Raw genomic sequence first — 63,214 nt, 5'->3', positions numbered from 1 at the left:
AAGGTCAAGAAGAGTCCAAGAATCAGCCACAACAAGAGTTGCTTTCTGCCCAAGTTTTGAGAGAAGACTAGTCAAACTTTCCAAGATTGTCAAGATTCTTTTCCTAGTTGGGATTTACCTTATTTATTTATTTATATATAGGTTATTAATATTTTCTTTAGTCTATTTTTGGTCTCCTAAGTACCATTTAATGCTTTCCTAGAAGTACTAAATTTGTTCCTAGTTAGATTACTTTATTTCCTTTCTAGAGTAGGATTCCTTGTAATTGTTTTTTTAGGGTTTGGCTTCTTGGACGTTTTTCCCTTCTCCTATATATAGGAGTCCTTTTCATTCATTAAAGACAATTTAGATTGATATTAATAATATTTGAGAGAGTTCTTTGAACCTTTGTGACTTGTTCTTTGAGAATTTATCTTTAAACCTTTACTAGTTTCATAGTTTAAGGTATAAAGTAACTTCTTCTTGTGATATCTTTGGTTTCTTTTTGGTATTTTTTAGAAGGTGATTAGTTTCTACATACTAATTATTGTCTTTAGTTACTCATAAAGCGGTCAAGATCCGAATCTATCGTTTTGATTCGTTTTCTCAAGTAAGGCGTTAGATTTCTTCCATAAATCTATACGTTGTTACTTGGATCTTTTCAAGGCCTTAGAACATCTAATCCTTGGAAATTCGTGGATCTTTCCTTCGAATTTCCCATATCTTTAGTTAGTTTTTTTGTTTCTTTTCTTTGTGCTTCCGCATTCTAATATTCAATTCTCTATTTGTGATCTCCCTTAACCTTGCTGTTATCAATAACCCAAAGCAATTTAGACATACTCCATTTATAAGCTTTCATAATCATCAAATCCACTTCATAAAGGCATAATTTAGGAATTGAGAGAATTCATGGGTTCATAGAGTATTTTCATCATAAATCATACATTCATAATATGTCATTAATAACCATTTGAAATCATTTGAATAAGTAACCCATGAGATTGAGTAAAACCCTAGGTTTTTCATGAATTTGAAAACATTGAAAATTACTTTGAATTGTTTCTAGGGGTGAAAGCTATCCCTAGATGAAGGATCACCATACCTTGCTTGTGAATCCCCAAGAAATTTGAGGAAGAACTCCTTGAATCCACAAACCCTAGCTCCCACTTCTTCTTCCTCTTCTTTGGGAACTTCTAGAGAGAGAAATATTGAGAGGAAGAACTCTTTTGATTTGATTTGGGTTTTCTTAAAAAGTGACTTAATTGAAGGAATTTCAAGTCTTAAAAGGTTATATACATACTAAGAAAGGAATAAAATAATAAGGACTAAACTTTGGAAAAGAACTAAGCACCCTTAAAGTTTAGACTTAATTCTACACCTTACCTGACTTACCTCGCCCTTTGACCCTCATGGCTCACCAAGGGCACTAGGCGATTCACCAAGTGCACCCTTGGCTCGCCTAATTTTCCAGTAGGCTCCAAAAAGGGGCAGTTCACTAGGCGATCTAGAGGCTAAATGGGCAATTCGCCAACTAGGTTGGCAAGTGATGAGTCCACAAATTGGACTCATTTAGGGCTATATTTTGATAGAATTAGTGTCCTCAAATGCATATTTTGTCTCAATATCGGATGAAAACCCTTAAGTTTCAGGTATTTGAAGTTTGCAGGAAAGCATGGACACTACTTAGCAAAGAGGAATAGAAGTAGCTGAAACATCGAAGAAATGAATACCTGAGAATCGCCGAAACCATTCAGCGTGTCACCAACAGGTCTCATCCTCACCTTTTGTTCCAGTGAGCTGAGCTCTGAAGGAAAGGATCAAATCGGCGGTGAAAAAGAGCAGTCGGCGTATCGCCGAGCAGTTCCGCAAAGCCTTACTATGTCACCCAATGATCCAAACACGACGATGCTGAGGATAGAGCAAGACGGCGATGAAACCTACCAAATGGCAGAATGACGCCGAATATCCGCTGCAGCACAAATTTTTGAAAACTATAAATACTCGTTGAAGAGTTGTAGTTTAGTATCAAATTTTCTAATATAGATTTTTTAATATAGAATTTTGAGTTCTAAGTTTGGAGAGGGTTTTGAAGAACTTGAAGGTTCAAAGGGTTTCAACTCCAAGATTTTGGGTTTGGGTCTCTTAGATTCTTCACTCTTTGCTTGTTTTATGACGTAAATCTTCATACCCATTTGAATGCAAACTCATATTGGTATTAATCTCTATCTCTTTTACATGTGTAGCTAAAACCTCAATTCTTGGGGTGTGATTTTGTGAATATGGGTTAGATTATATGTTGAGTCTTGCTTGTTGATGATTTATTTGTTGTTTAGATGTGATTTAGTTTAGTAGTTGTGGTGGAACTTAATGAAATTATAATTGAAATACGATTTCACCTTTGTGTTTTCGGCTTGCTCGAGAGAGAGAGGTTGTAAAACTAAGACTACTAAATTGATGGCCGGTGGGATTGGGTCAACATGAGGTTCAGCTCGAGAGAGTGAACCCTAGTCTCATTCCCACACACTCAGCTCGAGAGAGTGAGTCAGCTAAGGCAGAGGTTGTTCTACATGCGGCAAGTGGGTATCCCAGAAGAACCCATTTGATTTAAGGCAAGTTGCTCGAGAGAGAATTTACCCCCTCTATAGTCTAGCCTAGTCACAAATACTCAACAGATTTATTATCAAAAGAATGTACCCAATAGTTTAGTTTTTCCCGTATTCCTATCACATCCCAAGAACACCATCTCCTTGATTAGTAGCATTTGTATTTTTGCTGTTTTTTACTTACATGTGACAAAACCCCCATTGATAATTGACGCTTGCGTCACCCCTTAGATTTAACATGTTTTTAATCGATAATATCTTTAACTATGACTAATTAAAACTTAATTTTATTTTTCTACTAATTTTCAAGCCTACTCCCTTGTGACTCGACCCCAATCCTTGGTTGGGTTACTTTACTATTGTACGATTGTAGACACATGCATTGGAAGTTGTGTCTTGATTACACAAATATCAAAATGGCACCGCTGCCGGGGAGTGGTGGTATTTGAGAATTTTTAGATTAGTGGAATTTTAGTTCTCTTAGTCGCAGTGTACTTACTAAATTTTTTGTTTTGTTTTGTTTGCTTGTGTGAATTTTTCAGAAAGCATGAGTGTTAACGGTAGCAGCGGTAGCCAGGTAGGCCACCAAGACGATATTGGAAATCTCAATGATGTCCAAGAGCCCAACATCAATGGTCCTCATCTCATGGGAGGTATTGGAGTTATCCGGTTACCTCCAATCGAGGAAAATGCAGTGTTCCACATAATGAGCACTATGTTGCAACTCTTGCAACTAAAGGGGCTTTTCAGCGGGTTGGCTCAAGAGAATCCTCACGAGCATATTCGGAACTTCGTGGATGTGTACGGACCATTCTCGTTCAAAAACATCTCTCAGGAGTCAGTCTGATTAAGATTATTCCCTTTCTCATTGATGGGAGAGGCGTGCAAATGGCTGACCGAGTTGCCGCGTGAATCCATCACTTCCTGGGATGGATTGGTAACTGCATTTCAGGTGTGATTTTTCCCTCCCTCGAAGATGATGACCCTTCGGGATAACATTCAAAGCTTTAAGCATTTGGAAGGAGAGCCTCTGCACGAGACTTGGTTACAATTCAAAAAGTTGGTGCTTTGATGCCCAACCCATGGTTTACCCGATAATGTGCTGCTGCAGTACTTTTATCGGAGTTTGGACTCGGTAAACAAAGGGGTCGCTGACCAACTTTCGCCTGGAGGCTTAATGCAGCAGCCATATGCAGTAGCAACCCAATTTTTAGATGGCATGACAACTATCAACAAAGCGTGGTACACTCGCGAGGACCAAGTATGTCCTCTCACCTTCAAGCTATCTAAGGAGCAGATTGAAAAGGATCATGAGAGAGACCAAAACATGCCTAAGATCATGACACAGCTTGACATTTTATCCAAAAATATAATAGGGCTGGTGCACGGGGTGTCAATGTCGTGGGGGTCGGGTGCGCAAATTCTGAGGAGACGAAGTTTGAAGCCTTGTATAACGAGGAGGTAAACTTTCTAGCCAACCAAGGCGGTGGCTATCACTCAAACTACCCAAGGCAGGGTGGTAACCAAGGATGGGCTCGAGACGAAGGCTGTAAGGATCGAGATCGTGAATTGAGGGACCATAATCCGAATTGGAAGGATGGGGAGAAGGATAAATATGTGCCTCCCCGTGAGCGCCAAAAGCCCTAGGACTCGGAAGGTGGTAGGTCTGAGGATATGATCTCACGTATTCTCAACAAAGTTGAAGGGTCAGACAAAATGTTAAAAGAGATGAAAGAAGATGTGTCCACCCTTAGCCAAACCGTCACCTCCCATTCAGTTTCTATTAAACAGTTAGAGACCCACAAGGATGAGATTCAAAACCTTTTCACTCAAATTTTTTTCTCTTATCTTACCGCACCCCTAACTTAGGCTTTTTGCTTGAGTTGGCTATTCGTAAAAACCGATGCTTTAAGAAGATTTTAGGTGTGAATGAAAGGTCATATAACACAACCGGCTGGGGATTAGAGGCTTGTTTTATTGACAAAAAAAAGGGTTGGGCTCAAATGATGTCAATCTTGGTACAAAATTTCACAATGTGGTTACAACAAAGGTTTAATAAGTAGGTTCAGAACCTAAGGTCATTTCTCACATTCACAATTATCAAACAATCAGACCAACAGGACTAGTTCTAGGTATCCACAATGCACTAATTTCAAGTATACTTCACCACATATGACACTCAAACATTCTTCCGAACATAACTCTAAAAACCTAGCTTGCGTGCAACGATCATTGCAAGTCTCTCAATCGATACTTAAAGTAGTCACATCTAGACACTAAGAGTTCACGCAAGAATTATGCGACTTAAATTTCCTTTGAACCTATATAAGAACACTTCTAATAAAAAGAACTATTCAAGTCATTGATGTTGATCACGATCGACACTCAAATGTTCAAGACAAGCATGCAAACATTTCAACATCAACCAACAACCAAATTTTTAGCAACATCATAGGGAGAGACAAATCACAACCAAACACTAAGAAATATACTAATAATAAAATTAAAAAGTTAATACTACATCATCATCCATTTAGGTACAACCCAAAAGAGATCCAAGACAAGTGTCTCAAAATAACTGAAATACAACCAAAATGAAACAACTAGTAAAGCACCATCTCCCTACCAAAAGAAAGAAAGAGTGTCCTAAATGCTAACAAAAACAAAAGAAAACCAATAATGGGGAGTGAGTAGAAGGATCCCCTGTCGGGCTAATCCTTGGGAGAACTTTGGCTCATGGGAGTGGCCTCGACTAGTGCATTAATGCCAGTGCATCACTAGTGGAGACATGCATCGAAGGGTGAATCCCACTTGATCCGACTACAAAATTGTTTTGAGAGAGTTTTCTATGGTAGTCACTACAAATGTATCGTCCAAATCTGCCAAGTCAGCGTATGTGTCAGCCTCCTCATGTGTCTCAGTCCTCTCAAGATCCTTCTCATCAGTCTTTGAGGACTCATCATAATAATCATCAACATGTGTTGCATCATTTTGTGGCCCAACAACATCAGCACTAGGTCCGAAAGAACTTAGTTGCTAGAGAATTGGGTAGGGATACATCACCCCAAAGTATAGAGATATCTTTGGATTTAAGCTCATCCACATCTTTCCTCAACCCATCAATATCTCCCTTTAAAGTTGTCACATCCTCAGAACTAGCCTCAACTTTCTCATGCACCTCAACCTAAGTGGTAAGGATATCCTGTCTAAGCCAATAATAAGTCAACAAAGTATTTTGCCCTGCCATCTCAGCCCATATATGAGCAAGGACATTGAATGGCTATGAAGATCATAGTAGGAACAGTAGGTTGTGGACATACGCTAGGTCACTCATACGCTCAGACTTGCATTGAGTAGATTGTAGACATTCACTAGATTCTAAGATCACTACCCTTGTTTTCCTTCTTCAAGGTGTAGAAGCATCTAGAGAAGTGTCCCTCCTTACGAGTACCTAACAACGAGTCATTCCTACATTACACAGTACAAACAACACATATTGGGAGAAGGGTTAGTGAAAATAAATGAAAATTGAAGCTTAAAAAAATATAGTCGGATGCTGACCAAACTGGGTCGGTGACCCACCAAAAAGGTTTGGCAAGCACAAGGTACCTCACTGAATAGATCAGAGGTTCCTGGCAGATATTTGGATAAAAAAGGCGAGCTCATTACCAATCAGCGACTCACCAGACACATTTGGCGAGCCACAAAGAGATCACTATAAATAGTTGGGATGACTGACAGATTTTCACACAAACATGCGAGTTGGGGACCAAACATTGAGAAGGTGAATACCTTGGCGAGCTCGATAGAGCTCGCCGAATAGGCATTCAATAACCCCTTAACCCAAATTATGATTTTTTTTCTCCAAGATTTCAAGAACAATCAATTAAGAAAAGCTAAACAACAATCTTAGGCTAGACACAATATTTCAAACACCCCGGGTATACTCAGAATTCCCCACAAATCAAACAAGACATAACAAATTGATGATTTTCCTTTTAAAATGATGTTACCCAATCTGTTATTAGGTGAAATCAAGTCCGTTTTACTGAATCAACCTATACGAAAACTCACAATCATTCAATGCGATAGATAGATAGATAGATAGATAGAGAGAGAGAGAGAGAGAGAGATAGAGATAGATAGATAGATAGATAGATAGATAGATAGATAGATAGATAGATAGATAGATAGATAGATAGATAAATAGATAGAGAGAGAGAGAGATAGATAGATAGAGAGGGAGAGAGAGAGAGACAGACAGACAAACAGACAGATAGAGAGACAGACAAACAGACAGATAGAGAGACAGACAGAGAGACAGACAGATAGACAGATAGATAGACAGACAGATAGATAGATAGATAGATAGATAGATAGATAGACACAGAGAGACAGAGAGACAGATAGAGAGACAGACAGATAGATAGGCAGACAGATAGTTAGATAGGCAGATAGATAGAGAGATAGATAGATAGATAGATAGATAGACAGATAGATAGATAGATAGACAGATAGATAGGCAGATAGATAGATAGATAGGCAGATAGATAGAGAGATAGATAGATAGATAGATAGATAGACAGATAGATAGACAGACAGACAGATAGACAGACAGACAGACAGAGAGACAGCCCCGAAAATGCTAACAAGAGTCACATATCGATAAACCACTACTTAATTATTACAATATGTTTAATTCTCATTTTGTGAACTTGAAATAATGTTATATTTGCAACCTTGCTTAAAATAATTGTCATCGTAATTTAATGTATTGTATGGGAGTATTTGCGTAATGTTTTAATTAGAAATTTATATAGCTTTAAAAGGAGGGGAAGGATATATATATATATATATATATATATATATATGTGTATATGTATATGCATTTGGACAGCACACAAGTATTTGGGCAGCCAACTTTTATGGATAGTTGTGTATATGATAAGCACCTCTTGTGTACTATATTTTGACACCTCCTCATAGGAAATTCGTCTCACCTGAAGTATAAGTCCCTTTCAATGCAGATCCAATTGATTGTTTTATGAATTTTTATGCATGAATTGAAGTAATTGCATGTTTTTAAGTTGATTTCCCACGAACCCATGAATATCCATGATTTTGATTATAAACAATGAAAGATGAATTTAAGAGGATATGCAGTTCCTTTTGATGAATTGATATAAATGAAGTTGAGGATGCATTGACTTTGAAAACATGATGAAGCTTATGAATTATTGAAAAGAATGCATGTTTATGAAAGTATGTTAATGACTCAAGTAAACTTATAGATAAAGGTATCTACATGTTCTATAAGCTTGGCCACCCATGAATGACATCTAGATTTACCTTCAATGATTTTTGGGCTATTCTCCCAAAGTAGGTCTTGACTACCATGGGTTTCTGGATATACCATCAATGATCATAGATCACACTTTCAAAACTATTTCCATTAGTAGTGGGGAATTTCTAGCATGGAGTGAATGACTATGGGCCTTGAAAAGCTATTATAAAGATTTTTATCAAAATTTGACTTGTGAATTTGTCAGCTGTAGTTGAATCTATTTAGATTGCATTGTGTTAGTGTTGGTTGGACCGAATAGAACTAAAAATGAGTGAGGAAGTGGTGAATGGTAGCCTAGAAGGCCCCCGAGATGGTATCGAGGATGTTAATAATGCATACAACCCAACCCAACCCAATCGGGTGAAATGGGTGCAATTTGCCTACCATCAGTTGATGAGAATGCAACATTTGAGGTCATGAGTACAACTCTTCATGTCCTCCAAATGAAGGGACTTTATGGTGGGTTGGCGCATGAAGATCCGCAAATCATCTGAGGAATTTTATAGATGTGTGAAGCCTGTTTTCATTCAAGAATGTGCCACAGGAATGAATCCAGCTCAGATTATTTCCTATATCTCTGACAGGGAGGCTAGCACGTGGTTGGCCGAGTTACCAAAGAATTCTTTCACGTCGTGGGATGAGCTTATCACGACATTTAATGCAAGATTCTTCCCTCCGTTAAGGATGATGAAACTCAAGGATAAGATTCAGGGTTTAAGTGATTGGAAGGTGAACCATCCATGAAACGTGGTGGAGGTTTAAGAAACTCTTACTTCAATGCCCAACTCACGGGCTACCAAACGATTTGCTACTCCAATATTTTTACCGGAGTCTTGATTCGGTTAATAAAGAAGTGGCTCATCAATTGGTTCGAGGGGGAATAATATTGCAATCATTTGAAGTGGCTTCGTTTATTCTTGACAACATGACGAAGATAAATCAAGCTTGGTACACTCAAGAGGATCAAATCTCTCCTTTTTGTTTTAGAATTACCCAAGAACAACTTGATAAGGAAAGAGAAAGGGATGAGAACATCAAGAAGATATTGGCCCAAATGGAGCTACTACAAGAGCATATGTTGGAGAATATGAGAAAGCCAAATAGAGTGTTTAGAGTTGAGGAGGGTTCGTCCTCTGGTTATTCAAAACCGGGGGAGAATCAAGGTTGGAATTGGAGGGTGCTAGTTACAGCGAGGTGGAAATCAAGGTTGGAACTATCACAAGGAGGAAGAGCAAAGAAGATACTATCAAGAATGGGCTGAGCAAAGTGATTATTGGAAAAGGGAGGATGACCATGAAGAGGACCACACTCAATAGAGTGAGAGCCCAAAGTCGAAAGGGAGTGTAAGTAGTCCCCGGGTGAATGATTTGTTGTTATGCATCCTTGACAAAGTTGAAGGTTCAGGTGATTTGTTAAAAGGGGTGAAAGCCAATTTTTCATCATTGAACAATAAAGTGAACTCTCACGCAGATGCAATCAAGCTACTTGAAGGTCAGTTGAGTTTACTTTCAGCACAATTGGAACCAAAAAAGACAATGTAAGAGGATGATAGAGGTTTGGCTGTGGTTACCAAGTGTGGAAAGGTAGCGTTAGGCGATGTGACGGGCAATGAAGAAGCTCAAATACATAAAGAAGACAAAAGTATGGAGGAAGAAGAAATACCCATCCATCAAAGCATTGCCAAAGGGCAACAAAAAGATGTGGAGAAACACAATCCAATGCCAAAAAGTGTGCAACCTTTACCCAAAATATCCCCTCCATTTCCCCAACATCTCAAGAAGAAGAATGAGGATGAGAAGTTCAAAAAGTTTTTATCGGTGTTCAAGACAATATCGATTAATCTCCCTCAAGTGGAGGAATTGTTGGAGATGCCGGGTTATGCCATGTTTTTGAAGGATTTAGTCACAAAAAAAGGAGCTTGGATTTTAAAACAATCAAAGTTTCTCACAGTTGCAGTGCAATTATGACTAAGGAGCTGATCAAAAAGAAAGAAGATCCCAGAGCGTTCACCATCCCTTGCACCATCGGCATGCTCCAATTTGCAATGGCAACCGCAAGAGCATTGGTGGATGTTGAAAGTAGAGAACTAAAGTTCTGAGTGAACGAAGATGAAGTAACCTTTAATGTTTGTAAGTCAATGAAACACCCAAGCGATATTCATGTGGTTTCTACTGTTGATGTTATTGATGAGGCGGTGGCTAGTGTGAGCCATTTAATGTGTATGAGTGAACCACTTGAGGCAGTGCTTGCTAACTATGATGAATTCTAAATTCAAGGCAACGAAGAGGTAGTAGCTGCTCTTTCAGGAATGGGGGAATATTCAAAGACTCCATTGAAGTTGGATTTTGATCTAAAAAATTGAGAAAGTCCTCCCGCAAAGCCATCAACAGAAGAACCACCGAATCTGAAGTTGAAAGTACTTCCCTCCCAACTCCGATATGCTTTCTTGGGGGAAAATAACACCTTATCGGTGATCATTGTAGCTTACTTGCTTGAATGGAAGGTAAAATTTCTCCTTGAGGTGTTGAAAAGTCATATCAAAGCTATAGGTTGGACTATCGCTGAAATAGTGGGCATTCCTCCCGGCATTTGCACTCATAAAATTCAGCTTGATAGTGATTGTAAATCGAGTGTTGAACATCAGAGGAAATTGAACCCATCGATGCAAGTGATGGTGATAAAAGAGATAATAAAGTGGTTGGACGCAGGTATGATCTACCCTAATGCGGATAGCAAATAGATAAGTCTGGTGCAATGTGTACCAAAAAAGTGAGGCATCTCAGTAGTCCCAAATGAAAAAGGGGAGTTGGTATCTATGAGACCAGTGACCGGATGGCGAGTATGCATGGATAACCGGAAGTTGAATTCGTGGACCGAAAAAGATCACTTTCACATGCCTTTCACGGATCAAATGCTTGATCGACTTTCAGTGAGAGGTTGGTATTGCGTTTTGGATGGATACTCCGGTTATAACCAAATCTCCATTGCTCCGGAAGAACAAGAGAAAACCACATTCACCTGCCCATATGGAACTTCTACTTGCAAATGGATGTCATTCAAGTTATGTAATGCTCCGGCAATATTTCAATGTTGCATGTTATCTATTTTTGCTGATATGGTGGAGAATTCAATGGAAGTCTTCATAAATGACTTCTCGGTTGTGGGTAACACTTTTGAAGCATGTTTCGCACACTTGGGACAAGTTCTCCAAAGATGTGTGGAGACAAATTGGTAAAAACTCCACTTCATGGTTAGAGAAGGTATAGTTCTTGGTCACAAAGTGTCACAAAATTGGCTGGAGGTTGATAAAGCAAAGATTGAAGTGATTGAGAAGTTAGCACCACCAATTTCGGTGAAGGGTATTCGTAGTTTCTTGGGGCATACCGATTTTTACCGGTGGTTCATCAAAGACTTCTCAAAAATTGCACATCCTCTATGCAAACTCTTGGAGAAGGAGGTGAAAGTCCACTTTGATGATGCTTGCATGCTGGCCTTCAAGTGCTTGAAAGAAATATTGATCTCCACTCCGGTTATCATTAGCCCTGATTGGTCAGAACCCTTCGAAGTGATGTGTGACACAAGAGGCATGGCATTAGGTGTCGTGTTGGGGAGAAAATGCAACAAACTATTTCACCCCATTGACTGTGCAAGCAAAACTCTAAACGCTGCTCAGAGTAACTATATTGTCATAGAACAAGAATTACTTGCGGTAGTATATGCGTTTGAGAAGTTCCGAGCATACTTTCTAGGTACCAAAGTGGTTGTTCACACTGATCATGCTGCACTACGTTATCTGATGGCAAAGAAGGATTCCAAGCCAAGATTGATAAGGTGGGTGCTACTGCTGCAAGAATTCAACTTTGAAGTCAAAGTAGGAGAGGCTATGAAAATCAGGTGGCTGACCACTTATCAAGATTGGAAGGCAAGGAAAATGACGAGCTGGAGATGGACATAAATTATGCTTTTCCCAATGAACAGGTATTCATGGTAACTCTCCAACAATCTCCTTAGTATGCTGATTTTGCTAACAATGTAGTGTGTGGATTGATGCCAGAAGAACTAAACTTCTACCAACAAAATAGGTTCTTGTTCGATGTTAAGAAGTACTTTTGGGATGAACCATATTTATTCAGAGAGTGTGCAGACCATATCATTGGGAGATGTGTTCCGGAGGAAGAAGCCATCGAAATTCTCCATGCTTGTCATGCTTCATAGGTTGGGGGCCATCATGGTGGTGTATGTACAGCTCCTAAAGTCCTTCAAAGTGGTTACTATTGCCCTTCCCTCTACAAAGATGCTCATGAGTTTGTTAAGAAGTGCACTCAACGTCAGAAACAAGGTGGAGTGTCTAAAAGACATGAGTTGCCTCTCACACCCATTTTAGAAGTTGAGTTGTTTGATGTTTGGGGGATAGATTTCATGGGCCCATTTTTTATTTCATTTGGTAATAAGTATATTTTGGTGGTAGTAGATTATGTTTCTAATTGGGTGGAGGCTATTGCAATTCTGAACAATCAAGGGAAAACTGTTTTTCAATTCCTAAAACTCTATATCTTTGCTAAATTTGGTACTCCTCATAATATTATTAGTGATAGGGGATCCCATTTTTGCAACGAGTATTTTGCATCTGCATTGAGAAAGTATGGAGTGAAACACAAAGTAGCAACTTAGTATCATCCCCAAACGAGTGGCCAAGTTGAAGTGTTAAATCAGGAGATCAAGAGTATCCTAGCCAAGACGGTGAATGCAAATAGGACTGATATGTCTCGAAAGCTTAATGATGCTCTATGGGCGTATTGCACTGCATACAAAACAACAATTGGTATGTCCCTGTATCAGCTAGTCTTCGGAAAATCTTGCCATTTACCGGTTGAATTGGAACACAAAGCATTATGGGCATTGAAAGCTCTAAATCTTGACTGGGCAAAGACTTCAAAGAGAGGGTAGATCAGCTTAAATGAGTTGGACAAATTCAGGTTCAGGGCGTATGAAAGTTCAGCTCTTTACAAGGAAAAGATGAGGAAGTGACATGATTCTAGAATCCTTAAGAGGGAGTTCATAGTAGGAGATTGGATGTTTCTATATAATTCTCGACTCAGACTCTTTTCGATAAAACTCAAATCCAAATGGTCAGGTCCATTTATAGTAACACGGGTGTTCACAAATGGTGCCATTGAGGTCGAAGGTAAAGAGGGACTTGAATTCAAAGTGAATTGGCAACGCTTGAAGTTGTATTTTGGTGAATGCCAAGAGATTTCTCTGATTGAAGTGGTGCATCTGGAAGATGATTGAGAGAATTTCCACGTTGTGCCACGATGTTAAATAAGGCGCTTCTTGGGAGGAAACCCAAGTGTTAGTATTTCAAATAATGTGCGCTGATTTTGCAGGTGCAAGAAATTGTGCGAGGTGAAGACACTATTGGTGGATCGCTGAATCTATTCGGCGATCCCGATCTCGTCCGCCTTCTGGACTTTGAAAATGGAACTGAGATACTGGAATATTAGGCGGGGAAAATTTCATCACTCAGCAACTCACCGAAGTGATTGGGCGACCCGACTTTCTCCGTCTTTTTACCCCTAGCCTGACCCAATGGATCATTCGGTGAGGTTGCAAGTCCATTAGGTGAAGTGCCGATCGGTTCGGCGAACTCTTTCAATTCCACCTTTTCGCCCCTTCCTGAACATGTTGCATATTGGAAATATCGGCGATATCCTGGGCAAATCGTCGAGTAGTTTGGCGACTGTTATAATTTTTTGCCAAATGGGCGCCTAGTGAAGATTCCTTGTCACCTTGCTTTGCGTGTTTACACATCAGTAGTTTATCTTTATTTTTTATTTTTTTGGTATTATCGGTTCTCTACTCACATTAGGGATAATGTTGAATGCTTTTGGTGGGTGTGGGTGTTTGGTCAGTTGGTTAGTGAGTCCCTTGCTCGTTCAAAAAAGTTATTTATTTGAGTATCACTTATGATCAATACCGATGACTTGAATAGTTTTCGTAATCGAACAAAAATGAATGTGCGGCTACGATGAGTCCAAATGAAGTTGCATAGACAATGTGTGAACTTTGTGCATCTCATTGTAACTAGCCGATCATCGAATGGATCTCTTGTAATGAACATTGCACACTAGCAAAAGTGTGGAGTCTTGTTTGATATTGATGCCTTGTGTGATGAGCTTACCGTGAACCTTGTGTGATGACACCTAGAATTTGACCCATTGGTCCGATTGACTAAGTGATGCAAGCTCTTGAAATGATCTTAGGGAACAATTTTGAAGAGTGAAACAATTTGACAATATACCTCTTTTGTGGCCAACCTTCTGAGTGTGTGAACCTTGCTTGAACTCCCTTTTTGAGCCTTATCCTTTTGTTGGAAGAAACTTGATGCAATTGTAACCCCTCTTTATCCATTCACCCATAATCCTCATGAAGTGTGGTTTGTTTGAATAGTCAACTTAGGCCAAAAGCCTAAGTTATGGGTGTGGTGAAAGGAGAAGGTAAATCAAGAAGTGCAAAGAAGTCCCCCTTTGATCCATAGTTTTGAAAAATATGGAACCCCTCCATACAAAAAAAAGTGAAAATAAGAATGAAAAAGAAAAATAATGAAAAAATTGTGGAATAAAATTGTGAAAGTTGCAAAAAAAAATAGGGTGTCTGGTATTCCATGAAAAGTGAATAATGGGGTGAATTTTGAGCATGAATGAGAATGTTGAAGAAAAGGAAAGAAAGTGATTTTCATAACACATTTCATGAGGATAGTAGCCACTGAGCCTAAATGACCATACATGTGGACTCAGCCCTGTTACAAGCCTTGAAAAGACTTTTTTGATCTTGAGTGAGCTGAAGCGAATGTTAATTGGAATATAAGGGCAAACATATGGTGGAGTCATGCATGTGTTCATCTTTGTGAGTGTGACAGTTGTATGTGATTCCGGAACTATAAAGTGTTGAACCATTGTGTGTGAATATGGAATCATATTTTTGTGAGGGCATTTGAGTACCTTTGTTGAGCTTGAACTTGCATTTGAAGCAAGTATTGTGAACTTGAGCATCTTTGATAATGGTGAGTCACAACTTGAATCTTTGAGTGCACGATTGATCCTTGCATGAATAAGTTGAGTCTTGTTGTGTGCTTTCATGATTGAGTCTTTTGTAGCACTATTTGAAACATCCTTTTTGAACTGTTGAACTTGAGTTTTACTTGAGGGCAAGAAAAAGTTTAAGTTGGGGGTGTTGATGAGTTCGAGATTTTGACTCATTTAGGGCTTCGTTTGCATAGAATTAGTGTCCTCAAATGCTCAATTTATGCCAATAACTAATGTAAAACCCTTGATTTTCAGATATATGGGTTGAGGAACGAGGCTAGGAGAAAAATGGTCAACAAGAACAACACAAGCTAAAAAAGAGAAGAGGAAAAACAAGTCTTATGATCACCGAGATCACTCGGCGAATCGCCAAGTTAATCCGCTATCGTCTAAATTTATAGAACTCTGAGATTGGGTTAGGAGTAACTTAGGCGAGCACTAGTTCCATTCGGCGTGTCACCGATCACATCGGCGAAGGATGACCTCGTTGCCAAAAGTAATGATGGAGATCCAGATAAGTGCTTATGGGCGAGTTAAAAGGCAAAAAGGTGCATCGCGGAATGAAATGGCAATCTCGATCTAGCTCACCTAAAATTACATTGGTTGGACTAAGAAGATGTGAAGAATGAAGGTGAGATGAAGGTCGATCGGTGAGTCACCGAACAGTCAGCGAAGCTTGACTATCCTCGCCGATTGGTCCCCAAAAGCCACACATCAGACTTGTATAAATTAATTTTTGCAAGACAGAGAAAGCATTCAGAAAATGTGAGGAACAAAAGATAGAGAGCAAAAACACTACCATTGTTGATTTGAAGTGATTTTAGCAAGATTTTTCATTTGGGTTTTGTACTAGAGAAGATTTTAGTGAATTTTAACTTTCGAATTTCAATAACCCAGCTATGAAAAACGTGGCAGGTACTGAATTGCATCTCTTTACTATGATTGGCTAAAACCCTAACCTTGGGGGTTTGACAATGTGACCAATTGTTGCATTTGACTAAATGGGTGTTATCAATTAGTGAATTTTGGTGTTAATTTGAAGTGGGTCTGAATTATTACTGTGGTTTAACATTATTATTGCATATTTAGTGTGATATAGTTCAGAGTTTTTAGCTTGCTCGAGAGAGAAGTACAGAGCCAACGTAGTAATTTGGCATCCTTAGTAGTGGGTCATTACGGTTTCAGCTTGAGAAAGTGAAAGTTGAGATTCAACCTTTGTATCTAGCTCGAAAGAGTGGATTTGATGAGAAAGTGGGTTGGTCGTCTTATGGATAGTGTTGAAGTTCGAGAGAACTCAACGGAAATAAGGTAATTGTTCGAGAGAAAATTGCTTTACTTATAATCCATTCTACCCGCGATGAATTAACATTGTTGGTAATTATGTATACCCATTAAGTTGAATTTGGCAATTGGTTAGTCAATCCCCCAAGTGTTTTCTAGTTATTCGATCATTCCTTGTTGATTGTCGAAGTGGGTTGGTAACAACATCCTAAAATTTGGCTATTAGATTCTTAAGTGTTGTGTTCATTCAGCTGCAAAGGTCACCGTCATACTTTCGTATTTGAATTCAAAAGAAAGCTACTCTATGTGGGATCGACCCCAACTCAGTTGGTTGGGTTATATACTGACTAACGATCATTGACACTTAGAATTGGATGAAGTGTCCTTGAAACGTTAATCAGTCGTTAAATCAAGGGCAAGGATGAGTAAACTAGTGTCGGGGGATTCTGACTTAGTGGCCAAAGAATCCCTAACCTCTATTCTTGTTAAGGAGATGGATGTCTCCCGTTTGATGGTCCATGCACACAAAAAAAAGCTTAAGGAGAAAACTAAGGATTCAAAGAGGGTGAGAAGGGATGATGGCGATTCTTCACATTCAAGGTCCGGTGGAGGTAATTGTTCTCGAGGTAAGGATTCTAGTGATTATATGTGGCCCGAGTGTAGGGAGAGTAGAAGAAGACATGAGGGTAAATGCTTGATCGGTACGGATGATTGCTTTGGTTGTGGTAAGAGTGGCCATAAGATTAGGGATTATCCATCACTTACGGCTAAGGGAAGAGATGGTAGGCAAGTTCAATCTAGTGGTTTCGGTTCAAGTGCCCCGAAGCAATATATGTTTTATGCTCTTCAGATTCGAAAAGATCATGAGGCTTCTCCGAATTTAGCGATTGGTAAGTTATGGTCTTTAAGCTTGTGGTTACGCATTCCTTGATATTGAGTGTTTCATTGGCTATGGTAAGGCTTCATGTATGGTGATTGTGTTTGAAGTAGTCCTTGAAATCCTAGTGGAAACTTCTTAAGTGTTTACTTGTATCAATGGGTCCGTTGTTGTTAAGATTTTGGTGTTATTCTTGGGTTGAGGGAGATGGATTTGAAAAGATTAGGGAGGAAGGGAGAGATAGTGTGGTTCATTGTTGGTGTGTGAGTAGAACTATGTTGATGTTGGAAGAGTTCCTTGTCATGGTTTGGTGTGCGAAAATTCGAAGGCGGTGTGATATCGTAGTATCCCTATATTTTCCTTCTATCTTCGGGTCTATTTTGAAGCCTTAGCCCTCATGATTCACTCTTTAAGACTCGTGTGTCTTAGTCATCCTCATGCTTCCTCATGCATGCATGCTCACGAAAAAATTGACTTTTCAAAGATATGATTTAGCTTACTTAACTGCTTCATGTTTATGTGCATTTGAGTACGAGTTGCATATAGACCTTATGATATGATGTTTTGAATATGTTAAAAGCTTGGAGTCGAGGTTCCTCCTTGGTTATGTGCATTTTGATGAAGTTGCATTAATGATTTGGTTATTAGTTTCTCTCCTACTCTTTTCGTACTAGTTTGAATTCATTCGAGGAAGAATGTTCCCAAGGGAGAGATATTGTAACACCTCGATTTAAGAAAGGCTAGAAAAGGGTCAAGTGGGCAAGTCACAAGCCCAAAAGTGGACCATGGAACCCTAGAGGGGACGCGAAGGGGACCACGATCGTTAATCGGCTCGTGATAGATTTCCAAAACCTGCCCCAAGCAAGCTTCACCTTAACAGACTCCCAGATGGTCCATGGTGATGTTGACAGGTCGTCATAGGAGTCGTCAAGTGGCCTAGATCAAAAGGGGTTCTCCCCTAGTCACTGGTCAAGGACCACAGACGTCTAAATGGCCCATGAAGCCCCACACGGACTGTGTAGTCGTCTGTGAAGGGGGTCTATCAAACTTAGAGTTCAGGGTCAACTTCAAACAATCATATGTTTTAACACAAAATGAATTAAGTGGCCCATGACCTATCAAATTAAAGATTTGTGAGCCATCTTTCCAACACCAACGATTTTTCCTAATTCCAAGCTCAGAGTAAAAAGTTATGCCCAAAATAGTGAAGCCCTATCAGTTAGAATTTCTTCAGACCCGTTTAGGCCTTCCAATTAGTCAATTCGGCAGCTTTAAGTCAGGGGCTTTGAGGTCTTTCCCAATTGTTTTAACTTAATAGTACGTCATTTTACCTTCTACCCAAATCCCTATATAATGATTTAAACCCCCAAATCACCCAAACTCAATTCATTTTCTTAAAAATCCCAAATGTTGTTCAAGCACCTCCTCTTAAATATTTCTCTCTCTAAGAAGAAGAAGAAGAAGTCAAGTTGCGCTTTCAAGTCAAGTCTATAATTTCACCATTGATTTTAAGGTTTTGGCATCAAGGTATGATAGTATTCACCTATGCAGGCCTTTCCTCCATAGGGTTCCTAAATTTTCCAATTTACAAGTTAGAAATCTCCAATGTCATGGTTTCCTTTCAATGTTCATCCAATTGATTGTTTTGTGACTTTTTTATTCATGAATTGAAGTAATTGCATATTTTTAAGTTTATTTCCCATGAACCCATGAATATCCATGATTTTGATTATAAACAATGAAAGATGAATTTAAGAAGAAATGCATGTCCTTTTGATGAGATTGATGTAAATGAAGTTGAGGATGTATTGACTTTGAAAACATGATGAAGCTTATGAATTATTGAAAAGGATGCATGTTTATGAAAGTATGTTTATGACTCAAGTAAGCTTATAGATGAAGATATCTATATGTTTTATGCAGCTTGGCCACATGACATGAATGACATCTCGATTTTCCTTCAATGCTTTTCTGGCTATTTTCCCAAATTAGATCTTGATTGGTATGGTATTCGGATATGCCATCAATGATAATAGATCACGCTTTCAAAATTATTTCCATTAGTAGTAGGCCATTTCTAGCATGGAGTGAATGACTATGGGCGTTAAAAGCTATTATGAAAATATCATGGATGGTGAAGGTTTTCTCACGCATGGTCTAAGGAGCTATCCTATGATACGACAAGTGGCAAATACACATGTCTCTTAATGATAAGATAAATTAAATTAATAACTATTCTATTGGATTTATGCTTAGCACCGAGAGAATATTGAGATGGACGCTCTCCCATAGCTTGAGGCAGGGTTTCTAGTAGCAATCTCCTTATCCCATACCTATGTGCCCCCATAGGATGATTGTCTTAAGATAGATGATGATTGTCTTGGATATATATATATTAGCTAGTGGATCCACTTAAGCTAGAAGTTCAAGGTCCTACCTTGGCAAGTAGGACACCCTCTTTTTGGTGTGAGAAGAGTACACCGGATTCCATGTTATAGGTCACATGGTCTCTATGTCGGTTAAGGCTACTTCCCACAACAATGATTAACTAAGGTTACTTCAAGAAATATCTAACATTTGTTCAAAGATGATCTTACTTGCATTGACCATGATTACGATTTATGTTTTCTAACCCTCTTATCTCATGTTTTGACTTGGTCTTTGCATATCATGAAAAGTCCTTTTAGCATGATTTCAAAACTTTTATGCTTTGACATCATACTTGGGACATATTTATACTAACACATACTCTTGAACATTATTTTACTAATGTAGGGTCCGACGCTCCTATTCCGCATATTCGTGGCTAGGGATCACTTAGTAGATATGGAAAATTGGTGATTCCTCGTGATCTGGTGACCAAGCCTTATTTCTTATTGTCTTTACTTTTTAGAGATTGTATGTGATGTACGGGTTATGTACCAATCACTCTTAATGTAATAGATGGCTTTGAGACTATATAGACTTCCACTTCGTTTTGACAAACTCTTTTATGTTATAAACAGTCTTTTAAACTATTTCAATACTATTATCTTATTTATGTATGCTAAGTGGCTTGTGTAGGGCCTGTCGGGGTCTTACACGCCATGTCACGTCTAGGGTGTACTTTGGGTCATGACAAAGGCTCATCTCCAGCCATGACATTGGAGTTCTGTTTGGAGGTGGGGCTGAAGTGGCGTAGATAAGGGTCGTTGGTAATTGTGGTGGAAAATTCTGGGAGTTTTGGGGGATGGGATGGTTCATATTTTCCATTTTTGGTATGTTCACATGGTGATGAGTTTGAAGAATTTGGAATTTGGCTGTTTAGCGTCTGGTTTGGGAACTTAGACGCGAGTGAGGCATTGTTTTCTATATTTGGTAAGTTAATAAATATGGTGCGGATAGGAAAAGTAGAGATAATATTGGAAGATTTATTATTTGTTTGTCTGTCAGTACTAGGAATAATAGTATCAGAATCCTTTTCAATTGATCTATTTTTAGAGACTCGGCTTTAAGGCGGTGTGGATTTGGGGTAATATCTACGTCGGTCCGTTTCGATACAGTTGTATCATAGCTGGAGGAGGATGTGGAGAGAGAGCTTCCACGTTGGACAAAAGGTGATGTGATGTGGACTCTATCTCTAAGGATTTATCAGGATGGATAAATGTATCCTCTATGCTTGCTACTTTTAGTGGATGTGATGATAGTATTAGGGGTAGCAAGGTAAGTCTTAGTGAGGGGTACAGGGGATAAAAGGCTATTTTCTCTAGGGGTAAAGTAGGGGACTCCAACAGAGGTGAGGGGCCGCCAACTAATATCAAGTTATTTTAAGTTGAATTAACACTACACAAGCTTCCAATCTTTCACACCCATGTCTCATCTAACCCTAAGAATATAAATGGGGCGAGGCAGGGCGGGGAAAATCTTGACATGCTTAAATTTAACTTGCCTAACTAACTAAGCATGTTTTCAAAATATTGCCCTGTTCTGCCTTATCAGGACGTATTTATATATTTTCTTTCATTTTTTTTCACCTTGAAAAAAATTGTACTATGCACATTACTTTATTTTTTTTCTTTTTTTTATTGATCAGTTGTTCCACCCACTGTGTTGAGTTGGATCTTTTAAAATTGATTTGAACTTTTTCATATAAACATAAACTCACTTATAAGGAATTACATAAACCACCACTACGGTAGTATTAGATGGGAACAATCAAGGGAGACCTACATAAATCACACTAGTTTAGGAGTTAATTACTTAGATACACACTAATTTATAATATTACATATCTTACTATATTTTGGTGTGTCCAAATACGTCCAGATAGATGTGTATGGAGATACAGTAGATGTAATTTGTTCTAGATACATTGTATGCAAGTGGATTCGCATGTATCTGGATACATAATAAATCTCGCTCGCATCTCTCCCATATCGCTCATCACTCTCTACCATATACATGTGAATCACACTAGAAACATACAGATACATATATCTAGTGTGATTCACATGAATCTAGGATACATACGAATCTCACTTACCTCCCTCCCCATCTTGCTTGCCTCTCTCCCTATTTTTGTGTATCTAGTAGTAAATATGCATGTATCTAAGTGTATTTTTTCAATATATGATATGAAACTCTTAATTAATGGTAAGATACGTACTCACTCCGTTTCAAAAAGAATAACTTGCTTTCCTTTTTAACCTGTTTCAAAAGAATGACTCCTTTTTTAGCAACACTTAAGTTTAAGTTTTTCACGTGACATGTTTAAGACCACAAGATTAAAAGATATTTTGGTATAACTTTAATTTAAGACTACAAAATTGAAAAGTCTATTAAACTTTGTGTCAAATTAAACTAGACTTTTTTTTTAAAAACGGAGGGAATAATATTTTGAAAGTATAGGTAATAATAGTATATATAGTATTAAAGTAGGTCTATTATTTAGTTTTTCCAACAATAAATTACCATGGCAAGAAGAGAGAGAAATTAGTTATGAAAAGAATAGAAAGAGGAAAAAAAAATAAACATGATAAAGAAAGGTATAAATAACCCTGGCTGGCTGTAAGTTCAATAGTAACAGAGCTCTTAAGAAATTGCTGAAATATTTTTAAGCCCTGCTACTTTTGCTATCACACTAAGGGGTCGTTTGGTAGAGTGTATAAGAATAATGCTTCTATGATGTATTAGTAATGCATGCATTAGTAATGCTTGCATTAGTTATGCTTGCATTATTTCTTATACATTGTTTGGTTTGATGTATTGGAAATAGCAAGTCTTGTATAAAGACTATTAAAAAAATATTTGTTTACCAAAATATCCCCACATTCTTTTACAAAAATAATAATAATAATTATAATATAATAATAATAATTATTATTATTATTATAATANATAATTATAATATAATAATAATAATAATAATTATTATAATAATAATAATAATAATAATTATAATAATAATTATTATAATTATAATAATTATAATTAATAATTATAATTATAATAATAATAATTATAATAATTAATTATTATTATTATTATTATTATTATTATTAATAGAGGATAGTTTTGTCATTAGTTAATCTAATGCATGCATTAAAACCATTGCATTGCTAATACCTAAAAATCCATGGTATTAGCAATACACACTTTAATACACAATAGAGTGTATACATAGATTGGAAAAGAGTACCAAACAAGGTACTAGTAATACACAGTGTTAATGCATGCGTTATTTTTCCTAATACACTCTACCAAACGACCCCTAATTGTATTGAAAAATGAGTTTTGCCCCACACCTTCTTCAAAGCTCTGCCCTGCCCTATTGTCCCAAACTATATATATAGTTTGAAGAAAGAATCCCACTTTGATAATGGTTGCTTTCAAGAATTGTATATGATCATAGCAATATTTCTTGAAAACATCTGGACGACCACTGCCACAATTCCCCACATCTTTACCATTCCCATCTCTGCCTAAACTAATTATGCATCCACTTTGTTGATCATAGCAATATATCTTGAAAGCATCTGGACGACCACTGCCACAATTTCCCACATCTTAACCATTTTGCTATTTCTGCCTAAACTGACTTTGCATCAACTTTGATGATCATAGCAATATTTCTTGAAAGCATCTGGACGACCACCGCCACAATTTCCCACATCTTTACCATTGCCATCTCTGCCTAAAGTGACTTTGCATCCACTTCGAACTAACACCCTGCCCAATACCATCCCTTCACTTCCCACCACACTCCTGCCCTCCCACCATCTCTATCAAACTGATCTTAACATCACAATATTTAGTTGCACTGTTTCAGACATCACATGATTCTCTGACACTACTTCCTAGAGTGTAGAGCCATTTATGTCTCGCTATATCTTCCAAGCTACTTAAGAGAACCATGCATTTTTCTACAAGTAATTGTCGAGAATGCATTAATAGAGATGATCTACCGGAACTTGTTTAGCTGCATCCATCGTATTATCAAAACAGCACTTTCAAATGACAGTGCAGCTTCATCTGCTAGGACAGCGGTATGAGAAATTTATTTGTGCCAGGAATGTCTTACACAAGGCACAATCAGCGGAAAAAAAATATATACTCACCAGATTAACAGAGTTTCCAGATTCAGTTTCAGTTGTCAGCTTACAATTTCTCATCACAAATATAGTTCTCGAACTTCAAGTGAACAAATTTAAGTAAACATCAACTAGTACTCTGGACCTGGCCTGAATTAATCATTAGCAACTAGGCAGCAGAAGGGACATCAGTTGTGTTCTTAAAAGGATTACATTAACATTTGGAGTTCTCAAACTATATAAAACATGTATGGATTCCATAGGTACATCAATCTAGAAGTGCTGAAACAGAGGCAGCTACTCATTCTCCCAATTAATTGGATCAAATTTCGAAACCGCCTTATTGTGAGTTCCCTTATCTTCATGCAACTTCACCTGAATATTTTCCAGGAAGACCTCACTCCACTATGATGGCACTGCACACACAAGACTACTTTTTGAGCACCTTAAACCAACTGCTCAAGCAGTTAAAACACATTGCAAATTCAAGAGAAATACAAAAGAAAAAACAATTAAGATTACACTTAGCTTTGATATTTCACAGTATCAACCCATCAGGAAACAATTGTATTAGAATAAGTTAGAAAAACACAAAGGGGCCAAAATACACACAATCTTCCAAACTCACTGTAGCAAAGGATACTTCTACTCAATGCAAAACTTCTTTTTTTGATGACCATGGTGTCCAGGCCAGCTTTCACGCACTCAATGCAAAACTTTTACCAAGAAAGTCACACTTATCTTTTAAAAACTACACAGGTTTAGTTATGAATTTACTCCGCCATCTATTTCATAGTAAACACAAAAGGCAAGCCCCATGTGTAAATTTGATGAATATTTCATTATTTACAATCTCATTAGATACTCAGTAAACTAATAGGATAGTTCAGGATAAATTAGCCAATCTAGTTTCTTATATATGAAAGGATCTGTTTTGCTCTTCTCCTTCCATTATTAGTGTTAACAGCAGAAACTCGTATCCACTCGATTTTCATATTATTTTGTTGTAGTGACTATTCCTTTTTAATATGTGTTGTCATGCTTTCTTTAGCATTTTGTATTGGCTTCTTCACTCTCGTTGGTTTCTTCTTTCGAACTGCTTTGTAATACTTTTACTTGAGTTGAGGTCTATCAGAAAAACCTATCTACCTCCCAAGGTAGGAGTAAGGTCTACATACACACTACCCTCCCTAGACCCCACTTGCAGGATTACACTAAGTATGTTGTTATTGTTGAAACACTTATCCACATAAAATAATCAGTTTGCATTGAAAGGGCTATTTTCATGTCCATTTCAGAACCTCTAAGCAGAAAATGGCTAAAATTTCCAGAACCTTCTTATCAATTAGTTCATATAGCCTATATAATTGAGAAAAGCAACAAACATAAGGAAATGAAAGCAAGTGCTAATGTTAAAAATCAATTAACAGCATACTGTATGTGGAAGTATCAATCTGCTCAGGAAGCTCTTTAATATCCACTTCAAACCTCTGCTGAACCTATAATTAGTAAAGCACAAGCAAGTCAGAACAAGTGAATCAACAGAATACGCCATAACAGGATAGAAATATCAAAGTTCTCTAACCTGATTAAGAACATCAGAATCTGATGCAGACGAGACAAATGTGATGGCAAGGCCTTTAGTTCCAAACCTACCAGCTCTACCCACCTATACATTTACAAGTACTAAGATAATTATTAGAATCTACATAAGATGTATAAATTAAAACAGAAAACCAAAGATAAGAATTACTCTGTGAAGGTAAGTATCTGCAGAATCTGGCATGTCATAGTTAATAACAATGTTGACCCGTTCAATGTCAATGCCCCTCCCAACCAAATCAGTTGCCACAAGAATTCTCTTGTGCCCCTCCTTGAAACCCTTATAGCGAGTCAATCTACTCAACAGAGACAAGTTATGAGTTAAACTTGCATCAGATACAAATTAATAAAAACTTAAGGGCAGCATTAAAGAATTGGTGCAGCTTCTTAATTCCACTCAATCACACAATAGTGATGAAAATTGAATACAACGATATGAGCAAGTTTTGATAATGTAATACCCCAGAAGCTAGAAAGTCGAAAAGGAAAGAAAAATGCAGAATTTGGCTGTCAGTAGTGAACTATGAGTCCCATCTACAGACCGTATGATGTCCTACGGGCCGTAGAAGTTGGGTTGTGTTTACGAAAATTAAGTTTCTGAAGTTTTGAACTACGACTTGACAGGACGAACAATAGGATGGTTAACGGGCTGTAAATGGCATTTGTAAGGGTAATGCAGAGATTTGATTTAGGACCTCAGTCCTACGGAAGGGTTTGACGGGCCATCATTTGGTCTACGGGACGTAGGAAGGTCTAGTAGAAAGGTTCCAAGACTTCGTGAAATTTTGAAGTGAAAGTTGAGTTCTACGGACCGTAGGAGATTCAACGGGCTGTAGTATTGTCTTCGTGGGAAACAATTGAATATTTGGGTTTCTGAAGTTGGTTCTACGGTCAACCAGAACGGACCATAGAAATTCCTACGGACCCGTAGGTCAAACCGGCAGTTATTTTTAAAGGGTATTTGGGTCTTTTCCAATGCACTAAATGTCTATGCTACGTCATTTTTACACTAAATCTAAGACCTATAAATACCCTTTACCCTTAGAAATTTCCCCAACTCCCTCATTCAATCAAATTCCTAAAGTCTCTCCAAAAATCTTCTCTTTAGATCAAAAGGAAGAGGAAACTAGGGTTCTTGAAGATCAAGTCTCCTTGTTCACCATTGATTCTAGGGCTTCAATCAAGGTATGTAGGGAGTTCATCAATGGGCTCCATTCACCAATTGAGTCCCCAAAAGATTGTTCAATTCTCCAAATTCAAATTCAATTCAATTGGTTAAGTTTCCATTCAATTCATCATGGGTTCTATTTGTATGGATTCAATAGTTTGATTTTGATCATATTATGACTATTTAGATTCAATTAATGTTTTCCAATCAATTCCATGTGAACCCATGCATTGATCATGATTTTGACTATGACCCCTACATTGCATGAATTTGAAGAAAGTTATGAATCAATGGATGATGTTTTTGTTAACTTATGCATAATTTATGAAACGGAATGAGTTATGATTTAGGTTGCGTTAAGATGAGCATCAATGAATTGTGAAAGGTTTTTCTCACATACTAAGGTATCATGACAAGGTGAACCATGTGAACCCATGCATTGATTCAATTAATGCTATTTAGATTCAATAGCATTAATTCCATGTGAACCCATGCATTGATCATGATTTTGACTATGAACCCTACATTGCATGAATTTGAAGAAAGTTATGAATCAATGGATGATGTTTTTGTTAACTTATGCATAATTTATGAAACGGAATGAGTTATGATTTAGGTTGCGTTAAGATGAGCATCAATGAATTGTGAAAGGTTTTTCTCACATGCTAAGGTATCATGACTTGGTGAAACGTTTTCTCACTTAGACTTGATTCAAGATTTAATGAGCTACTCTATGTTGTTTTAGCTTGGATTAGTAATTCAATTATACTTGTCCATGGATAATGATGACTTTATGAAAATCACTATTCCATCAGGATTTAACTTAGCATCGAGAGAACTTTGAGGTAAAGGCTCAAATAGGGTAGTCTCTAGTAGCAACATCTAGTTCCTAACTGTGTGCCCCCGTAGGTTAGCCTTAAATGGCCTAGCTAGTGGATCCATATACAGCACATGATATGATATAGAGTTCTATCATTTGTAGGAGTTACATCGGTTTCCATGTTATAGCTCGTATGGTCTAATGTCGGTTAAAGCTAATATCCCACAATATGAACTAAGTTACTTACAAATGTTTTATGAATCTTTCCTTGTGAGTTTATGATGCATTGACCATGTTATTCTTCTTCAATGATTTTACTATGTTTAGCTTGGTCATGCTTATCATGTTTTCAATTGTGTCCCATTATGATCATGTTCATGTTTTATTGCATTCCCCTCATACTTAGTACATGAAATGTACTAATGCATATTTGTGATTACATTGTTTCAATAATGTAACGCTTGATCAGTTCTTAGGATTCAAGGATGGAGAAGACACTCTTAAATGGAAATGTCATAATAAAGGTTTATTCACTGTTAGTTCTGCATATAGAATTATGAATCAGATGGGATCCCAAGTTAACTTTCTGCCTTGGAAGCTTATATGGAAGGTTAATATACCATATAAAGTGGTAGTTTTTACTTGGTTGGTGGTGAAAGAGGTTGTACTTACACAAGAGAATCTTATGAAGAGGGGAATACAAATGTGCCCAAGATGCTGTTTTTGTGCGCAGGTTGCAGAGACAATTAATCATCTGTTCTTACATTGTAAAGTGGCTGGCCAGCTGTGGAATTTGTTTACTAGCTTCAAAGGTATAAGTTGGACTGTTCCAGGGAGAACAGGACAGGCTCTAGAAAGCTGGAATATGGAGGGCAGTGGTAGCATAGACAAGAGTAGATGGAAAATTGTCCCAGCTGTTATTTGGTGGACCATATGGAAAGAAAGGAATTCTAGGAATTTTGATAACAAGAGCAGCCCTCTGCACAAGATTAAAATGAACTGCATTATCACTTTTTGCTATTGGTGTAGTTCAGAGTATATAGATGACCCTGTGGCTGTGGTTATTGTAGACATTCTAGGGTCCTTATAAAGATGAAAGGAGGATCTAGAGATAGCTTCTCTTTTTTCTTCTTTTCTTTTCTTTATCTTTTGTTTATGCCCGACACACATGTGTGGAGGGACGATATGATGTAAATTTTGGATACCAGCTTTGAGCTGATGATTGATATACAAATGTTACCTTTATCAAAAAATAATGTAACGCTTGACAATTCCTCTCCCTCCGTTCGTGGCAGCACTTAGAGATTTTGAAGACTTGCTGAGTCCTCATACTTTCAGGACAATGACACATTTATTGCTTCTTTATGTTTTCGTTTCAGACATTGTATGTGGTGTACGGGTTACGTCCCGACCACTCATTTGATGTAATAGAAGGCTTGTTTAAACTTTGATGTACTTCCGCTTATGTCCAACTCTTTACATTCTTATGAGATTTCTTGTTTTTCTCTATTATGTTGTGTATATGTATGTCAAGTGGCATGTGTAGAACCTTTCGTGGCCTTATACGCCATGTCACATTTAGAGTGAGTGTACTTTGGGTCGTGATAGATAACTAACACAATGAATGGAGGAGTAAATAGTAGAACATTAATAAAGCATAGTAATCAGCATATTCAATCACATACAACTAATAGAAGAATCCTAGAGAGAGTATATTTTGTCAAACTCATATCTGGATAACATCATTTTAACTTCCACATAACTTTAGGATCGTTAAGAAATGGACCTTGGACGTAACTCCAAGAGCTCTTATTGGATTTAGAAACTAAGTACATCTTTGAGTGCATAAGAAGACAAAGTGGAGAATGATTTGATCAATAAATTAAGTGTAACTTTAGTGCACAAGCAAATTAAGTGGTGAGCACTTGAAATTAAAAGCTATATAGACCTTTCTTCCTGAGTCATTCCAGAGTGGATGCAGATAGATGGAAAATTGCAGTCGACAAGCAATTTATTCAGCTCTGCTGCTCTGCTTACACTCTTGACAAATATAACAACTTGATTGAAGTCCAACGCATCCAGCAGGTCATTCAGCTTCCGGTTCTTCTCCAGTTCGCTCAATTTGATGTAGTGCTATCATGAAATAGAAACAAGGTAAGAAGGCTACTAATTTTAAGAATGATGTTAACATGTCTAGGTCCCAAAAGACATACCTGTACAAGTCCATGAAGGGTCAACTTGGCCTCATCATCAACATATATTTCCATTGGCTGAAAGGAATGTCATACCAAAGCATATTAGGAGCTTCGTGAAGCTAATTGTATCCAGTACGAAATGGATAGGATGGAGATCCCCATGAACTGAGGTTCTTTGATATTTCTCCTTGCAGATAGTGTAAAAGCACATCAACTATTTCCATTGTTGCTTAAAATGTGTTCTCACAATGCTAAAAGAAAACTACCAAAAAGCTGCAATCATCAACCCCCACCCACCCACCCACCATTATTCTGTTTCCACTATATATCTCCTCGAGACCTTTTCAACTATTATCTCATCACAAGAAAATGAAAAATAACAAAACAAATAGGGACAAGAACAAGCAAACTAAAAGCTTTAGTGCAGCAATCAGATTTCCCGCTCAACAACTGGACTCTAGTGATCCCTATCTTTGAGCTCTATTATAAAATAAACTTTGGCCAGATACACCTTATCTCGTGCAGAAAACTGAAATCATGGAAGAATGGTAGACTTCTAAATTGAAGAACTGGCCACAGGGCATTACATCTTGCATAAATTTCTTGCAAATGGGGCGAATCTCTTTGCTGAGTGTTGCTGAAAACATCATTACTTGCTTGTCATGAGGAGTCGTCTTGAAAATTGCCTGCACATCTCTTCTCATGTCTGAAACAAACACAGGTAATCAGTAAAAGAGCTACTGAAAGAACCTCGCATGGTTTTGAATGTAACAGGAATCATGAATCGCATTATGCAGCTAACACATACCAAGTGATTCAAGCATTTTGTCACATTCATCCAGTATAAAATGCCTCACATTCCTCAAAGACAGGTCCTTATCTCTAGCCAATGCAAGTATTCTTCCAGGAGTTCCAACAACTATATGAGGGCATTCATTCTTTAGAAGCTCCTTGTGAAGTTTGATATTGACACCACCATAGAAAACAGCAACCTTGATATCAGGCAAGTATGTGCTGAACCTCTCAAATTCATGACAGATCTGCAGCAACCAAGAACCCCACACAAAAATATTTTTAACTTTACCTACATAGGGGGAAGCAGAAAGAATTTCTAAATTTTGTTTTGCATATTTCAATACATGCCTGATAAGCTAATTCCCTTGTGTGACATAGAACTATGGCAGCAACCTGACCAGCAACAGGTTCAATCTGTTGCAGCGTTGAAAGAACAAAAACAGCAGTTTTGCCCATTCCAGATTTAGCTTGACAAAGAACATCCATGCCTAAAATTGCTTGCGGAATACATTCATGTTGCACTGACGAAGAACCAAAGAGATTGTAGCGAGAGGGACCTCAGTTTCAGTTCAAAAAAGTTTACCATTGTACATCTCCAAAATAGTAGTGATAGTGATAATTTACCTGGAAAACAAAAAGATAGAAAGAAATCATTAATAACTATCAAAAAGACAAGGAACAGCATAACAACAACTATGAAACAACAATACAACTATGCCTCAGTCTCACGCATGTTGAAGTCGATTAATGCATCTTCAATGACCATGTTACTCCATTTAAACTCATCTCGGGCCAACTTTATACAAAATAAAATATAATAAAAACTAAAATAAAGTACTAGAAGTGTAAAGTAATAGTGCACATGGCTAAAGCAAATTCTCAACTACTCCCTCTGATTCAATTTATGTTATTCTACTTCCGTTTTAGTCTATTCCAACGAAAATGACCACAAAAAATTTGAAACAATTTAACTTAAAATTACCCTTAATGAGAAGCTTTTAGGGCATCTCCAATCCTATTCTCTATTTTACACTCCAAATATAAAGTTCTCTATTTTTCCAGAAAATCAACTCCAACCAAAATCACTATTTTACTCTCTAAAAAGAATCTATTTTCTCTTTCCTCAATATTATATTATTATTTCTATATCAATTTTATTTTCCTATTTCAAATAATAGAGGGTTGGAATGGACATTCTCTATTTTACTCTCCACATATAGAGAATGGAGAGTAAAATAGAGATAGGTTGGAGATGGTATTATATCCACAAAATATGATAAAACTATCAAAGACCATAAGCTTCAAAAGTCCTATAGTCCCACAAATGTTATGTAATGTTTAAGACAACAAGTTTTTAAGATTCTTAGTTTCTTTCTGAAAACAATTTAACTTAAATTTACCCTTAATGAGAAGCTTTTATTGCCACAAAATATGAAAAGAATATTCAACACCATAAGCTTCAAAAGTCTTATAGTCACACACATGTCCTTTTCCTTTAATCACCTTCTAGGATTCTCCTCAAGTTCTCCACATAATATCTCATAATTTAAGTTCTATAACTCTATTTTTTAGATATTTTAATTATTTTTAGGCGGATCCCCACACCCGTATCCATGCATGGATCCATATCCCCGAATCTTAAAAATTAGATCACGAAGGATCCGACCTCTAGATCCGTACCGGTATCGGACACCCGCACCCGAGTCGGAGCAACTTAGGTTCTCCATAAGGTTTCTTTCCTGCTCAGAGAAGTCCCAGGAGGGTGACCCTTTGTCTTCTTTTCTTATCATAATTTCCTTGAAAGAGTTGAACAACTTGGTAAAAATTGCTTCTTCAATTAAGGAAATCAGTTACAACTAATAATTTAAGCAAATAAATATGTATCTCGCTTTTAAAATTCGACAGATACATGTATCTCGCGGATTCAGACTCATGTATCCTAAGCACGAAATATGGTAGAGGAAGTAATATTTGAAACTATCGGGAATCTTAGTAATTAGAACCTAAACTAGTGAGAGATTTATGTAGTTTACCCATTAATTAATGACAGGGCGCTCATCTATTGGTAAACCGATAATTAATTTAAACTAATTTTAAAATCCACCAATTTCCAAATCAAATCGACCCACCCCAAATCAAATAGAACCGTCCCAAAAAATTTTAAACCATCAGCCCATGCTTGTTTGAGTTCTAAACCGGCTTTTCCAAAAAATTTGAGAATTCATAACATTTGTGAATAACATGGAATTATTAAGTGCTTTATCTCTTCCCTTTGCTTGAAGCACAAATCCTTAAGCTTCTCAACTTGTTAGTATTATATGCAAATGAGAAAATGAACCGAAGAGGTAACATAATCTCAAAGCATCAATTCCGTCATGTAACCTTAGAAGATTCACTTGATTCACATTGAAAATTGCAGGGAGGAAAAAGGTAACAACTTTGGATTGATTGTATTCTGTTCAAACTCCAACATTGCCCTAATAACATGGAAATTCACAAAAAGAAAAGGAATAAACACCATTAACAAGTTAATACAATAAAAACTTATACAAACTAAATCCACAACATACAAACACAAGTAGAAATCAAGCATAATTTTGGCTCATCACTACTTCAACCGGAATTGTCAAATTCTCATTTCTCTGTCAGACGCCGGTGGCCGGTGCAGGGAAGCCATGGTCGTGGAGGGTGGAGATTTTTTAATTGAAATTTGATTTGGGGCGGGTCAATTTAATTTGGGAATGGTTTGGTTTTTAAATCAATTTAAGTTAATTACAGGCTGACTAATAATAAATGAGTGACACATCATTAGTTAATTTATTAATTAGGTTTAAATTGAAGTCTATTAAAAATAAGGGCAATATAGGACCTAAAGGTATATGTCAGGGTATTTCGGGGCCAATGGGTGAAGGGAAGTAATTTTGTACCATTTTCAATAGTTTAAGGGTATTCTAGGTCCTTTTCCGTAAATTCAGTACTAGACTCACTACCAACTTATATGATATCCCCTTTCCCATCCCTGTGGGAGTCGCCAAAAGATTTGACAACATTAGAAGGAATTTTTTTGTAGTAAGGCAATAAAGAAAAAAAGGTTTATCATCTGGTAAGTGTTAAGATGTAATTCTAAACAAGGCTCAAGATGCATGGGAAATAGAAACTTGAAAAAACACAGTAAAGACCTTAAATTGAAATGGTTAGGAAGTACTCTCAAGACCCTCAAAGATTATGGAGCAAGATGATCAAAGCTAAATATGAAATAGAAGACAACTAGATGACTAAACCATTTAACTCAACTTATGGTGTTAGCCTTTGGATGTGTATGGGGGTATTATGGCCTTCTTTAAAGAATTACGTTTCAAAATGATGGCAGGACATCCTTTTAACTGGTTGGGGAATAGAGCTTTGAAGGATCGATTTCCTGATATATTTTCTCTAGCTCAACACAACAGAGTCTATAGCTGAAATGTGGTCCCCTCAAGGTTGGGAACTGATACTTAAAAGATGCTTGAACGATTCGGAGATGAACAGAATCATTGAGTTCTACAAACAGTTGGAGAACTTCATAAGAATTCACAATGAAAATGACACACTGAGCTGACAAGGACACAACAGTGGAAAATTCAGAGTTAATGCAGCTTATAAAATGATAAATCAACATGGCCTCACGTAACCAACTGGCCTTGAAACATACTTGGACGACTAAGAGCCTACTTCGATTGGCTTATTTTAGGTGTTTTTAGGTCAAAATAGCTTTTAAGCACTTTTGTAGTGTTTGGATAAAATTAAAAAAAAAATTTAAACAGTTGCTTTTAAGCCAAAAATAAGTCGAAAGTCATAAGTTAGGATTTCTATCATATGGCTTGTTGCTATAAGCTATAAGCCCATCCAAACAGGCCCTAAAGTCCCTACAAATTCGCATGCTTCACATGGTTAGTGGGCAAACGAAGTTGTGCTCACACATGATAAAATAATCAAGAAGTTTCCTCTCTGCTCAAGATGCTTATTTATTTGGGAAGGAGGTGGAGACAGATTCACATTGTAGGATAACTGATCAGTTATGGAAGATATTTATTAATCTCAACAGCATAGCTTGGACAATACCCAGAAAGATTACTGAAGTTTTTTTAGTTAGGAAGTAGTTGGAACTAGAGTAGGTGACAAAGACAGATGGAGGATGGCCCTCTTGCATTTGGTGGACAATTTGGAGACAAAGGAATTCCAGATATTTCGAGCATAGTAGTAATACAGTACAGATCAAACTTAATTGTATTCTAATTTTTTGTTTTGGATGCAACCAGACTAGTTGTCATAAATAAGTACCCTTCAACTTGGTAAATCTTGGTAAATGAGAAAGATGAATGATCAGACTTATTCCAGTAGACGCTAGCATTCTCATTAATACTTATATAATGATCATTCTCAGAAACAAAACTAACTCAAAACAAGTACCTTTTACCAGAGTTACCTTAACATCCAAATCTAAGGCACATGAAAGGCAACATTACTATCAGTAAAACTAAGATTAGCAATGGCTGCACTATTTTATGACATTTGGAAAGGAGGGATTATCAGCCAAAGAGTCTACAAATATTAAGTTTTAAATTTAAGGAACTGACAGAAAGCAAAGAATTCAAATGATGCAATGTATCATAGTCTTTGCTCATACATTAGGGCAAAGTTAGATTATTCAGAGACAAAGGAAACTAAGCATAAAAGATGAACTTTATAACTTAAACACGTCCATTTGTCTATCTTACAGAAGGTTGGCTTGTTAGATCTATATGAAGAAAGAGTCATTTAGTTGATTTCTCCATTGCTAGAGCAACTTTTCTGAACTTTCTTGCTCTTGTCAACTCATCTTGACATATCTATGCACGCTAGTTCATTGTATGATAAGCAATACCATCATCTTTCTTTTCTAGAAGAGCCTACTTCGGCTATATTCATAAGCACCAATCACAGATCCCTGCAAGCTGCAAGTGATAGCATATATCTACTTGTATTTCTTTTTATATATCCTTTTAGAGTAAAGAAGGCAACAGGAGAACAAATTTTTTTCCACAAGCAGCACAACAACAGCAACATAGCCAATGTAATCCCACACGTGGGTTCTGGGGAGGGTGAAGTTTAAGCACAGAAGTACTCAAATTAAAAATCCAACTAACAAACTAAATAAAAAGATTTTCTGTGAAATCAAGTGCCCATAAATGAGATGGCCTACCTTCAGAAGGATGCTCAAAGCCTGAATCCACAATAGCCCGCAATAGCTCTGGCTTTAGCAGAAAGTCTCTGAATCCGGAACTGTGAATGCCAACGTAACCCCTGCATTGAGAAAAATAAAGCATTTCAAACTTAGTGTGTAATTACAATAGCTGCACTACTACAATTAATACTACACTTCAATGCCAAACTAGCTGGTCAGCTATGTAAAATACTAACATATTAAGATACATTTGAACCCAATTCATTCCATAGACCACAAATTCTAAGAGTGAAAAGAAAAAACGAATAAAAATTATCAAGATGACATAAGCACTACTAGCCAAAAAAATCAGAACTGATGAAATCATTATACAGTGTGATTACGAACTCCAAAAATAGTACATTTGTTAAAAAAAAAAAAAACACACGCACAAACAACGCAACAGAAATGTAGAAGTGAAGTGTAAAGCTCACTTCTTGGCGGACTCGCCATTAATTTTGCCGGAGATGGAATCAGGGGCTTTTTCATCATCTTCTTCGTAGTCAAGAAGCTCCTCCTCGTAAGCATCGTTCTCCTTTGTGTCTTCCATTATTGACTACTACTATAACTGAAAAGTACAGATCCAAGTAAAACAAAATCAGCAAATAGAACTGGGAAAAATTATGATAGAATTGAAAACCATTTAGAGAAGAGATTGATTTACATTCTTGGGATATCTAGGGTTTGGGTTAGGGTTTTAGAGCGTCTGCAAAGAAAAATGTCAGAGAGACTAACAAAAATGAATTTTTGTTGTTTAAATATAGGGAAAAAGACAAATATATCCCGAATTTTTGAAAATGGTATATCAATACCCTCCGTCGTACTTTATGTCCATCAAAGCCCTTGCCGTCCAATAATCAGTGCACATTTGCCCCTCCCACTAACGGAACATTCATTTTGTACACGTGGCACAATCCTAATCCACAACCCGAATTGACCAATTATTTAACCCAAATTTCCAAAGCCCGCCCATAACCCATTTAACCCACAAATAAACTATGGACCAATTTCAGTCAATGTGCCAGCCACCGCCGCCGGAGACACCAAAAGAACCCATGAAATTTCTATCTTGCTCTTGAGTCTCTATTGAAGTCTCTCAAGCTTTAGCTCCTCCTCAAGTTTTATCTAAATCACTTTTTTCTGCAGCCCCTCTTATATTGGGAGTGGTAGTGATACTATACCGGAGGATATTGCCGCCGAGTTAGATGATCCGCCATTATTTCCGGCAACCGTTTTTCTTTTGCATTTTTTGAAACTTCTCCACTTACTATGGAACGCATTATGCATATTTGTGTAAGTACCCCTTTTCACTCCTCTGTTTTTTAGGAATTTGGGAATTTGACTTTTTTTTGTTTGTTTATTTCTATTTTCAAGTGAAACCCTTTTTTTTTTTGGAGTATTTTGGTGGGTTTTTTTTTTTTTTCTGGATTTATGGAAAAACCAAGAGCTTCTTGGTAGAAACTGAGTTTGGGGAATTCTTCAAACACTTCTTCATCAAATTTATGAATCTTTTTTTCATAAGGGAAAAGTCTAAAATAACTCTTTTTGTTCCCTCTCAACACCTCTCTCCCATTCATGGACTTCTCTGAATTCACCCAACATATTGTCCCATTTAGTCCTAGCAATTTTAGCGTCTCTATTAACTCCATGCCTGTTGAGGAACTCAGCCACTTCTCTATCTTTATCAGCTCTCTTCTTGCCTCTTCCACTTCCTGCAGTTCCCCATCTGCGGTAGCCCCTGGAGAACCTTCTAGATTAACAAGCTCAAACGATGAACCACCACCTTGGTACTGAATTTTCCAAGCCCTAGCTAGCCACAACATCTCGTTAGGTTTCCAAACCAGACTCACATAGTTTATTTGTGGGTAAATCAGGTGGGTTAAATGGGTTAGGGGCGGATTTTTTAAATTTGGGTTAAATAATTGGTCAATTCGGGTTGTGGCTTAGGATTGCGCTACGTCTACAAAATAAGTGTTCCGTTAGTGGGAGAGGAAAATGTGAACTGCTTATTGGACGGCAAGGGCTCTGATGGACATAAAGTATGACGGAGGGTATTGTCATACCATTTTCAAAAGTTCGGGGGTATATTTGTCCTTTTTCCCTTAAATATATGGGTCTATTTGGAAAAGCAATTTGGTTAGGGATGGCAATGGGGCATGGCATATGCGGGGTGAGGCGGATTTATGGCTATTTGGGGCGGGTTTAAGGTTGCGGGGTGGGTGGAATGCGGACGGGTTGAAGTGAGTTTTTTTAAAACTAATGTGGGACGGAGCGGATTGCGTGTATATGTGATTTTATGTGGTTTAAATGATTTTTTACATGTTATAAGAGTGATATAGTATTATTTATTAAGATAATTTTTTTAAAGTTACTAAAGTATTCAAGATAGTAAATGAAAACTATTCAATAAAAAATAATTCAATTTCTTGCATGTTTCTCAATTAACCTCTAAAAAATAAAATTTTAAGTCACTATTCTATTAAATTAAGTACAACTTAATGAAAAATGAATTTATTCATATGAATTTTATTTTTAGTATCAAACTTAACTAAAAAAAGAAAATATTAAAAAAATTATGTGGGGCGGGTTCATGCATAGCGGGTCTATTGTAACACATCTGATTCGAGAAAGGCTAGAAATGGGCCAAGTAGGAAACTCACAAGCCCAAAAAGTGGACCATGGAACCCTCCACGGAGCCCCAGACGGGCCATGAAAGGGACCACGATCCGTTGAGGGGCTCGTGGTAGGTTTCCAGAACTTGCCCCAAGCAGGCTCCCTCCCACGGACCCTTACACGGGCCGTGAAGATGGAGACGGGTCGTGAAAGTGGTCGTAAAGGGGTCAAGTCGGAAGAGGGTTCTCCCCTAGCCACTGGTCAAGGACCACGGAGGTCAAAACGGCCCGTGAAGGGTTTTCATTAGACTTAGAGTTTAGGGTCAACTTCAAATGATCATATCTTATAGCACATAATAAATTACGTGCCCATGACCTATCAAATTAAAGATCTCTGAGTCCTCTTTTCAACGCCACCGAGTTTTTCCAATTCCAAGCTCGAAGTAAAAAGTTATGCCCGAAATAGTGAAGCCTTGTCAAGCAGAATTCTTCACGACCCGTTTGACGAGACGTGGTGATGATGACAACCCGTTTTGGGATTCTAGTGACCCAATTCAGCAGTTTTTAATCAAGGACTTTTGGGTCTTTTCCCCAATTTTTTAATTCAATACTATGTCATTTTTCCTTCTACCCAAAGCCGTATAATGATTTTAAACCCCCAAATCACTCAAACTCAATTCATTCTCTTAAATTTCCAAAATAAGATCAAGCTCCTCCTCTCAAATATTTCTCTCTCTAGAAGTTGAAGAAGAAAGCTAGGGTTTCAAGATCAAGTCTCCTAATCCTCCATTGCTTCCAAGCTTTTGGCATCAAGGTATGATAGTTTTCATCCATGGAGTTTCCAAATTCTCCAATTTACAAAGTTAGAATTCCCCAATTGAGTTGGGGTGTTCTTCCATGTCATGCGTTCTATAACATCCAGACCTAGAAAGAATTAGAATTAGAAAGACTATTTTTGGAAATAGTAAATTTGGAAATTTTGACAAATTATGTTAAGTATGAGTTTTGGGTCAACTTCAAACTACCATAAATTTCAGTACATGAGGAGTTAGGTGGCCAATAAGATATCAAATGAAAGGTCTTAGAATCATTTTTCCAACGCCACCAAGTTTGCTAATTTTCGAGCTCGTATGAGGGAGATATGAATATTTAAAGTCGGGCTGTCCAGATAAGGAAAGTTACCTGAATTTAAGAGGGGTATTTTGGTCTTTTTCTTATCCAATCAGGTTAATTCATTTTTAGTAATTAATTAGGGTTCTAAACTGATTTGGTTCAGTTTTCCCAAACCAATATACGCTAGGGTTTTGAGAAGAGTTCAAGAATAGGAGAAAAGTCAAGGCGTTCTTGGAGTTTTCATGCAGATTCGAAGGTTGTTTCGCCAAGGATTTGATCTTAAGAGGTATGCGAGTTTCTCATAGTGTTGGGTTCATTCACCCACACGCAAATCATGTTATTTTCAACGAAGTTTAGTTCTTGAAGTTGAAGGATTTGAGTTCTTGAAAGTATTGTTTATGTTCTTGAATTAGGATGGGTTTGATAAATTCTTAGGATAAAAGTTAGTGAATTAAGGGTGATTTGGATTAGATTATCGTGTTTATAATTTGAGCATTCGAGTTTAAGTGATTGGGAAAGAAACCATTCGATTCTAGGCGAATTAGCGTCAAAAAACAAGTAAGAAAAGATCGGGAATAAATAAAGTACGCGGACTTGTTCCTCAGAATTTTCTCTTTGCGTCACGAAGAGAACACAGACTCCACTTTTTCAAAAATTATTTTGCGACCAAATATTATAATTCATTTCCACGTCGCGGACTTGCTCCCCAGACAATGTTTTTCAACCATTTATCATGATCAATTATCTAAAACACTTTTAATCATCATGATATCTTCCATAAAATGAATCATAACCATTGAGCCCATAATTCAAATTCAAGGAAAGTTAAGAGTCAAGTCTAGAGAGTTCTTAGAGTCTTTTCAAAAGTCTTTTACAAATATTTTAAACTTGTTTTAAGACTTATGCATTCAGTTGAGAAAGAGTATAGTCGAGTTCATTTCTTCAAAAGATTATACGGGAACTAAGTATTCCTAAAGATTAAATGTTTTCACATTTAAGATGAGAGGAAACACCGATTTCCAAAGTAGTTTTCATGAGTAGTTCTGAGTACCATCTCTTTTAAGAGATAGATTTTTGAGTAATAATCTTAAACCATAGAGAAAGTTATGCTTTTAAACATATGAGCTAGTTACATTTTGGGAGTAGTATTGAGCACCGATATGGGGACGAGTTCAGATAACATAAAGTCTCCATAACCATGTAGCCAACGTGGGTAGAAAGGGTTATACTTTTTAGATGATTCCTTAGTGCTTTTTAACATAGACTAGTGGATCCACTTAGTAGTAGGTTATATACCCCGACAAAGTATAGGACGGCCCTGGCAGTGTGTGGCAAGACGTTGCATCATCACATAGCTCATAGTGATGGTTGTCGGTTAAAGAATCTCCCACATAGTTACTTGTATTTTCGTATACAAAACTAAGTTACTATTGTGTTTTTCAATACATTGACTTGTTATCTACATGTTATAAAGTTTTTCTTTATACTGCATCCTTATTACTGCGTTATACTGAAATACATTGAGTTAAGTTGAGACGAGGTAAGTTTCTTCAGTTCACTTTCAAGCTTATGTCTCATTTTAGAATTCTCCTCACATGCTCATACATTCCATGTACTGACGCCGTTTGGCCTGCATCTTTTATGATGCAGATACAGGTAACCAGGATCAGCATCCAGCTCTGCATTGATACAGTTGAGCTTCAGAGTTGTTGGTGAGCCTCCTTGTTTCCGGATGATCCCTTTTATTTTCTTTATTATTCTAGTTTTATTAGGATGTCGTGGGTCTTGTCCCGACGTCCATCTCAGTTATTAGAAGTTTCATAGATAGTTAGATATTGCTAGTTGATGAGTCTTTTCCATTTTCAGTTTTAAATGTTTAAAGTCTTGAGTTTTCTCTTTGACCAGTTGAATGTTTCCTTTATAACATTCTGCGTGTAGTACATGATTTTATCTCTTGAGTTATTTTAAATGTTGAGTAAAGTCTTCTGCTGAGTTATAAGCCTAGACAAGGGTTCGCTTGGGGCCAGCAATGGTTCTCGAGTGCCAGTCTCTCCCAGTGTAGGCTCGGGAGTGATAAACTTGGTATCAGAGCACAAAGTTCAAGAGTCATAGAGAGTCTATGAAGTCGAGTCTGTAGAGTCCTAGTTATCGGTATGAAGCGCGTCACATCTATAATTAAGAAGTTGCAACATTTAGGAACTATATCACTTCTTTCATACTCATTTCGTGCGATAGAGTTCATCTCTATAAATTTTCCTTCTAATTCGTGCTTGTGCGTGTTTTTCAGATCATGCCTCCACAAAGATATCCCAGAGGTCATCCCTCTAAGAGGAATGTTTATCCACAAAATCAAGGGGTACCAATGCACTAGATGTGCAACCCAAGGAGAGGTCAGTAATACTGAGTTCTGGGAAGCTATCGGGATGTTGAGTCAAGCTGTGACCAATCAAGTTGGGCAATAGAGAGGGGTTCGAAAGGAAGTGGCAGATACTTTAAGGATCCGTGAGTTCTTAAGGATGAATCCTCCAAGCTTTACTGGTTCAATTGTCAATAAGGATCCAAAAAACTTTGTAGAAGAACTGCATAAAGTGTTTGAGGTTATGCGTGTTGCTGATGCTAAGCGAGTGGAACTAGTTACATACCAACTAAAGAGTGTTGCTAGGATCTGGTTTGACCAATGGAAGAAGGGTAGAGCTGAGGGTGCATCGATTTTGAGCTGGGCTATGTTTGAGAGTGCCTTCATAGGGCATTTATTTTCCCGTGAGCTAAGAGAGGCAAAGTTAAGAGAATTCCTCACTCTTAAGCAGGAATCTAAGAGTGTGCATGAGTATAGCCTTAGGTTCACCCAACTTTCCCGTTATGCTCCTGAGATGGTTGCTGATATGAGGAGCATAATGAGTGTGTTTGTTGCTGGGCTTTCTCATTTGTCGAGTAAGAAGGGCAAGGCAACTATGCTAATAGAGGAAATGGACATAGCAAGACTTATGATCCATGTGCAGCAGGTTGAGGAAGATAAACTGAGATATAGGGAAGAGTTCCAAAACAAGAAAGCTAAGACAGGGAATTAGTTCGGATAGCAAAAGAGTAATGCCAACCGGTCATCTTTCCAACAGAAACATAAGGGACCTGCTCCATCATCTGCTAGTGCACTTGCACCAAGGAATAGAAGTGAGTTCAATAATTAGAATTGGCAAAATTTCAGAGCTAGACATGCACAGTCTCAAGGTAGTGTGGCACAAAGAGGTAATGGGACACCTGCATGTGCTAAGTGTGGTAGGAACCACTCAGGGGTAAGGCTGGCAGGGGGACCGGGTCGACCTGCCCCGGCCCATGACCGGTTCGAGAACTGGCTCGCCGGACCCGATCCCGTCACTTTTCGCGGGTTGGGAGGGATTCGGGATAGGGGACCGATTAGGGGCTAGTTCACCCTTTGGTCCCGGTCGAACCGGCCCGGCTGAACCGACCGGTTTCGCGAGATCCCCTATTTTTTTTATTTTTAATTATATTCGTTGGGGACCGTTGGGGCAACGACTAGTGGCCCCCCAACGGATTTATTCACCTTTTTCACTTCCCCAACACCCCCTACCACTCCCCTACTTTTAATACTTTAATTTAAATCCTCAAGTTATCATAAATACACTTTAACCCATTTTTAATATTATAAATACCCCTCTATCCCTGATTATTTCTTACAAAATCATCTATTCTCTCATCTATTTTCTATATCCTCAATCTAAAATCTCAATATTTGATTCCATTTAAGTCTCATATTATATCATAATACATATATTTCAATTCTAAATTTTCATATTATATCATAATATATATAATTCTCATATTTGCTATCAAGTATTGGAGTTCCAAATTACCAACAAACTACAAGCTTCAAGAATCGGTTATTCGGTTATAACGTCTGCTATCAGCGCAGACGTTTGGTACATTTGTTTCATAATATTTATATTTTATTTTTCGTCATTAATTTTTGTGTTATTATTATTTTTATATTACACTTTACATATAATTAAATATGAGTTCTAGCAAAAAAGATACCGGTAAAGGAAAAGAGAAAGAACCAAGTGGCATTAATAAATTATTTAATTTTAATAAAAAAAGTAGTAAGGAAAAAAATAAGAGTAAATGTGGTGGTACTTCTTCTAAATCAATGTCTAGAGTTAAATTTAATACAAATGATTCTATTTATGTTGATGATACTTCTTATGATATTGGTTCAAATGTTCAACTCGATCATGAAATTTTACAACGAATTTATGGTGATAATCCTTATCTTGATGAAAATTCAGGTGAAGAAGTGGAAGTTGGTTCGGGAGAAGATGAATTAGAAGATACTCCTACTAGTCCGGTGACAGAAGTTCCAAATGAAACTACAAATTCAACGAAGAAAAGTTGTGGACGCCCACCCCTTATACATCCTTCAAGGGAGAAGGTGAAGTATCAATGCCCTAAAACTTCTGTTGTGTGGCAATTTATGACTTTAGATAAGGAAAACTCTATTGCTATTTGTAATAAGTGTAAGCAACCTTTTAAACATAAACAAGGTGGAGGTTAAGGTGGGACGGGGAGCTTAAATAGACATTTGTTATCTTGTGTGATGATTCAATATAAAGAAGCTAAAGCATTAGCCGATAGAAAAAAAAGGAATTTCAGTTAATGATTTTGATATTAATGTTAATGAATCAATAGGGGCATCTAACATGGTTCAAGGAACATTAGATCTTCTAACCCCGGTGATCCACTAACACAACGTAAATATAATAAGGAAAGAGATCGCGAAAATTTAGCTAAAATGGTTTATGTTAGTGGTTTGCCTTATAGTTTTCCTTCATATCCCGGCTTTATTGAATATATTCAACAAACTTATAATCCTACTTATAGAGGTTTTTCAAGAAATACTGTTAAATCTGATGTTTTTGTATATCATGGTAAATATTGTCAATATCTTCGTTGTATATTTAGCATATTAGATTGTAGAGTGTCTATAACTTTGGACATGAGTCGTAGTACTAATGGACATGATTATTTAACAATTATAGCACATTGGATTGATCATAACTGGAATTTGCAAAAAATAATCTTAAGTTACCAAGAATGTGTAGAGAAAAAAACTGGTGCATATTTAGCTTCAAATATTTTGAGTGTTCTAGATTATTACATGCTTATAGATAAAGAAATGTCTGTCGCATTAGATAATGCTTCTAATAATACAAACGCTGCTAGTATGTTAAAAGTTAGATTATGTCCAATTGATGTTAAAACTTTTCATGTTAGATGTGTTGCACATGTATTAAATTTAGTTGTACAAGATGGTATTTCATTATTTGATTGTGGTTGTATGAAAATTGAATATGTTGTTGCCTGGATTTTTTATGCTCATAGAGCTGCTAGAATTTTGAAATTTAATGAGCGTTGTGTACTATGTGATTTGCCGCCAAGAAAAATTCCAAGACATATTAAAACAAGGTGGAATTCTTTTTACGAAATGCTTTCAGTTGCTTACGAATATAAAGGACCCGTACAAATGGTATTTAATGCTCATAATGCTGACCAATTAGATATAATATGTGTAGAAGATTGAGAAGAAACTAATGAACTATTAGAATTTTTAAGACTTTTTCATGATGTTACAACCATGTTTTCTGGAATTTATTATCCTACTATTTCATCAGTATTAATAAATATTTATGCTGTTTCAATTCAATTTTCTAAATACAAAAAAATTGAAAGATTTAGAGTTGCAATTGAAGGTATGATTGAAAAATTTTAAAAATATTTATTTCCTATTCTTCAAATTTATTTAACTGCTACTTTACTTCATCCTTACTATAAATTACGAGGTGTGCAGGGACTTGTTGACACTTTAGAAATTTTACCGAAAGAAATTCCAACTTGTGAAATGTGTAAGTCTAGCATAAAAGTAGAAGCAAAAATTTTGTATGAAAAATATAGAACTACAGGAAATACTCAAGGAGAAGTTGGTCAAACTTCTAATCCTCAGAGTAAAGCTCAATTTTCAAGTTATATGTGAGGTTTTCTTGGTCTCAATTCTACTAACTGTGATGATTTTGAAGAATATCTTAATCAATCTTTAGAAACAGTGGAAGACAAAGATGGCAATGAAGAATTATTAGCATGGTGAAGGAGGCGGAGCGTTGCATTTCCAATTTTGAGCAAAATGCTTCGTGATGTTCTAGCTATTCAAGCTTCATCAGTTGCATCAGAGACTGCTTTTAGTGCGGCAAGGTTTCAAATTGGCGATCATAGACATTCATTGGCGGAAGAAAGTTTGGAAACATCAGTTTTATTTAGAGACTGGGTCAATGCCGAGAGGAGGAATCATAATTTGTCAAGGTTAAGTTCCAAACAAGAAGCTTGGATTAATGCGGTAATTGGATCTAGTGATGATGAATTAGAGTTACAAGAGTTTCTAGCAAGTTTTCCAACACCGGAGGATGTTACCGTCGATATGATGCGACAATTAGAATTGAATTTTAAAGGAGAATACAACTATTAGATTACATCCGAGAACTAATTGAAACAGAACCCTTCCTAGAAAGTGGCTGCGTAGATTAGTTACTCTACTAATATTTGTAAATTGTAACTTTTAAGTTCTAAGTTGCAATTAGATTTTATTGAATAAATTTGAAGGCTTTATTCAAGTCTTTTTTATATAACTATTGTCTTGCATTTTAATTTTAATTTTAAAATACTAACTTTAAAATACTTAATTTAAAAATTGAAATTTGACATTTCAAATTTCAAGTTAAATTCTTTTAAAATATTTAAAATACAAATTTGAACTTCTCAAATTTGAAATTTGAAACTTGAAACTTGAAATTTGAAAACTTAAGCATTTTTTATTAGCTAAAAATGTTATTGAAAACTAAATAAACTAAAAATGCTATTCAATAACATATAATTTCAATACAAATAAATAAACATATAAAAAAAATAAAAATCCCACGTCCCGTCCCATCCCGTATATATAGTGGGACGGGATGGGACGAATTTTTATCCCCCCAATCCCGGCCCCCCTAATCCCGGTCCCCCCAAAATCCTGGCCATGGCGTCCACTGTCCCGTCCCGTCCCCCAGTCCCCGTCCCTGTCCCCTTGCCAGCCCTACTCAGGGGTGTGTTGTGACGGCTCCACTGGTTGCTTCAAGTGTGGTCAGAATGGTCATTTTAAGAAAGAATTCCCTAAGAACATACAAGGTAGATTCTTCAGGTGCTCCACCAAATAGAGTTGCATCTAGAGGGGCTACTTCAGGAGCAGGTGGAGGAGCAAATCGTATGTATGCTATCACTAGTCGCCAAGAGCAAGATGATTCGCCATATGTTGTCACTAGTATGATCAAAGTCTTTAATTTTGATGTTTATGCTTTGCTAGATCCACGAGCGATTCTATCTTTTGTGACTCCTTATGTTGCGATGAATTTTGATGTTCTTCCTTAGAAACTTCTTGAGCCATTTAGTGTTTCTACACCTGTTGGTGAGTCTATTCTAGTTGAGAGAGTCTATCGTGATTGTACTATTTCCGTCAATCACAAGAACACCATTGCTGACTTAGTCGAGTTAGACATGGTCGATTTTGATGTTATTCTAGGTATGAACTGCTTCATGCCTGTTATGTCTCAGTCGATTGTAGAACTCGAGTGGTTAAGTTCCAGTTTCCTAATGAACCAGTCTTTGAGTGGATAAGTAGTTCAGCAGTGACTAAGGGTCGTTTCATTTCGTACCTCAAGGAGAGAAAGTTAGTTTCCAAGGGGTGTGTCTATCACCTATTCTGTGTTGATGACTCTAGTGTTGAGACACATTCTATTTAGTCAATTCTAGTTGTAAGAGAGTTTCTAGATGATCTTTCTGAAGTCCCTCCTGAGAGAGAAATAGACTTCATTATAGATATTCTTCCCGATACTCGTCCTATCTCTATTCCGCCATATAGAATGGCACCAGCAGAGTTGAAAGAGTTAAAAGAGCAGTTGAAAGATCTCCTTGATAAAGGTTTTATTCAACCAAGTGTCTCACCTTGGGGCGCTCTAGTCTTATTTGTGATGAAGAAGGATGGTTCCCTTAGAATGTGTATAGATTACCGTCAGTTGAACAAAGTTACTATCAAGAATAAGTATCCTCTTTCGAGAATTGATGATCTCTTCGATCAACTTCTACTTCAAGGTGCCACTTTTTTTTTCTAAGATAGACCTCAGATATGGCTATCATCAGTTGAGAGTAAGAGAAAGTGATATCCCTAAGACAACTTTCAGGACCCGCTATGTAACACCCAGGAGACTAGTAGGCTAAACTAGAGTTTGACGTGAGGGTTAGAGTTGTTAATAACTCCCCGTACTTAAAATACAAGGGTCTCGTGTTATAACGTCAAGGTACGACTCCCCAAGGACCAACCATGGGTCCTTGAGGAGGACCAAGAGAAAACTGCCAAAGACCATGACCTACGGCACGCCCCGTGGTCAGGGCTCGTGGGTCAAGGGTCAAAAGTTGAGAGTTTCAGGACCCAACCCATGGTTCACCAGCACGCCACGTGGGTCCATCCACGGACCGTGGTCGCGGGGTCGTGGGTGGTCACCTGAAACTGTGTTTTGGCAGTTAAATGTAGGGGTACTTTGGGGTTTTTCAATTTTAGTTAATTAATTTAAGTGACGTCATTTTATACTTATTTAGACTAACTATATTATGATTTAATACCCCTAAATTAATTCATCTTCCTCATAATTCAAAAATCCCAAATCAAAACCAACTTTTCCCCAAAATTCGCTCTCTAGAACTTCAAGGAAAAAGAAGAAGGAAGTTGGAGCTACGGTAGAAGGAGCAAAATTTTCTTCTCAAATTCATTGGATTTCATTTCTAAGGTATGGTGGCTCTTCATCCACGGATATAATTCATCCATGGAGTCCCTTCCAAACTCAATTTCAAAGATAGAAATTCCCCAAAAGCTAGAGTTTGACTCCAAGTCATGTATTCCTTTCAAAAATGATTCTAATGCTTTAATTACTTTATATTATGATTGAATTGATGATTTATTATGATTTTTATGTTGGAATCCCCAAGAATCCATGAAATCCCTTTATTTCCCAATTATGATCTTGTGATGTGGGTTTGTTGATAGAAGAAGGATATTATGAGATTATACTTGTTGTAATTGAGTTATTTGAATCATGTTATAATCCATGTCTAATGTAGTAATTCTAGATGTGTTGATTGAATATGATAGTTGATCCTTGAAGGGTAAAGTATGAGAATTATGCATGATTATGAGATTTATGTATGTACTTTAAAAACACTTTCAGAGTAAAGTGATTATTATTATGAACTTGTTGTGTGTTGTTGGAAAACTATTCTCAATTACACACCTAGGTATGAATATGACATGTTGTGAAAGGTTTTCTCACAATATGATGATTCTAAGGTTGAAATGTTATTCTTACCTATAGAGTCTTGGAGCTATCTTATGAATTATATTGGATTGAGTGTCAAAACATTCTTCCATGAATATGAACTTCAGTCAAGACATAATATGAACTCCGTGGGAATTAATGCTTAGCACCGAGTGGATATTGATATAAGATGGAAGCCCTCACATGAGTTGAGGTCGGGTTAATTTCTAGGAGCAATCTCTTGAGATGGATGTCCTCATGTGAGTTGAGGCCGGGGATTTAGTAACAATCTCCTTGTCCCATAACTACGTGCCCCTATAGGTCATTTAGCTAGTGGATCCACCTAAGCTAAGATAATGGTTCTACCTTAGGCAAGTAGGACAACCCCTTTTCGGTGTCGGGTAGACATTGAATTCCATGTTAAGCTCACATGGTCTATGTTGGTTAAGGCTTCTTCCCACTATGACAAGAATATGAATTATGAACTATGGATACTCAAGAAGTTTTACTTAGTATGGGTGAGATTATGGGATCTTATTCATGCATTGCACAAGTATGCTTTGAGGGTAGTTATGGTATGTTCCTCTTATGTTATGATGATCTATGTAATGAATATGCTTATGACTATGTTGTTAAGTATGTTTGATATAAGGACTACTTGTATAATGTATGCTTAACTTGGATTATTGCTATAAGTTGCTTTCCTTGATATGATTGACTAAAGGTGAATGTTCCCTTGTCTATGAGAAAAAAGTAAAGGGTTGGGAGTTAACGAAAGTCTTTCATATGAAGAGGTTCCGGTAGAGATCTTAGATCGACAAGTTAAGAGGTTGAGAAACAAGGAAATAGCTTCCGTGAAGGTTTTATGGAGAAATCAATTAGTTGAGGGTGCTACTTGGGATGCCGAGGCCGATATGAAATACCGATATCCTTATCTCTTTCCTTCTACTCCTATTCAAGCTTGAGGTAAGTAGTTCCTCTTGAGTTTTTCTTGTTTTGGGAGTCATGTGTGTTATGTGAGTTTTTTCATGATTTCTTTATGTTATGCATGTTCTTGAGAAATTATGTTTAGTAAGAAAATAAGTTTTAAAATTGGTGTTCCTCATATGGTTATGCATTGAGTATGAGTTGCTGATTGACTTCATGAGTTGAGTTATTGAACATGCTTTAGTTGTACTTTTTGAAAATATGTTGCATAAAGGCCCCATGAAATTGTGTTGAGAATGCTATTAGTTTGGAGAAGGTAGTTCCTCCTATGAATATGAGAAATGTTGAGTTTTCATGCATAATGGGTTGTTAGATGTAGTTCCTACTTCCTTGTGATGCATTGATTATGTTTGAGATGGAGTTCAAGTTTCCTCCTTTGAATTTTGCATTATTTTGATGTTGTATGCGTAAGGGGCTGCTAGTCTTGAATCTTTACTTCCGTAAGGTGTCTAGATGATAATTCGTGGACGAATGTTCCCAAGGGGGAGATATTGTAACACCCCGGAAACTAGTAGCCTAAACTAGAGCTTGACATGAGGGTAAGAGTCATAAACGTAACTCCCCGTACTTAGAAATAAAGGGTTTTGTGTTAGAACGTCAAGGTACGAATCCTAAGGACCAACCATGGGTCCTTGAGGAAGGCCCTAGATGAGGGCCTGGACAGTGACCCACGAAGGGGACCTACTTCCTGTAGGTCCATCCACGCCGGTGGGTGGGCAGTCGTGTATCAAGGCTCCAGGAATCAAGTTCCAGAACCAAACCACGGTTCACCAGCATGGGCCGTGGGTCCAACCACGATCCGTCAGTGATGGGTCGTGGGTGAGGCCTGGAACTGCTTTTTGGTAGTTAAGTGTAGGGGCACTTTGGGGTTTTCTGGTTTTAATTAATATTAAGTGACGTCGTTTTATTCTAATTTAGACTAACTATATAAGGTTTTTAGACACCTAAAATAACTCATCCAAATCATTATTTTTAAAATCCCAAAAGAAGTCAACCTCTCAAAAAATTCTCTGTAGAACTCAAGGAAGAAGAAGAAGTGAAGTTGGAGCCTAAGGTTCAAAAGAGCAAGGTTTTTCAACTCAATTTCATGGGGATTCATACCTAAGGTATGATAGCTCTTCATCCATGGAGTCCCTTCAAAACCCCCAATTTCAAAGTTAGAAATCACAAAAGTTAGGGTTTAACTTCAATCTCATGAATTCCTTTCACATTTATTTTTAATGATTGAATTATATTTTATTATGGATAAATTGATGATTTTATATGGTTTTATGTTGAATTCCCCAAGGATACATGAATTCCCCTATTTTCCCAATTTGGGTCTCAAAGTGTGGGTATTTATTGATGCACGTAGAATATTATAGAATTATGCATGTAGTAATTGAACTACATAAATTGTGATTTTTATCCATGTCTAATTTAGTGAATTCTAGCTGTGTTTATTGAATATGATCTACGATCCTTGAAGGGCAAGGTATGAGAATCAAGTATGATTAAGAGATTTATGTATATGTTTTATGAACACTTTGAGAGTAAAGTGATTACGATTTTGATCTTGTTGTGTGTTGTTGGAATATTGTTCTCATTTTCACACCTATGTATGAACATGATATGATGTGAATGATTTTCTCACAAAATGATGATTCTAAGGTTGAAAGGCTTTCTCACCTATTTGAATCTAGGAGCTATCTTATGAATTAGGTTGGATTGAGGTTCAGGACATTCCTTCAATAATTATGAATTAAGTCAAGACTTAATATGAACTCTATGGGAATTAATGCTTAGCACAAGTGGATATTTATATGAGATGAAAGCCCCCACAATAGTAGAGGCCGGGTTTCTAGGAGCAATCTCTTGGGATGGAAGCCCTCACGATATAGAGGTCGGGTTTCTAGTAGCAATCCCCATGTACCATAAACTATGTGCCCTCATAGGTATTTAGCTAGTGGATCCACCTAAGCTAAGAGTATGGTTCTACCTTAGGCAAGTAAGACAACCTTTTTTCGGTGTGGGGTAGACACCGAATTCCATGTTAAGCTCACATGGTCTATGTTGGTTAAGGCTTATCCCCACTATGATAGTATGAACAAAAATATGAATTATGAACTATATTTACTGAAGAAGCTTTACTTAGTATGGGTGAGATTATGGGGTCTTATTCATGCATTGCACAAGTATGCTTTGAGGGTATTTATGGTATGTTCCTCTTATGATATGATGATCAACGTAATGAATTTGCTTATGACTTATGCTTTTCCATTACCTTCAAAATGATGTTTTAACTTAGTAAATTGCATGCATTCAACTAAAATGTCCCTTCTAGCATGTCTTTAAGGATTTATTACATGGCTATCATACTTAGTGCATTTTTGTACTAACCCATGATATTCCTACCTTTTCCACAAGTGTAGGATCCGGTTCTCTAGGCGATCATCATTGTGGCTAAAGCTTGGATTTGCTTATTCTCCTAGCTTGTTGGTGAGTCCTTATGATTCGAGGACGGATGTTATCTTTGTAGTTCTTTTCTTGTATTTTCTTTTCAGATTATGTTGTATGGGTTGTGACCCTATTTGATTCAAGTATTGTATTAGATAACTATGTTGAGACAAGTCTAGACTTCCGCTTTCCTTTATGAAAATTTTGGACTTGAAATGCGTTTTTTTACTCTTTATTTTTCTATGCTTATGTTATGATATGCTAAGTGGCTTACATGGTGCCTTTCGGGGTTATATGTTCCTTGTTACATCTAGGGGGTACCCTTAGGTCGTGACAAAAATAAATGGAGTCAACTAAATGGAAATGTTTGATATGTGCTTTTTAGAGGAGGCATTTAGTGTTCTTTCACCTTGGTATTGTACATTCTTATGTGACCATCTATTCATTTTGTACATGGTTTGGAGCATGATACACTAGCTATGCCCACACATGTTTTTACGTTTTTCGGTGGATCTCTAGTGGTGGATGGGGTGTACCGATCCTATAATGTCCTCTTGGTTGGGTAGGACATTTGGTAGAGTGGCTATTTTAGATAACATATTTGGTGTTGTTAAAGTATTTCAGTGGTTTTGCATGTATGACCTTGCTTATGAGCATTTATAGAAGAGCTACCATGCATATTTATAATTGTCCGTCAGTCTTAATATTCATCTAATTGTCGATGGCATATTCAGATTATGTGTGGTTGAATGTGGGGACCATCGGGTCTAGTTATACTGTTCTTAATGATTATCTACAATCACAACTACTACTAGCATTTTGACAGTGTTGTTAGAGCTTTTGTATGCTTGGGCGTATCACTAGATGTGTGGTTACTTGATCATTTCCTTCTACCTTAATGACTACATGATGTCTACAGATCAAATTTTTATAATTTAAGTTAGTGGAAAGTTTATGTTGTGAGAAGGAAATATTGATAAGATCTATGATAGTTTGTGCATTAGGACTATGTGGTGGTTGGTTCAGGTTCACTTCTGGTTAAAGCCAGAATTGATTCAGAATTTAATCATGGGTACGTGAGAAAAGGTTTCTCCTAATGGTTGTGTCAAGGTCTTTGAGAACATGTTGCGGACATGTGTACGATTAACTTTGGTGGTTATTGGGAGTAGTTATTGTTCTTTTGAGTTTACATCTAATAATAGTCATCACTCGAGTATTGGGGTATTACCCCATTTGAGGCATGGTATGGGAAGAGATGTGTGTCTACCAAGGGGTTGGTTTGATGCACTCGAGGTGAGACCTTAGGGTACCGATCTTTTGAGAGAATCGTAAGAGAATGTAACATCCCGCCTTAGAAAGAACTAGAATTAGAAAGAACTATTTTTGGAAAGAGTAAATTTTGAAATTTTGGCAAGTTATGCTTCGTATAAGTTTTGGGTCAACCACAAAATCGATAGGCACGCACAAAAATAGGCACCAAGACTTGAGAAATTATTTTTTCTATCGTTTTTATTGATGAAAGTGTATAAAATAAATAAAGAAATGAAATGTCTTGAACCAACAAACATTTGTGATGTAGTGGTAGGATAGTAACTACTCGCGGTACTTATAATTTGGATTGTATTTTTCAAATGATACATTTTATAATTGCGTTATTTAGGAAATTGATGAATTGAATTTTTTTATTCTTACAAAATCGACCAAATTAATTGATTTTAATTTTTCCCCACGCCAATTAAAGAATGATGTCTACTTTTTCTGAAGCACTTGAATTGTTCTTTTTGTTAGTTGTCACTTGTAATTATGAAGTGAAAATGTTATAAATGGTCCTTGAACTATTGTAGTAGGTCTAAAATAGTCATTTAACTATACATTTACCAAATTTAATTAGTCTTTTAACTATCCCAAATGTTATCAAGTTTGGTCTCTTAACTATACACTTACTTATTTTAATCGTTTTTATGTTTTCAAAAATTTACTAGGTTTGGTATTTGTCTATTTTTTTTTTATACAAATAGCTTATGTTTATATTAAAGAAACTCATGTCTTCGTGAAATTCAATATTTAACCCATTTTTCAATTGTTTCTCTCTCCCCGCTATTTTTTCTTCAAATTATTCTTATGAAAAAACCTTAACCTCAACAATTCAAAAAAAAATGTTCCTTTCTTTAGTGGTTAAATAATTTTAAGACATAAAGTTATTTGTCACAAATTAAATACATCATTAGTGACGAAATAATGTGTCACTGGTAACTTTAAATTCATGACTGACAGTACTCAATAAATGATGCCAATTCATATTTTTGTGGAAAATTATTGGACAAAACTTTTCTACGAACTTTTATGTTTCATCACTAAAAGTATCTATCTCGTATATTTAAGCACGAAAAGTGATTTTTGTCACTAAAAGTGAACAATTAATGACGAATTTTATGTCGTAGCTATATTTCATATTAGTTCTAGTGAACGTTGTTTGCACTTTTCTTTGCCGACCTACCTTGAATATTTTCAGAAGTGAACATTGTAACTTTAGGCGAGGTCCAACCTATTGGGTGATCCGCCCTTTGTGTTTGGTAATCTTTAGCTAGGAGTTTACACTCTTTTCAATAATTTTGGTCTTTTTTCATAGATTCATCCTTGCCATGTCCTTTAGCATTCATAGCAGTAAAAAATCAAACTAACATCAGATGAGAACATAATTAGGCATGAGGACACTATTTGTCGAAATAAAAAGGTCTCGATTGAGCCAAAATCTCATACTCATCAACACACTCAATATAAGCTTTTGCTTTTCCTTGAGTAAATCAAGAACACAATAAGTTGAACAATGGTGTCTACAGTAGTTCTCAATGCTAGTCAACATGTAAGTGTCATCACAAGACTATTAACAAGTATATGAAATATCATAATCATGCTCAAAAAGCATCAAATGATGACTAACTGGTATCAATCTAAGCTCAAGCTCACTATTTCTCCCTCATAATGCAAACCAATTCTTTAAAAAAAGCATTCAAATGCCCTCACAACAAAAAATGATTCCATGCTCTCATAAAGAACATCAAACAAAAAAGTTGGGAATCAATACATCTCCTTCTCTTAGAAAGAGAAATATATGAAAGCTTCATCTCATAGGTTTGACCATATTTTCCAATTATCACACAACCTGATTTTAGCAATATCTCAAGGGTCTTTAAGGCTTGTAACGGGAATTAGGGTAAATGTATGGTTTATATTTCTCAGTGACTTCATCGTTTCAATGCATTTACCCTCATTTTCAGCTCTTCTCAAGCTCCATCAAGTCTTTTCATTTGGAGACTCAATCCTTAATTTTTCAACCAATTTATTGGTAACTTTTTTTATTTTATCAAGGCTTTATATTTTTCATTTCATTTTCATGCTTTTGCTCTTTTTTTTAATAAGGAAGGGTTCCTTCTTTTTTCTATAAACTTAAAGGTTGAGTATCTCTTTTCATTCTTCTCTTTCACTTGGCTTTCTTTCCTCCTTCCTTTCCACGCCCACAAGTGAGGCCTTTGGCTTAAGTTGACTATTCAACCAAACAAATGCTTAGAAAAGGTTTTGTGGGTGACAAAAAATGGTATAGGCTCAAATGGTGAAAATATGGTTGCACACCCTCACAAGATAGTAACAAAAGATATGAAGATTTGGGTTCCCTCTCAAAATTAGTGCCCAAGATCTCTCTTGCATTCACCAAGGCTAAAAAATTAGACTCACAAGGCAAATTCTAGGAATAAAAAAACATGCTTTAAAGTAGTATCTCACAACACATGAAACTTCAAACACAATCATTTAAAACAATTTTACAAAATTATGAAACTTGTGTGTGATGTTCATTACTCGGCTTGCATCAATATGTAGCTAGTCAACACAAGAATCTAAAACATCATTCAAATGTATAGCTACACTGATTTGTTCTTGCAAAACAAACACATATACATTTCTGATAAAGAGTACTATCCAAGACATCGATATTCCACAAAATCGATCCTCGAACATCAACAATGAAAATACAAGCAATCTTAATCATTTCACTACTCAAGAATGTACATGGAAATTCATAGAAGACAAAAAATGAAACAAAAATTAACTAGATGCCCTCACCCCACCAAAAATTAACTAGCACTATCCTTAATGCTAAAAAAAAATTAAGTATTGCAACAAGATAAGAAAAAGGTACCTCTCATTGGCTATAACTATGAGTAACTCTGATCCTATGTCTCAGAGGGAGTGGCATCACCTCGCATATGAGTACCTAACACATCCAAGGGTTGAGGCAGCGGTGTATCATCGATCAGGGTATTTGTGCCCAACATATTGAGAAAAAGAATAGTGGAATCTGAAAGGACATACCCCACTAGTTTTAATTGTGGATGTCTCCACACAAGATCTCTCCAACGTAGCATGCACTATCCACACCTCCAAACTCCGCAACTCAGTTAAGACCTCAACACTAACCTGTTCATCACCTATCAAAAACTCCTCTTCAGTTGTCTCAATAACAAAACCATCGTCAACCTTATCAGCAACCTAGTCAGAATCATCACCCATTGAATGCTCAACTACCCTACCCTATAGTTGTGGGCATCTCGGGCAAGGGAATCTTACCCCATAACATCAAACTATCGGTGGACCTCAACTGGTCCACATCCACTTTCAAAACGGCTACATGGCTCTTCAACTCAGATAGCCCGACTTAAGTACCCTTACATCGCTCATGTGCCTCAACTTGAGGTTATCTAGCCTCTCTCCTTATGAAACCAGAGAAGCTATATGACAAACAACCTCAACTTGCACTAAATATAGAGCAATCTCAATAATCGTGGTAATCATTGAATGCACCTCCGTCTAAAGTCTATATTCCCTAACATAAATAGAATGGGCAAGGTTTTCCATTTGATAAATCAATGCATTAGTGAACGAAGGCCAGGAAATAGGGGAGGGGAAGTCGAGGTCAATGGTGCCAAGGATCAAGAAGGCGTAGAAGAAGGGTGAGGGTACCGAATTGCTCCACAGTAGGAGCAAGGTGACTAGTATCTCACTCCAAAGTAGTGGGATCCACTACCGGTGTGGTGTTAGGTTGTGGTGGATTCCTTCTTGCCACATCATCTATCAGATAAGAAACCTCGATCATTCGAATGTCGTTCGATGAGGTGGGTGTAAATCTTACATAATACCTCTCCCAAAAAGTGACTTTGGCTGCCTCACTGTCGCTTCATCAGAACAGGGAAATGTAGTGATGTATGCTCGTCTCTAGCTCTTATGAGTATCTTCTCCTCAATTATTATAACCACTTGGTGTAACGACCCGAGAGCACCCCCTAGCCGTTACCGGAGTATTCGACTTCTCGGAGGTCTTACACAAGCCCTTAGCATTCGTCATATCATATATCATAGAAAAATAGCGGAAAATTTAAAATTTTTTCATAATATAACACAAGACTTAAAAGTCTCCTTATTTAAACCTTTAATACAAAATCGAAGTACTACGTCTCAAAGTAGCCATCTTAAAACACGACTACAACACAAGAGGGACACAACCCTTACAATACAAAGGAAACTACTATCTAGTACATAGAACTTAAGGAAACACTTTAACATAAAGGTCCTTGAATCTTTAAGGACACACCCGAACTTGGGAATAGTAAGCCAAGCTCATCACTTCTAGGAAAGGCCCTTTAGCCACCACCACCTACACTTGGTGTGAAAAAATGAAGAAGAATGGTGTTAGTACAAGAATGCACTAAGTATGATAACCATGCAAAAACATGCTTTTAAAAGGGACCTTTAGTTGGAAACCATGCATCATGCCTTTTTAGAGAAACTTCAAGAACATTTAGTACAATAGGCACAATATAAACGACATACATCATCATACACATGGAAACCATTCATAATAGCACATAGAGCCACTTATAACATTTTAGGCACATTCAATGCATACAATACATTACCTTCCTCTTTATCTTAACTTCTTTCCTCAAGCAACCCTTATGGAATACTTGGTGCAATGTATCACCTTAAGGTTACCAAAGGTGAACGTACATATAGCCTTCATCAATCCAACCACATATATTCATAGAGTCATAAGCACATCATAAGACATAGTCTTCACATAGGAACCATCACCTAAGACAACCCCCAAGTCACACTAGTGCAATGTGTAAGGAGCATCCCATAATACTACTCACACCAAGTGTTCCTAGGAAGCCACCATAGACTAGGCACATCATATTCAACAAGTTATAACATCTTCATTTAACATTAGATATAAGACCAACATACTTCATAACATCATATAAGGACTCATTCATTTACTACATCATTAGTCATAACCCATTTAGTTCATATCATAGGTAAACCACCCTCGCAACCCCTTCACAAGCTCACTTGTGCAATATACACATGGAGTCCCATACCCTCACATATACTAAGCAAACCCATTAAGAAGTCATAAGTGTAATTCACATGCATAATCATACTTCATGTCTTGACATAAGTAAAGTTAACCTTAACATGCTTTCATATTAACATACATAGACCATAGTCTTTATTACATAAATAGCCTAATCATAACCTCCCTTAGAGTCCACTTGTGCAATGCCTAAGTAGGGTCCATAGTCCTACCTACACTAAGTAACTCTTCAAGAAATCATGACTAGAGTTCATATTTTTATCTTAGTTCATTTCTTAACTTTTGGGAGACATTGCCATAACTGACATAGACCATGTGAGCTACATGGAATCCGGTGTTCTACTCCCACACCGAAAAGAGAGGGTACTACTTGTCAAGGTAGGACCTACATACATAATAGCTATCTAGTGGATCCACTAAGCTAATACCTATGGGGGCACGTAGTTATGGAACAAGGAGATTGTTACTAGAAAACCTTGACTTACTAAGCGTGGAGGTTTCCATCTCATGAGACAACATCTATGTTGGGAACCCGGACTTGCTAAACGTGAAGGTTCTCTTGTGAGAAGCCGGACTTGCTAAACGTGAAGCCCCTACTCTCATTTTTCATGTTCACTCGGTGTTAAGCTCCAACTCCCTTTTTGAACATCTTTAGGCCTTTATTTAATATTAATTCATAAAATAGGCTTTATGGACTTTATCCCTCATATCATATAGCTCAAAGGTTTGTAAGATGAGATATAGCTCAAAGGTTTGTAAGATGAGAATGACCTTTCATCATAGAACCTACATTATGTAACCTACATTATGTGAGAATGACCTTTCACATAGTCATACCATATTCATAACATAGTCTCGTTTAGAGTACAATTGCGGAAACCTTTCAAGAGACTCACTTTCACTAGATTATCATAACCTTATTCATTCATTCATGTATGTGTGTACATATGTGAGAAAACCTTTCACATAAACACCTTTATACAACACATATTCATACCTTGCTAATCATACACTTTGCATGCATAATAAGATGTAAGGGTACCTATAAGAGTTAACCTTTCAATAGACACCATAACACATCATATTCATAGCTATAAATATAGAGTGTGTGTGTGCATATTGGTCCTCATAGTGACATAATAGCAACAACATTGATATTGAGTGCACTTCTCCTCGAAGGATCACAACACATTCAAAATGTCCCCAAATCATAAGCATTTCACATATAAAGCCTTTAGGGATTCTAGACCACACATCCACACTTCATCATAGGAGACAAGGACACATTCAACATTGAATAGGTACTCCTAACCTGTATATGATCTCACATTCATTTAGGGGTCATATAGGGAGGGGTCATTCCACAATAGTACTTAACATAATCAATCATGTAGACCACACCTTATCCCTAACATTATCAATCACATTATACTCCTCATTATCAACACACTTTAAACATCATGCTAGCATTGAGGATTTCATACATAACCTTCATAGCACAACTTCATAAACATATACATCATAATCATCAATTCACTTCACATCTATTGCCTTCAAGGCCATGATCTCAACATGCATAGATAGAAAAGAAGTAAACACCACCACCATAAGTGGACCGAACCACACAACATCAATTCTCATACTATAGACTAGAAGTTAGGTCAACTTACCAATTCTCCAAGCCATGATCACCATGGATCAATCCTCAACAATTCATTATCAATTGACATAGATAGCAATAGGAATCAACAATGTAATTCAATAACATAAACATAATCTAAGTACAATTCTATAACCAAAGGGATCAACCCATAACTTTGCCCATAAGTCCATAATTCTCAACTCATCAATATACCAACAATTCAACATGAATAAGTATAGATAATAATAATAGGAAACATCAATACAATCTAATCTAAACATAATTTCACTAATAGAGATCATATTCACAAAGACCCACATCATAGGCCAATTTTTGAGAATTTGGGGATCATGGGTTCTTCAAGAATTCCTTTGGAAATTGTCTTAAAGACCTTAATTCCACATTAATTCATCAATAGAATGATTTAGAAAATCGTTTGACAAGGGACCCATGTTTGGATTGAAAATTGGGAATTTTGGTCTTTGAATCACTTTTGAAAATCTTTGATAGAGCTCCTTGAATGAGAGGTTATTCAAGAATCAAGAGTTACCATACCTCAATAATTGAAGACCCATGAAATTGAAGAAGAGATCAGTTGATAACCCATCTTCTAGCTTGAGCTTCATCAAGGTCTTCAATGGGGTTTTTGAGAGAATCTATTTTGAGAGGTAAGGGTCAATTTGAAGAATGGGGTCTAATTCTAGGTTTTGAGGTTTTAACCAACTTAAAATACCCTAAAATAGGTATAATAACCGTTTATAATAATTCCCCAAAGTACCCAAACTACCCCTCACTTGGTTGGACCTTTTAAACAAGTCAAACTTGAGTTTTATTTTTGCAGATTTCGTCGGGAAACAAGTTCGCGACGTGGAGGTGTTCCCACAAGTTTTTGGAAATTAAATTTTGAGGTAGTAGAGTCCGCGACATGTCCGCGACGCGGACCAAACTTTTGGCCCTTGGTGGAACTAGTCCGTGACGCGGACATGCTCCCTCTATGAGCAACTTCAAGCTGCCTTGGCAGCTTGTTTGGCCAAGGGTTGGGGTCCTCCTCAGGGACCCTTAGGGTGGTCCCGGGGAGTCGTACCTGAACGATTTGACCCTAAAAACATTTATTAAGACACTAGAGTCACCTCCACTGATTTTAAACTCCAAACAATACATAAAAACATGAACAACATACAAGAACACACCAACACATAAAAGACTAGTTTCCGAATGTCTTGGTCGTCCCTTGACGTTTGAATTCCAAACTCTTTAAAACTGACTAAAAATGCTATTCTTCATTATGTTAACAAGTTATTAATGCATAAAACCCATGTGAGGCTCTACTTTATCCTACTTTATTTTGAGGGTCGTTACACTTGGATCTTCTCCTTTTAATTTATAGTACGCACCAAAATGAACTTTGGATACCCAAGGATTGACTCATTCTGAGAAGGAATTAGGTTATTGCTGATGAATCAAAACCAAAATCGAGGTTCTATGTGGCACTCAAGTTGAGAAAGAGGCTAATGATTCGTTGAATTGTGATGATTTCAGGTATTTTTTGCATGAACCAAACTTGATGGAAAAGAGTGGAGAAAGAAGCTCAAATTGGCAGAAAATTGTCTTTGATGTCGCACCTTCCAAAAGAAGATCGTTTCTGCGAGTTGGTAAGCTAAGGTAAACTGGTCTCTTAAGCAATCAGGCGGTGTTCACTTTTGTTTAGTAGCAATGAAAGGTGTGGTGCACATTAGTGATAGGACATTAACTTTTCTGACATCTGCTTTTGAGGACTCCCAGTCACTTTAACAAGGTTTGGACATCTGGAAAGGGGTATAATTAAAATTTCAAGGATCTTAGAACCAAATTCTCACAAAGGGCTAAGAAGAAACATTCTTTCAAAAATTACCATACAATTCCCTCATTGAACATTGATAGCTTAGAATAGAGTAGAGAAAACTTGTAGTGTTCTTATTTTGGGGTTGAAACTTTAAAGGCAAGTTCCCACATAATTCATCCTTTAGATTGAAGATTGTGTTTCTAATAGTAATATTTCTTATCCTATTTTATTTCCCTAGATTTACATTGCATGAATTACGGATGGAATTGGTAATTGAGATCGGGGCATTGTACTAGAAATAGACAATTCTTTTGGGTCCTTGATTTCTCTTTCATATATTTTGTGTGTGATTCCATGCTTTCAAGAAATGCATTGATCTAATTTTAATGTTTAAATTTATGATTTGAAAGTGCATGCTCAAATCTAGCTTACGATTGTGAAGTGCTTGAAAGATAGTTCGTGAAGTTGAGTATTTAATTGAAAATCACATATTAGCCTTGAATCTCGAGTTTGCTCGAAAGAGACATCTAAAATAAGGTATTAGGTTGTTATATTGAATTAAATGATTGAGACCAAAAGGAGATTTCATGATATAGAAAAATGAGATCGAAGGAAGATTTTGTTCTAGAAGATGACCATTCGTAGCTATTATTGATTAGCATGTCTTGAGATGGCAATGGATCGAAGAAGTGTTGAATTCAAAATTCCTAAGTTCCAATTATCCCTTGCTTGATTAGTTCTTTTCCCAATCTTTATTGTGTTATTGAAGTAATCACAAATTGATAATTGTGTATTATTAAGCTTAGATTCAAACTAGTAGCTTGTAATTCTTTGTCTATTTAATTTCCAACAAATTTCCCTTCAGGGATTCGACCCCAACTCTCTTGTTGGGATTTTTATTGCTAATAACCGCTTTTATTTTAACATATTTTGAGGTTAATTTTAGCTTATAAAAATGGCACTGCTTCCTGGGAACAACTAGTCGTATTGAATTGATTTAGGATTTATAGTTTACTTCCTTCTATCTAAATTGTGAATTGTTGTGTTTACTTACTTTTGACTTTGCTTCCGTGGCTTCTTGTGATGACAATAAAATGCTTGGGGTTGTAAGACCTTTGAGGAGAGCCTATGGCCTTGTCGTGAGGAAGAATGGGTGGAGATGATCATTGATGATAAAATGGGTGTATACAACCAAGACAAGCCAATAAT

The 63,214-nt window shown here is 36.9% G+C and overlaps 3 protein-coding genes across 5 annotated transcripts; 2 read left to right on the top strand and 1 right to left on the bottom strand.

Moving 5' to 3' along the window:
- The first annotated feature begins 11,173 nt into the window (after positions 1-11,173).
- On the top strand, positions 11,174-13,430 carry LOC125873788 (uncharacterized). The gene is made up of 6 exons (XM_049554641.1): positions 11,174-11,757; positions 11,802-11,904; positions 12,142-12,327; positions 12,640-12,869; positions 13,026-13,197; positions 13,314-13,430. The coding sequence occupies exons 1-6, from the start codon at positions 11,174-11,176 to the stop codon at positions 13,428-13,430; spliced, it is 1,392 nt and encodes a 463-aa protein (XP_049410598.1).
- Positions 13,431-16,785: 3,355 nt separating this feature from the next.
- On the top strand, positions 16,786-17,223 carry LOC125873787 (uncharacterized). Its single transcript, XM_049554640.1, has one exon. It carries the CDS (start codon positions 16,786-16,788, stop codon positions 17,221-17,223), a length of 438 nt encoding a protein of 145 aa, XP_049410597.1.
- Positions 17,224-23,717: 6,494 nt separating this feature from the next.
- Positions 23,718-36,287, bottom strand: LOC125874664 (DEAD-box ATP-dependent RNA helicase 15-like). 3 transcript variants are annotated; one of them, XM_049555658.1, is made up of 12 exons: positions 36,225-36,287; positions 35,995-36,128; positions 35,540-35,640; positions 30,667-30,839; positions 30,332-30,563; positions 30,111-30,229; positions 29,542-29,598; positions 29,277-29,461; positions 25,492-25,636; positions 25,324-25,407; positions 25,174-25,237; positions 23,719-24,154 (listed from the first exon to the last, which is right to left on the bottom strand). In XM_049555658.1, the coding sequence occupies exons 2-12, from the start codon at positions 36,108-36,110 to the stop codon at positions 24,144-24,146; spliced, it is 1,287 nt and encodes a 428-aa protein (XP_049411615.1). In that variant the 5' UTR covers positions 36,111-36,128; positions 36,225-36,287; the 3' UTR covers positions 23,719-24,143. The 3 variants fall into 3 exon arrangements, with proteins under 3 accessions (XP_049411616.1, XP_049411615.1, XP_049411614.1); XM_049555659.1 differs by lacking the exon at positions 36,225-36,287 and having other exon boundaries at positions 23,718-24,154; positions 30,667-30,942; positions 35,995-36,025; XM_049555657.1 differs by lacking the exon at positions 36,225-36,287 and having other exon boundaries at positions 35,995-36,216.
- Positions 36,288-63,214: the final 26,927 nt, after the last annotated feature.

Source organism: Solanum stenotomum, chromosome 8 (assembly GCF_019186545.1).
Source record: "Solanum stenotomum isolate F172 chromosome 8, ASM1918654v1, whole genome shotgun sequence".
Lineage (NCBI taxonomy): Eukaryota > Viridiplantae > Streptophyta > Magnoliopsida > Solanales > Solanaceae > Solanum > Solanum stenotomum.
Note: the sequence above shows the minus strand (reverse complement) of the source record. Positions and strands in the feature narration are given on the sequence as shown.

Coding starts and splice junctions, on each gene's coding strand:
- LOC125873787 (XM_049554640.1), top strand. CDS start 16,786: ATGGATGTCTCCCGTTTGATGGTCCATGCACACAAAAAAAAGCTTAAG.
- LOC125873788 (XM_049554641.1), top strand. CDS start 11,174: ATGGTTAGAGAAGGTATAGTTCTTGGTCACAAAGTGTCACAAAATTGG. Junction 12,870..13,025: donor GCAAAGACTTCAAAGAGAGG/GTAGATCAGCTT, acceptor TTCTCGACTCAG/ACTCTTTTCGATAAAACTCA. Junction 13,198..13,313: donor AGATTTCTCTGATTGAAGTG/GTGCATCTGGAA, acceptor CTGATTTTGCAG/GTGCAAGAAATTGTGCGAGG.
- LOC125874664 (XM_049555658.1), bottom strand. CDS start 36,110: ATGGAAGACACAAAGGAGAACGATGCTTACGAGGAGGAGCTTCTTGAC. Junction 30,564..30,666: donor CAAGGGAATTAGCTTATCAG/GCATGTATTGAA, acceptor TGGTTGCTGCAG/ATCTGTCATGAATTTGAGAG. Junction 25,238..25,323: donor ATTCTGATGTTCTTAATCAG/GTTAGAGAACTT, acceptor TACTAATTATAG/GTTCAGCAGAGGTTTGAAGT.